The sequence below is a fragment of the Podarcis bocagei genome (genome assembly GCF_964188305.1).
Source record: "Podarcis bocagei genome assembly, chromosome: 12".
In the NCBI taxonomy this organism is placed as follows: Eukaryota; Metazoa; Chordata; class Lepidosauria; order Squamata; family Lacertidae; genus Podarcis; species Podarcis bocagei.
In genome coordinates, this window is record NC_138137.1 from 12,948,281 (window position 1) to 13,015,001 (window position 66,721).

Below are 66,721 nucleotides of genomic sequence, written 5' to 3' on the forward strand. Positions count from 1 at the left end.
TGTGTTCATTTTTCATATGGTCTAGTCCTTCCCCTGCCCACCCCCCTAATATTCTTAAGAGGGTCTCTTCTCCAGTCTTCAGAGTGTGGCTGGAAGTGGGGAGGCAGAAAAAAGCTCCCCCTTTCCTTCCACTCTGCAGTTTTTTAATCTGAAATCTTAGGCGCCCAGAGCTCAAAATCTGCTTGCACTAATGAATTTCCTTGTCACAAAATGCGCCTAGAACAATGGGAGTTTCGAACACTGCTGGCCCCTAAGCAGAAATGGCCCTGTCAGAAGGGAGGATACAGGTTAACAGTACGCTGTCATTCCTGTTTTTTCACCAATGATTCATAACCAATTACACTCACATAAAGCAGCACTAGAATGATGCCATTTTGAGCACAATTCCTGCCAATCTGGGGCCACCAGCAAACCAAAAAAGGGAGTTCAAAAAAACCCAAAACCCTTCTGTTAAGTACAGTAGTTACTTAAGATGCAGGTAAGCAGCGGTTAACTGTAAACACCATTTTATTTCAGTTTTGAAGAACTCAGACATGTAAAAAACGACCCTTTGCATCAACATGTCCCTCTCCATTAAACACAGAAAATGATTTTTTAATATTTTTTTAAAAAACAGCCTGGAATTAAAAAATTACAGCATTTTAAGACTGTGGAACAGGAACACTGTGGATTTCAGTGAGGTACAAAGGTGTCACAAATATTTACAATGACAGCATCTTGTAAGACAACACTTCAAATGGAGCATTAAAAAAAGAGGACTATACAGTGAATAAGTTATTGAGCGGCATATAGAAATAGTGGCATCAAAACAAATAACTTGGGGGATAATTATGCAACCCCAGTCTGTGCCTGCAATTCTCATGAAGGTTTTATTGCATAGTGTTCTGCATTCACAGAGGCTACAAGAAATACAACTCGGGGGGGGGGGTTATTTTAGAAACAGTCATACTGCCAGGAAACGAGGTTTTACGCAACTTTAGAAAGACAATGCCCAGTGTCATAACATACTTTCCCATTTATAAAATAGGCCCAACCTTCCAGGACAAATTCGTATGATATATGCATACAAAAATGATGTTTACGGAGACCCATCCATTTCACAACCGTGCAATGGGAGATGCCCAACAGTGAACACGAGGCCAAGATATTTCACACAGACCACAGAATGAATTGCAAAAAGACATCCTGACTACTGTATGTAATTTAAGTGACGAGAGCCAATACACAGACTAGAAGTACTATTAATGTGAAAATTAAATGCTAATGATGGAAACTGGAGTTACTGGTTTCAACTGATACACATTTAAACAACAGAGTGAAAAGAACTGGGTGGTACAAATTTATATGGCGGCACAAAATCTGCTGAATGCGTTATTCTGAAGGAATCCAGAAAAGTTCTTTATAAAACCACAAGGCGCTGCTCATTTTTGCCAGCTCAGAAGTCACTGCTGATATTTCACCTGAGTCTCAGGAGCAACTTGAACTTGTTAAGGCAGCTTCTTTGGGGAAGGATGCCCCAGAAAGCCCCGTTGCTCTCGCACAGCATCACCGAACAGCCTTCTGGATTTTAACTATTATCCGTTTTCTGTGTCTAGTTAAAACTCTGCGCATGATGCACGCGCACGCCCACAGACACATGCTGCCAGACGCAGCCCTTGCTCAACAACTGCTGAGGTAAATGGGAGTTCTGCAAGAGGCCTTGCGCAACAGTCAAACACTTATGTACAAAGATGAAATGCTAATGTCAAGTAGCTGCCACAAAGCCCAGTGGAAATGTTTCCCCACATTGTATTAACTGCTGAATATTTCTGAGTGAAGCCTGTGTATGGCAATCGTATTCAGTCAAGTGACATAGTGTTATGTCAATTAAAAAAAATGCAAACTTTGCCATTCCATCCTTTCCTAACTTGCATTCTGTTTAATCATCACTTTGCAAGAGTTAATTCACACTAAGCCAGCTGGAAGTCTAGCACAGTGTGCAACAATTATTTATGTTCCACAAAGCGGCTCACCTACCCACAAAATCAGGCACTTGAATACATAGGTTTGGGGCAATTTATGCTGCCAAAATCCAGAGTTGTACAGGCCTTGAAAATGGCATTGTTGTCTTCCTTGTTCTTATATATTTGAAGGCAAGGACTTAGCCATTGATTGCACATATGCATAAAAGTTGCATATTTTCACGCGTCTTCGGAGCATAACATTGTTCAAACATCCATCGAGGTCAAGCCCTTAAATAATTTTGAATTTTTTACACTGAAGTCTATCGTTTTTACACTATAAGGGTTGCGCAGATTAGAAACCTCATTCATACTGAACTAATCATTTCTTTGCACAGGAACCTTGGCAATATTATATCATTTGCATATTTGCTGGCGAAGTGGAAACTGCTATGTTATATGCATGAATAAAAATTAAATAATTGTTTTTATTTAAATAAAAATAAAAAAGAACCTGGACGACACACTGGTCTTAGTTTTAAAAACATCACTGGAGGACAATCACAATAAAATTATAGATGAAAAAAGAAAGAAAATGAAATGTCCTGAACTGTATATATACATACACCATACAACTGATTGAAAAGAGAAGTAGAATACTTTTTCACAAATAGCACAATAACTTTTGCTGTTCAGTTGTTGTAGGCATTGTCCGTTGAAGGACTGGTGTAATCCTCGTCACATCCTAGGAAGTGAATCCATGTAAATAATAAAAGTCATATTCCTGTGACAAGGCTACGGTGTGAAAAAACCATCTTCAGACTATGCCATTCTGCACACCCACATTTTTTATTCTGTAGTATGGCTGAAATCTTCACAAGAAACACAGGAAGATATTTTTGGCAACCTAGTTCTCCAGCTTCGTTTAAGCTCCAATCTCTTCTTGCCTTTTAAAAAACACAGGTCTGCTATTACGACGACTGAAAATACAGCCTCGCTGTCCTTTTCCATGTTCAAAGTTACTTGTATCCCTGCAAAACATGCTACGGAAATACACTGTCTGAGCATGCTCATTCGAAAACCGGAACAGAGCTGCAGCAACCAAAGTATTTTGTTTTCATTATTATTATTTTTGAAAAAGGTAAATCACGGAAAAATGGGTGCAAGATTTAGTTTCTTATCTGAACCGTCGAATAAACATTAGAGCTCTGAATTTTCCTGTTCATTTTCCTCAAGCAAGGACTTGCCGACATTTCCATTACCACTCGAAGTCACGTCACCATTGGCCTGGAGTTCTTCTGGTTTGCGTTGTGCAAAGGAATAGATCTCACTGTCAGTCAATATTGTGAAAGACGACTCCTCCATACTGGGCACTTTGGATATTTTCCTGATCGGAGGCGGCGAAGGGGCCGTACTCACTGGCCCAGTAAAAGGCTGGTACACACCTATTTCGGCATTTTCCGGTTTCATAGAGTCGTCTAGCAAGTGCCCATAAACCATGGTGTCATCAATAACTGCATAGATATGAGACTCGTTCTTTTTCCTCTTTTTGAATATGCCCTGCTTTCCGGGCAACTGGGTGTTGATGTTACCGTTATACACTCCTATGGCTGGAGTCTGGTTTCCCTGTTTTTTTCTGGTGGAAAAAAGAAACAAAGAAAGAAACGTTAAAAATAACGCCATTTTTGCATGTACAGCCGTATCTCCGTTCGACTTCCAAACATTCAGAGACCAAAGGGCGGCTTCTGATTGGCTGCAGAAAGCTCCTGTAGCCAATCAGAAGCCCCATCGGACGTTCGGCTTCCAAAAATAGTTCGCAAACCAGAATGATCACTTCTGGGTTTGCGGCGTTCGGGAGCCAAAACGTTTGGGAACTAAGCTGTTCGAAAACCAAGGTACAACTGTACTGCACATACACAAACTTTCTCTTTGATCATTTTGATCTGCAAAGCTTAGGAAGCATGTGCTAGTTTGACCAGTTATAAAAAAGGGTCATGTTTAATTATAAACTTGCATTCTCTGCCCAGCCACCCAAAAAGAGCTAGGTCTACATCTACAGACATTTGCCAGAGTGATCAACTGTTATCTTAGACAAACGCTAGACCCTAACCCCAAATCCTGCTTTTCCAACCTCTACTCCCAGGTAGGCATTTAGGTCTAAATACCCCCTGTAATGAAGGGACGCGGGTGGCGCTGTGGGTTAAACCACAGAGCCTAGGACTTGCCGATCAGAAGGTCGGCGGTTCGAATCCCCGCGACAGGGTGACCTCCTGTTGCTCAGTCCCTGCTCCTGCCAACCTAGCAGTTCAAAAGCACGTCAAAGTGCAAGTAGATAAATAGGTACCACTCCGGCGGGAAGATAAATGGCATTTCCGTGCGCTGCTCTGGTTCGCCAGAAGCGGCTTAGCCATGCTGGCCACATGACCCGGAAGCTGTACGCCGGCTCCCTCGGCCAATAAAGCGAGATGAGCGCCGCAACCCCAGAGTCAGTCACGACTGGACCTAACGGTCAGGGGTCCCTTTACCTTTACCTTTACTCCCTGTAATATCCACTTTCATTTGGCCAGTTAGCTGATCCAGTTTGTTTAGAACATCATTTATTCTGCCTTTCACATGTACATATTGCAGCCTGACAGTGGCTTGATAGTTTCACTGGTTGTTTTGCAGGTCCAGAAAGAAGTTTACTCTAGCCCTCGGGAGCCACTGGCAGTGCTTGAAATTAGCCAGGCGCCAGGGGCGTTTTGCAACCGGCCGGCCCCTCCAGCTTTCTTAAACAAGGTTAATCAGAAGAACTTATTTACTGCATTTATATCCCACCTTCTTCTCCAAGAAGTACATGGTTCAACCCCCTCGCCAGTTAATCTCTACAACAAACCTGTTGAGAGGCTGTGACTGGCCCAAGGTCACTCCGTGAACTTCATGACTGAGTGGGGACTTGAACCCTGATCTCCCAGGTCCCAGTCCAACACTCTAACCACTACACCACACTGGCTTCCTAGAGTACTTCTGCTATGTAAATTAGGTAGGTATATGGCGATATAAATATATGGTGATAGCAAAAAGGCACTTAGAGAAGGATCTGAAATATTTTCCTTGAAACTTGAGTTTGGTTTATTCTGGATTGTTTTATTTGATGGTTTAATGTGTTATAAACCTCCTTGAGTTTTTATTTTTAATAGAAAGTGATACAGAAATTAAATTATTATTATTATTAATAGCAACAGTGCCCAGACATTCTGTTGTGGTGACTGTAGTCAAGGTTTAAGTTGTCATTCGGCAATTAGCTTATATATCTGAGTTTCTAACACTGGCCACTGGGAAAGGCTGGCAGGCTGAGTCTGGTTTGATGAGTCTGAAGTTGCACAGGAAATTACAATCGTCAACTGAACTGAAATAACTTAACTGTATAAATCATCTTCCTTTTAACTTAAAAATTAGCAGTTTTTCTACAGTGGTACCTCAGATGTCAAACGGAATCCATTCTGGAAGTCCGTTCGACTTCCAAAACATTCGGGAACCAAGGCACAGCTTCCGATTGGCTGCAGGAAGCTCCTGCAGCCAATCGGAAGCCCCGCTGGACGTTCGGGTTCCAAAGAACATTCGCAAACCAGAACACTCACTTCCGGGTTTGCAGCATTCAGGAGCCAAAATTTCTGAGTACAAAGGCGTTCAGGATCCAAGGTATGACTATATTAACCAAGACAACAGCAAGTATAAAACACTCAATTTGGCCCAGAAGCTTCATGGAATAAAAATAGCTAAAGGGAGAGGAATTGAACTTGAAGATAACCAGGTGACAGCAAAAACTGCAAATTGTTTAGCAGGTGCAATTAGGATAAGATCTGTTATTTGATTATTGATGTAAACCTCTAGAATGCATTTTGCATAGCTAAGCCTTTACCCTTATCTTTAGTGCATTTTATTTTATTTTATTGCTATGGCTATGGCTAGTGACTGATGCAAATAAAGATTCTTCTGATCTGAAGCTTTGTGGAATAAAAACAACTATAAGGAAAGGAATCGAACTTAACAGGAAAGGAGTTTTACAGCTATGGGGACTATGCTAAAAAGGCCTTGGGCTGCATGGCCGCCAGCCTAACATATCTCAGCCTAACATGTATCACAGTATTTTAATATTCTTTTGGAAGCCGTCCAAAGTGGCTGGGGAAGCCCAGCTAGATTGGCGGGGTAATAATAATAATAATAATAATAATAATAATAATAATAATAATAATAATATCATCTCAAGATGGAGCGTTGAATTTCCCACTTTATTTTCACACAGGGAACCATGTGAAATAGCCACCCTGCAAAAACGCTGCTGTCAGATAACACCCTAATTTTAGCATTTCCTCTGGTGTAACTTCATTTTATATGTCTCCCTGTTCACATAGTATAGGAAGATATACACATATTAAAAATAAACGTGATTCAGAACTCTAAGAGTTCATACAGGCTAAAGTCTTTGTGACATTGGCCCAAGTGCCTCTGAATGGGGGCAAACCACAGACATGAATCACTGCTTCATCACGATGTGACTTCCACAAGCAGAAGAGAATTGGGAAACTTGGGTCTCTCCCTTCCTGACTGTATTCTGACCGAGACAGCCAAGGGGGTTGCTTTGGAGGGGTGGCATTTGTGGGTGCTGGTAAAGGGAAACTTGCATGAAGAGAGATCAAGAAGTCTGTGGTGGAAACCATCAAGTTCAACCAACCATCTATATTAAATTGGAGTCGCCTTAAACAGGGAATGAGGGAAAAAATTACTTTTAGAAGAAATGATTCATAACAAGCAGGCATTATTGGGAGAGAGAAGTTGGAACAGTTTTGGCAAGTTTTCAAGCACTAAGAAATAAATCTCAGGGGAAGAACTTGTCCTTCAGGAGGACCAATTAGAATTCAGCCTTAAAAATCATTGCTAGTCACCTCCTGCTACAAAACAGACTTCTGGGGGAGGCTGCCAGGGGTCTGAATTGATTGCTTACAGAGAGCACTTTATGTTAGGCCACAGGTGGCCCATTCCTGCCTTAAGGTGTGCAAATACAGCTCTTGCGCCAGTTAACATGCAGCCAGTGTGTGTGCCAGGACGACAAATTTCCTGCTGCGATTTCTGCCCCGATGCCATCGGCACAGCAAGTTCTAACAGCTCAGGTCACATCTTAAGTAGGAAGAGATCGAAGCACGTTCAAGGCTCCAGTTCACAAAGGAATAACGTTCAGGGTTCCCTGGTGTGGAGCCTGCAATACTTTGTTAAAACCTGGGTCTGCCTCTGGCAAAAAAATGGGACATTTTAATCTGCGCCGAAAACCTCTGAGAACAAGAGATACCTACTTCTTCCTCTTAGCGCAGAATATGGCAAGTCCAATAGTTGATAGCAGTGCGAGTCCGCCAACCACAACGCCAATTATGACTGCCAAACCTGCAAAAAGTTAAAGTGAGACATTCAGTGATAAACAGTCGGAGAGGTGGCTCATCTTGTCCTGATTCAGAGTCACCGCATTCGCTCGCTTCTGAAACATTCCAGATTTTCATGAGCGTGTGCACATAGACACACAATCCAAAGGAACAAAAGAAGAGAGATAGAAGGGGGTCTGGAAGGGAAGGGGTTAAGCTGCGGGGTTCTCTCCTGACTAAACTTTCATGCCATGCATTTAACACTTGGGAGAGATTTACGATCTAAAATCCATATATTGCAATTTAGCAGGGACGTGGGTGGCGCTGTGGGTTAAACCACAGAGCCTAGGACTTGCCGATCAGAAGGTTGGCGGTTCGAATCCCTGTGACGGGGTGAGCTCCCGTTGCTCGGTCCCTGCTCCTGCCCACCTAGCAGTTCGAAAGCACGTCAAAGTGCAAGTAGATAAATAGGTACCGCTCCGGCGGGAAGGTAAACGGTGTTTCTGTGCGCTGCTCTGGTTTGCTAGAAGCGGCACAGTCATGCTGGCCACATGACCCGGAAGCTGTACGCCGGCTCCCTCGGCCAATAAAGCGAGATGAGTGCCGCAACCCCAGAGTTGGCCACGACTGCACCTAATGATCAGGGGTCCCTTTACCTTTTTATTGCAATTTAGTACACACACTGGGGGAAGGCAGGGGGAGGAAATACACAGCAACTTGTAAATCAGGAGAATTTCAACAAATGCAAGACGGTCTGTCCAGTAGTTAACAGCTGGATGGTGGGAAGGGAAGAGAGAAATAGAACTGGTGGGAAAACACAAGAAGTTACGCAACTGCAAAAGAGTCATGCACAAGATGTTCTCTCTTTTAAAAAATGTTCCCACGTATGACATCCCAAATAGAAGAGAAAAAGAAATTTAGATAATATAATCTCTCAACTGCTATGACTATCTAGCCTCATTTAAAAGTTCAGCTGTGACAGGAAATATGTTCCAGATTTGCTCTTCAGCACCATGAATATTTTTACACTAAAAAAGCGAAGAGTTATTCCCTTCTATATGCAATGTTCACAGGTAGTTGCCATGTTTCAACGGGGAGTTTCACTAAAAGCACCCCTGAACATTTCTGCCATGGTTGCGCCATGAAAATATGAACTTTGTTTGGGTGGATATAAACACAAGGGAAACGCCATAAATAAGACAGAAATGAGATCGTTTCAACATAAGAAAAAAATCTCTATGTAAAACGGGGTTCTAAAATTTCCTGCTCTCGGGCGCCATCTGGTGTTGCATGCTTATAGCGCGTTCCATTCGCTGTTTCTTTACTAATACAGCAGAGTCCTCTGATAGCTCCATCCCATTTTACACAAAGTTAACAGTTTATGGTAACAAATGAAGCACAGGTAAACTTGCACCTTACACCCAACAGATTTTCCTCGCTTGTGTGCGAGGTTGTGCGAGGGCCCTGGGAGCTGACAGAGTCCCACATACACCTCCTTCCCAAATCCTTGTAGGCACCCCCCCCCACCTTGCGGGCTGGCAGGGGAAGTGGTCCAGTGGTCTGGGGGATACAAGCTTGCTGAAAGCAGCTGAAAAGATGCTCAACATAGGTAGAAGTAGTGCTTAAGAGAAGGAAGTCCATGTTGACAGCTAGGAACTACAGTGGTGCCTTGGTTCTCAAATGCCTTGGTTCCCAAACACCAAAAACCCGGAAGTAAGTGTTCCGGTTTCCGAATGTTTTTCGGAAGCCGAGTGTTCAATGTGGTTGCCGGCTATTGTTTCCAGGGTGCCTGCACCAATCAGAAGCTGCGTCTTGGTTTTTGAACATTTTGGAAGTCAAACGGAGTTCCGGAACGGATTAAGTTTTGTGCTTTCATTTTTGCCATTTATTTCACATTTTTGTTTTTGAGGCTTTTTCAGTTCATTTGTTTTTGCGATTGATTGATTTTGCTACTGATTGATTGATTGATTGATTGTGTGACTGTGGAAATGGATAAAAGCCCCCCATCCAAACAATGACTATCGTCAGTGCAAGTAAGAAAAAAAAGGAATTTTAATTTTTATCATCTACAACACTGTCTTATTTATTTTATGGCACAGTACATTGATTATTGCTTTCATTTTATAGATCAATGGTCTGGTTAGATAGTAAAATTCATGTTAAATTGCTGTTTTAGGGGTTGTTTTTAAAAGTCTGGAACGGATTCATCCATTTTGCATTACTTTCTATGGGAAAGCGCACCTTGGTTTTGGAACGCTTTGGTTTTGGAACGGACTTCCGGAACGGATTAAGTTTGAGAACCAAGGTACCACTGTACTGTCTATAGCCCAGGAAATTAACCCCTGTGTGACTGAAACCAGGTAGAAAGTTCTTCCCCAACTCTGTAGGTTCATGGGAAAAGAACACGGAATTGAAAGATGAACAATTGTCAGGACGGAAACTCCCTTTGGTTATTGTGAAACAACGCACAACATGTGGTACCTCACCTGCTTTTTTCTGAACAAACTTCACCCTGAACTGCATGCTCAGTTGTTGATTGGTCGCCGGCTTACAGTTAGTGATGTTTACCCAGAAATGATGCTTCAGATCGAGAGTTTTAGGTAGTTTCTGATCTTCGCGGCGCACGGTTTCTTCCGCATTTGGTCTCTGTTCCTGAATATAGATGTTCGCCCGGCTCTGTACACAAGTAACACCCATACGGTCCTTTGGGAACGACAGCTGCGCAACTTGTTTTGCTGGGACGGTGATGTTCCAATACACAGACGTGAAAGGAGGCAGACCTTCCAGCCAGTTAGGGGTCTGCAGGTAAACTTCGGTTTTCGGATCTGGAGTAACGCTGAATACACACTCTTCTGCGGGGGCACAAAAAACAACAACAAATGTGCAAAGTCATTGCTGCCCTTTACTTCTCCGTGCAAGACAAAATAAACCCTTTGTGAAAGAAAGCTTAGCCATCTCTAAGACATGCAGATCCTGCAATTTAAGCTGTGCTAAAAAAAATTGTGTACACACAAAGGAATCTGCCTGGTTTCACATCCCACTGAATCACTTCTCATAGAGTCATAGAATTGTAGAGTTGGTCACCTATGTCATACGTGTGGAGGAAAAGCTTAAACACGTAGCAGAATTACCCAAACAGTAGACCAGAGGCAATTGTACAGAGCTTTACTGCTACTGAAGGCAAATGAGCATAATGGTCAGAAATCCAAAACATTCAGGATTGGCATAGTCCATAAGAAAATCCAGTTGCAGCAGACTTAACTAACTTACAATTACTTAATTTATGATAAGACAAAGGTGGATTTGATTTAAATCGAATAGATTTAAATCACTTGTCAGTAAGACTTGATTTAAATCGTTTTTTTACAGAAAGACTCATTCTTGCTGGTATAATCTTAATATTTACAACCAGATGAAGGTTTCGTTTTTGGAATAATAAATTTTCAGAGTAGTTTTTACATTTATATCAAAAATTTCTGATTTGGTGATACTAGTAGAAATACAAAGACAGTAATTATGAAATTATATGGACAACTTTTCTGCTGTACTTTATTGGAAGGAGAAAAATAATCATTCCCTTAATAACAATTTAAACAATTTATTTCACTAAAACAATAACATTATAGCATACGTATCCATGTTTGTTAACTGATGTGGTTAAACAATTTTTAAACAAAACCATAGACTGAGTTTTAGCACACATGAAAAACTTAAAACAAATCCTTATTTCCTGTTGAATAGCCTTTGGACTATAATGTAACTTAAATAGAAAACTATCTTTAGAAAGGTTTTTCCCCAAAAGCATTTTATTTTTAAAATCCGATTTAAATTAAAAAAAAATCCAATTTACATTTTTAAAAATCCATTTTTTTATTTTTATTTTTTTTAAAAAATCATTGATTTTTATCCACCCTTGATAAGACTAAACCTTAGCACTAAGCATACTATGTACAGAACATCAATCCCTTGAAATCAGGAATCTCAGCTAAAGCATCCATGACAAACAGCCATCCAACCTCTTCTTAAAAACTTCCAAGGTAGGAGAATCCACTACCTTCTGAGGGAGACCATTCTACTGCTGAACAGCTCTTAATGTCAGAAAGTTACCCCCAATCTTTAGTCGGAATCTCCTTTCCTGTAACTCGAAGCAACCGGTTCGAGTCCTACCCTCCAGAGCAGGAGAAAATTAACTTGTTCTCCCTTCCATGTTCCATTCTCCCTGCTTCTCTATTTCAGCCATCCTAGAGCTGCGGCGAAACATGCTGTGGAAGATCTAAACTCGCCCTGCCACAAAACCTGTCTGCAAGCAGACATGCTAAGCTCTCCTTTGATAAATAAACCCATGCCCCTTTCGCAGACCATTCGTTTTTCTCCGCGCACCCCCCATTAATTTTTATTAGTTTTCAATTACAAAAATCCAAAATATGCCTCATTATATCCATATCAAATCACAATACCAAATCAAATATAAATTAATCCAATATCCAATTGTATAATTTTGGTAGCCCCCTCATGCTACAATTACAGGTTTAATAAAAAAAATATATTTCTGCTTCCAAAGTCTTATTTAATCCAATTGTATTCCAATCATAATAATAGTCCCTTATTCAACAGCTGCAATATTTATGACTTCTATTCGTATTAATACATTCAATAATTTATTAGTCCACAAGTGAAGATCTTTATCCTTGCTGCTGCGTGTAGTAATTATTTGTCCGTATTTTTTCTTCTGTCTTTACCAAATCACACCTCTTTGTTTTATGGCAATCTGATTTTTATTATTATTATTATTTTCCAAAATGTCCAGGGACAATCATTGCAGATAATGCTTCAAAATCCATGCTGGCAACATCTGCCGAAATCTCAAACTGAAGTGAATTTTGGTGGGGTTTTAAACATTTTCACAGGGATGACTTTGACCCCACGAAAGTTCCCTCTTTTGCTCGTGGATCCTTAACCATATAACCCTTTTAGAATGACAACACCTAGGCTTCCTTGCCATAATCCAAATTTTACTAGATCTCAGATATTACACCCCCCCAAAAAAAGAATAACCACATTTCAACCTCGGGATATTTGACATCAGTTTGGGAAAGGGCCTTTCACTGGGCTGATACAAGATTTTAACTTTCTTTACTTTTTGAATGCCGAGAAGGAGCAAAACAGAATAAACTCACCTTGAATAACGGGCATAAAAAACAATGTGAGGTTCGGTTTCAGAGTCTCACTGATCCACCTTATGCCATACGTCTTAAGCATTACAGTGATGTTGTCTTTCATCTGAATTTTCTCAATGGCTCCACCAGGGCAGAAGACACCGAGTCGCAACGCCTTTTCTGGGGCGCTGCCATTAATGGAGTAACTATAACCCCCAGAGCATACTTGATTCTGGTTTGGGATATGTTGCTTAAGTTTCGAGGCTGGAGACCTGATTTCTATGAGGGTGTCTGCCGGGGCCTGGAGTTTCCACGTAAACGTGTCAAGCAGGATTGGCAGCCCAGTAAGAAACGGCGGTACAAGCAGATGGAAGGGTCTCATCTGGCAGGCTTTGGAATTCCAACAGACTGCAATGAGAAAGACACACGGTTATAGCCATAGGCTCTGGGCCAGAGAAACAGGCAGGTGGCTACCCATAGAAGACATATGGGGTATCAAAGAGCTATGCAGAAATTTGATGAGTCTGGGACAGAGGAGTCAAGGAAAAAGGCCTACTGGGGAGCCACGAATTTTGCTAAGAGTCTGGTCAACCAAGGGGCTGTTGTAGGCTAGGGCTAGAGAATGGCAGGGGGTGTACAAAAGACGGGTGGCCAGGTCTCCCTTCCCTAGGAAAAAAGGTACCTAGGAATGTGGTCATCACCACCTACACAGGAGATAGGCCCATGGAGGTGATTGGGGCTACCTTTGAAGGTGACCCGGAAACTGCAATTAATCCAGAATGCGGCAACTAAACTGGTGACTGGGAGTGGCCGCCGGGACCACATAACACCGGTTCTGAGAGATCTGCATTGGCTCTCAGTACGTTTCCGAGCACAATTCAAAGTGTTGGTGCTGACCTTAAAGCCCTAAACAGCCTCGGTCCAGTATACCTGAAGGAGCGTCTCCACCCCCATTGTTTAGCCCAGACACTGAAATCCAGTGCCGAGGGCCTTCTGGCGGTTCCCTCGCTGTGAGAAGCTAAGTTACAGGGAACCAGACAGCGGGCCTTCTCGGTGGTGGCGCCCACCCTGTGGAACACCCTCCCTTCAGATGTGAAGGAAATAAGCAGCTATCCTATCTTTAAAAGACATCTGAAGGCGGCCCTGTTCAGGGAAGTTTTTAATATTTAACGCTGAACTGTTTTTAACACTTGATTGGGAGCCACCCAGAGTGGCTGGGGAAACTCAGCCAGATGGGCGGGGTATAAATAATAAATTATTATTATAAATTATTATTATTATTGTGGTCTCTAAACATGGGTAAGAATAAGAAAAATATGGAGAAAGTCCATTTCACATGAACAATCTGAGGCCGAACACACATTCACTACAACATTTGTGATCGGAGTCATTTCAGTTTATTTGTTTTTTTAACAGTCAACTCCACTAATTTAAAGGGGGGAATTAAAACAGTGAAATAGTTAAAGCGTTATAATATTTTTTAAAAATATGGAACCTAGCAAAAAGGGTTAAGTCATTTTTTAACCAGGCAGAGGGCCTTCTTGGTAGTGGCGCCCGCTCTGTGGAACGCCCTCCCATCAGATGTCAAGGAAAGAAACAACTACCTGACTTTTAGAAGACATCTGAAGGCAGCCCTGTTTAGGGAAGTTTTTAATGTTTGATGTTTTGTTGTGTTTTTAGTATTCTCTTGGGAGCCGCCCAGAGTGGCTGAGGAAACCCAGCCAGATGGGTGGTGTATAACAATAAAGTATTATTATTATTATTATTATTATTATTATTAAGTATTAAAATGTCATGGATCTGTGATCAGCAAGGGGGAGTGAGATACAAATTAAATACATATAATAAATATATACCGGTATTTGTTCCCCCAGGCTTTGAGGTTATGAGTTTCCTTTACTGAACAGGTTGCTATTATGTTGTCACACTACTATGTTATCTTTTTGAAAAACAACAACTGCTGAATATATTTATTGTGTTTTATTATGGTGCCCCCTGCCTGCATTCATCGAGAGCAAGAGCAGTATCTAACTAAAATGACAGTGGTTATAGTTAATAACAGGACTGTAATACTGTTTCGTTTAAGGAGCATTTCACTCTATTTAAAAAATTAAAGAAAAACATTTTAGCTCTCATTAAGAGATAGATAAAACAAAAGAAACAGTGTGATAAAATAAGGCCCACTGCAAGATTATATAGGCACCCGACTTATAACAGCACTTCCCTTGTCAAAACCCCACGCTTTTAAAAATAATGAAGACAGAAGACTAAGTTTAAAAGCAATGGCATCTGTGTAGACTGAGCTACACTTTTGTTCTCCTGAAAAGAAAATGAGACTTTCTGCAATCTGAATTCGAGGAACATACGATGGTGGTCCCATCAACTGACAATTTACCTCAGCTCCATCTGCCCATCTAAAAACTCAAATGTTATTTCTAATTAGTCAAGGCTAATGAGCAACAAAAGGACAGATGACGAAAACAAACAGCATTTGCAAGGGCAAGTAAAAATAGGAATACATTCTTGTCAGATGTCTCCCCACCAAATACACACTTTAAGGGAACTAAATTCCAGACATTTTGTTCATACCTTTAGACTGCACAGCCGTTACCCTCACATTCTCTGTATTTTTACACAGTAAGGCGATAGTGTAACTGGAACCGGATACTAAAGTCACGTTGGTCTCACATTTTTTACTACGATTAATACAGATCAAGCATAAACTTCCAGGCTGTGTTGGCTTCGAAAATATTGTAAGATTTAAGTCCCTCTCTCTCATGAGGTCAACTCTGTAGGTTACGTCTGAAAACAAGAAAACAGAGATAATTTAGAAGAAGTGTAGCACCTAGTCCCTTTCTTAAAAAGAAGAAAATGGTGCAGCTATTGTTCCATGATTTGCAAGATCTAAAGAAGAATCTAAATTACTTAGGGGCATCTTTTGAAACCGTTAAGCTGTTCACCAATTTCTGATTTACATGGACAGGTAAAGAAAGTTACCCCCTCTCTTGAATAGAACTATGAACTACCTGAATTCTCCATATAAGCAACTGTCATGGCATATTAATGGAATACTTTATCAATCAGTGTGTCATTCATTGTGGGTCCTCCTTTTAAGTATGTGCTTTTGTAAAGTTAAGTGACTTCAATCCACCAACAGCCACAAAAATGTCCACTCACTCGCTCCCCCTTCTTCCAACAGCAGTTTCCTGACATTGGCAACCATCTCCTTTGCAACAATCCCATTGTAACCCCTGAAGAGGAGACGGCCCTAAGGTTTGCTTTAATGTGCTATTCTTCATAATGGTATTACCTGACAAACGTAGTAAACTTCAGTAGTAGATAGGTAGCCGTGTTGGTCTGCCATAGTCAAAATAAAAAAAATTCCTTCCAGTAGCACCTTAAAGACCAACTAAGTTAGTTCTTGGTATGAGCTTTCGTGTGCATGCACACTTCTATCTGAAGAAGTGTGCATGCACACGAAAGCTCATACCAAGAACTAACTTAGTTGGTCTTTAAGGTGCTACTGGAAGGAATTTTTTTTGCAGTAAACTTCAGTTAGCCCAAAATACTGAATGGATGTCCAACGCCCCTGTCTAAACTTAATCTCTGACAGGGAAGTCATGTCAACAATGGCCTTCTAAATTCAGGAACTGAATTTACTATTAAATCCAATTTCTAATCGTAACCAATATAAGGTACAGCTCCGACTCCATTCCTACATACGGGCGTGAAAATTACCAGAAAACAATGCTTTGCTTTTATTTATTTATTTATTTATTGAGGCCATCTTTTCCAGTGCAGTTGTACCTTGGAAGTCAAACGGAATCCGTTCCGGAAGTCCATTCGACTTCCAAAATGTTCGGAAGCCAAAGCGTGGCTCCTGATCGGCTGCAGGAAACTCCTACAGCCAATCAGAAGCCGGACCAGACATTTGGCTTCCGAAAATCATTTGAAAACCTGAACACTCACTTCCGGGTTTTGATCGTTTGGGAGCCGATTTGTTCGGGAGCCAAGGCGTTCAAGATCCAAGGTATATATAGTGTGGTGTTTTTCCAAAAGAAAAAAGGGTACCTGTATTATTAACCCATAGTGCATATTTTGCCCCATTAAGTTTTGCTGTGCACAGAGGTATGTGGCCTCACTCTCTCTTTTACACACACACACACACACCCATGAACCAAAGAAAAGAGAAAAGGAAAAGAGGGAATTGGTTACTTACTCTCTTCATTTTCAGGGCGCTGAACAAAAACTTTAAAATGCAAATTGTGGGCCCCAGCGTTCTGCTGATATTGCTTACAGCCTTGCATGGAAAGGTTGAAATTACCAGCAAGAACGACAGACTGCCCCTCTTTGGGTGTCAGTTCTTGAGGGTGCTGCCCGGGTAATTGGTACTCGACTGTCTGAAAGTTCCGTTCACATTTTGCGGTGGTGTAGTTGAGGACAGAGATACGTGCTCTTAAGTTGAATGGAATGACAAATTGCCAGGCCACGAGTTCGTTTTCTGGTAACCCCACCGGGTAGTTGGCAGATATCAAGGTTGCTTCTCCTTCTGTTTGAAATGTGGATTCAACAATGCACAATCCTATTTTAAACACAAAGGGAGACAAGCATTTGTGAACATATACAATCACCAGCGAACCTCAAATTTACAAACTTGTTTGAACTAGAGAGTGGTTTCATTGCAGTCGTCTTTACCAACCCAGCAGTTACCAGAAACCTCAGGATAGTGAACCTTGCCTTGTTAGAACTACTCTCAAGGCCAAGCTGGTGCCAGAATTAGGCCCCCAAGAAAAAGAGTTTCAATTACCTTTGACTGAGAAAGTATACCCAGACAGACAGACAGACAGACAGACATGACCACTATGAGCATAAAAGAGAGCTTATGTGTTTAGTTCAGGCACAGGCAAACTCGGCCATCCAGATGTTTTGGTACTGCAGCTCCCATGATCCCTAGCTAACAGGACCAGTGGTCAGGGATGATGGGAATTGTAGTCCCAAAACATGTGGAGGGCTGAGTTTGCCTATGCCTGGTTTAGTTTCTAAGGCGATATGTGTGTTGTATTCTCTCTTAGCTTGCAAGTTCTGGCTCAAGTGAAGACAGTGACACTGTGGTTTTTTGGGGGTCCCTCAGTGTCGGATTTACATATAAGCTAAACAAGCTATAGGCCCCACTCTCTTGGGGGCCCCCGAAAAAATTAAAGGGGAAAAAACTGGATGTACATTTTACAAAATATAAGATAAAAAACATACAGATAAAAAACCGACATACAGCAACAGTGTCTTGTGTTGTGCAGGTTCATAAATTACCATACTGTATAGCATATATTCAACACACAAAAAACAGCGACAATTTGTTGCTGACAAAGGACAGCTGGACATATAAAGGGCTCCATTACCGTCAGTAGCTCAGGGCCTGATAAAACCTAAACCCGGCCCTGGGATCCCTCTATGTGTATGTGGACTGGTATAAGCTAACTTACTCTTTATTCTGACTAAGCAGCTTTGGCTTACAAGAAAAACCCATTCTGTACAGTCTGGTGGGCAGATTGAACCATGGAAGTTTGGCAGAAGTACAGTGGTGCCTCGCAAGACGAAAAGAATCCGTTCTGTGATTCTCTTCGTCTAGCGGTTTTTTTGTCTTGCGAAGCAAGCCCATTGACGGATTAGCGCTATTAGCGGCTTTTAGCGGCTTATCTGCTGATCGGATCAGCTGATAAGCGGCTTAGCGGCTTAGAAAAAGGGGGGGGACCAGCAGGAACTCGCAAGACATTGTCGTCTTGCGAAGCAAGCCCATAGGAAATTTGTTTTGCGAAGCACCTCTAAAACGGAAAACTCTTTCGTCTAGCGAGTTTTCCGTCTTGCGAGGCATTCGTCTTGCGGGGCACCACTGTATTATAGGTCAATACACAGTCAACAAACAATACAGATGACAACGAATATATATATATATATATATATATATATATATATATATATGGGGGAATTTGTCCACTATCAATTTGGCTAAAACGATTTTCAGTTGGTTCAAGGGAGGTTGTTTGAAAGCACACTCACATTACACAGGTAAAGTTGCTGTTTTTTATGAAGAGCAATTTTGTCACAAGGGCCCTTTCAAACAACCCTCGCCCTTAGGTTATACTGACGTACCTCGGGTTAAGTACTTAATTCGTTCCGGAGATCCGTTCTTAACCTGAAACTGTTCTTAACCTGAAGCACAACTTTAGCTAATGGGGCCTCCTGCTGCTGTCCCACGCTGCTGTCAGAGCATGATTTCTGTTCTCATCCTGAAGCAAAGTTCTTAACCTGAAGCACTATTTCTGGGTTAGTGGAGTCTGTAACCTGAAGCGTATGTAACCTGAAGCGTATGTAACCCGAGGTACCACTGTATAGTTGTGAAAGAGAACTGCAACGTGCAACATGAAAGAAACAGGTAATTTCTGTTTTGAAAAAAAGAATAAGTATATACGAGGGCCACTCCTCACGTTACTTTTTGAGCACATAGGTCACACACACACCTCTTTAAAAGTGTGAGAAGTAACATGTGCCTTCATCCCTTCCCACATCCATTCTTCTGGACAGGCCTTTAGGATTTTAGCTAGTCTACATCTTCCCTAGATACATGTAATACCATTCTTGTGTTATGTTGGCACATTATTTAATATACAAATGCACACTTGTGTTTAAGAAACAGCCCAGAGCATTAATTTAGCCCCTTCCACATTGTTCGCAAGTAGGCTTGGGATGCTAAATGAAGGTCAGGATTCTCCCTCCTTTCCTTAAAAAGCTAGCTTCTTCCAACCCTGTCCTTCAGCGCCTTCTCTGATCTCCCTCACCCACTGCAAAACCAGAAATGTCTTTGAGAGAAACCTACTCCAGAAAGTTTCCCCTCCAACCCACTTAGAAGGAAGCAAGCCTACAGAACCACACTTAAAGATAGTGTGTTAAAATACCATTAATTTTTTTGCTGACAACAGAAGCAAATCATACTCACTTTGGATGGAAGACCTGCCTTCAAGCTTAAAGCCAGAGACACGGACATTAGAGTTCCATGGAAGCTTCAGGGTCATAATAACTCCCCCTTGCACCTTGATACGTGACACAGTACCATTTCCACAGAAGTTTCCGATGTTGACTCTGTTTGTATTAAGAAGGGTGCCGATGTTGTAAAGAACTTGGTCGGGGCAAGTCTCTCCAGGCAGAATTTGTCTTAAGAACGGAGAGAACTTCAGTTCAAGCCCATCTAACCTTCTGGCTTTAACGTCCCATATGAAGGTCTTGTTAAAGGGCAGGAACCCAGAAGGCAGAAGCAGAACATCTCCAAAGGGACATGGTCCTCTCATACAATCTAGAAACACAGAGACACACAGAATGTAAGAATGATCGTCACACAAGACCATCCAGTTAAATCATAATCCGTTTACTCTTTCATTTATGTTAAGAGCTTTTAGTAATTCTCTATGCACATTCTAAGCCAGGGTTTCCCAAACTTGGGTCTCCAGCTGTTTTTGGACTACAATTCCTATCATCCTGGACCACTGGTCCTGCTAGCTAAGGATGATGGGAGTTGTACTCCAAAAACAGCTGGAGACCCAAGTTTGCGAAACCCTGTTCTAAGCAAACAAGGCACTCACGTTTTTTATGTTTTCTTTTTCTTTAACAACCACCCAGCCTAGTTTATTATTTGAAGACTGAAATCCATGGTTGTGTCTTTACCAAAATCACTACTGTGCTGTTCAGAACTTCTGGGAAATGTGTGACAGTTGAAGGCTTTGAATGTGAAGTGATGAGAAATGGTATTTTATTAGCACGGCATTAATGCTGCAATAATGGGAGGGTTCATTGATGGGAACTCACTCTCATTCTCACTTGAGAAGTAGGTGCTATTATATTTTATTGTGAGCTCACATCATATAGGAAAATAAATGTCACAGACTCAGATCAGTTGGACTTTGACAGAGGGTAGGCTTAAATAATGAATAGTAGCTATCTATAGTGGCACTGCGTAGGGATGCGGGTGGCGCTGTGGGTTAAATCACAGAGCCTAGGGCTTGCCGATCAGAAGGTCACATGATCACATGACCCGGAAGCCGGCTCCCTCAGCCAATAAAGTGAGATGAGCATCGCAACCCCAGAGTCAGTCACGACTGGACCTAATGGTTAGGGGTCCCTTTACCTTTATACAGGGGTACCTCAGAAGTCGAACGGAATCCGTTCCAGAAGTCCGTTCGACTTCCAAAACATTTGGAAACCAAGGCAAGGCTTCTGATTGGCTGCAGGGAGCTCCTGAGGCCAATCGGAAGCCACGGAAGTTGCGTCAGACGTTCAGGCTCCAAAGAATGTTCGAAAACCGGAACAATCACTTCTGGTTTTCCATTGTCCGGGAGCCAAAATGTACGTGTACCAAGGGGCTTTTTGAGCTACTGTGGGAAATGTAAAAGAATTTGTAAATTAAAAAATAAACGCTGCTTCCTTTTTTGTTTTTGTTTGGCCCTGTTTGCCAAGTCAGAATCCCACCCTTTCCTTTTTCTGCTGGTTTTCTGCTGCACTTTTATAGGGTTCAGTAGCAATCACCCCCACCACTGCTCCTCTCCAAGATTTGTCAGTTGGGGAAGAGGAAGAGGAAAAATGGGTTTGCTTGGTGCTATGCATCTCAGCTCCTCTCTCTTGAAGCCGAAGGAGAAGGCTTGGTCTTGCTTTGGTGCTGGGATGCAAGATGCACTATGTTTGATGTATCACAGTATTTTAATGTTATTTTGGAAGCCGCCCAGAGTGGCTGGGGAGGCCCAGCCAGATGGGCGGGGTATAAATAATAAATTATTATTATTATTATATTATTATTATTGCTTTGGTGCTGGGATGCAAGATGCTCTAAGTGCCATCACAGCTTGCCCCGGCCTCCATCTGGCAGCCTCAGGTTGGCTATTTTCGCCTGCATTTGAGCTCAACATCTGAGTGTGATGCAGCCACAGGGATGACCTCCTCTTTCCCCCCCAACTCCAAGCTGGAAAAGGCTAAAGCTTCTCTACCCACCCTTGCCGGAGGGTGATGGATCATGGCCAGGGGTGGCAAGCGGAATTACAGACCGTTGCTTTTCACAGGAGAAAACCAAAACAAGAATGGCTCATATAAACCATCGTGTCCACTTAAGAACTCTTGGCCCATGGTTTAATCAACTATGTTTTTAGTTGATTGATCAATTAAATTGATTAGAACCTCCAGCTGTAAGTGCAGCTTGTTTGAAATGGACTTCATATCAATCAATCAAATCTCTATATTATATTATATTATATTATATTATATTATATTATATTATATTATATTATATTATATGGCAAGAGCTGTTTGACTCTGGAATGGACTACCTTGGAAGTTGGTGGGCTCTCCTTCGCTAGAGGTTTTTAAACAGAATTGGACACCCACCTGCCAGGGTAATTTAACTGTGATTCTTGCATTTGAGGGGTTGGACTAGATAGCCACGGGGTCCCTTCCAGCCCTACAATTCTGATTCTCTGACAATGTATGGATTTTACTGGCCAGGCCTTTTTGCGTGTCGCAGATAAAAGCCCACAGTTGCTTAGATCTTAATGGGACATTTTTTAAAGAACATTGGGCTCCTCAGGAGGAACACATGGTCAGAAGCACACTCTCAGCATTAAAAGCAGAGGAGTGAGCAGAACCAGCGGTGAACAGTCACATTCTAGTGTGGTAATTCGGGTTTCTCCCAAGGCCAACCCTCTGATCAGCAAGTCCTAGGCTCTGTGGTTTAACCCATACCGCCACCCGCGTCCCTACCCCTGTATAAAAACAGCTAAATAATCAGTTAAAAGGAAGATGATTTATACAGTTAAGTTATTTCAGTTCAGTTGACAGCCCCAAGCCCTTATTTAGCAACAAAGAGGATGGTACTGTAACAAGTAGAAGATAAATAATATTTACCCTTGTCATTTAGGCTTTCAGCATGCAGCTCAGGTTGACAAATATCCAAATTACTTTTGGAAGCTCATAAAAACTGGATAGCATAGTGCAACTTACCAATGTCTCTCTCAATCACCAATTCCCAATAATTCTCCGGCCTTTCACAATCAAATTCAAAACGAAGCCACTGCCCAGAGGTTATTTTCCTTTCGGAATAAGACTTGTTTCCTCCTACAACCATTGCACACTTTCCCTGCGCTGCAGGTTTAATCCTAACTGATGTGTTGTCAAGACGTTCAAGGGAGATTTCATAGGCACCTGAAACGATTGTTAAAAATGCAGGTTATGTTTTTGGTTCCAGAGTGGTAGCCATATTAGGCTGCTGCAGCAAAACAAACGAAGATGCCTGTCGTCGTCCGTCCGCCCCCCCCCCCCCACACTTCAAGACAAGCAGATTTATACTGGAATAAACTTTTCCTAGATTAATGTTCACTTTATCCAAAGAACCAGACAGTTGGTTATGAAAACTTATGCCATAATACATTAGGGAGAACTGGATTCTTTTCCTATTATGCCTTTGATAAAAGGATAGTCAGCTATACATGTACATATTCCACCCTCCCCCAAGCCAAGGAAATACAATTTTCCTGCTTAATGTTTTAACTATTTAATACTTTAGTCTTAAGCCTTCAAAAAATAAAAGTATGGCCTTTTTTGGACTATTTAAATACCGTATTTTTCCATGTATAACATGCCTCCATGTAGAAGACGTCCCCTATTTTTGGGGACTCCAAATTAAGAAAATGGGGGGAGATGGCCCAGAGTTGTTGGGCTTTTCGGGGGGTGGCCAAGACCAATGCTGACACTCGCACATGTCACTAAAGCCTCCTATCATCTGTCCCCTCACCGGCAGAAGCCGCCAATCACCCACCCAATTGCCAATCAACACCAGCCCTTGCCACACCAACCAGTAACACACCCAATAGCCCCTTACAATCTCCGGCTCGCGGAAACAACCAATCCAACGCACGCCCCCCCCCTTTATCCGTGTATAAGACGACCCCCAATTTTAAACATAATTTTTAAATAAGAAAACCTCGTCTTATACACGGAAAAGTACAGTAAGTATTATAGTCAAATGAAATGGCGGGCAGAATTTGAGATTGGAAGAGCGAAAAACAACTGATAAAATACCGGTAATTGTACCAGAGGGTGTTTGTTGTTGTTGCTGCTGTAATTGATAAGAGTCTGATATATAATGTAGTAGAAAAGGTTTTGAGCATAAACACTGCAGATGTACGGGTGGGAAGAAGTCAATGTGATTATTTGATGTGAATTTCAATTGGTGAAACGTTGGAAAGGTCTAATAATAATAATAATAAATGGCTTGGAGATAAGAATTTAGTCACACACACACACATTCATACACAGCTGAAAATCACCACCCCAAATTACTTCTCATTCTACTATAGAGCATCTTTCCCAGAGATTGTAAGGGCAGAGGCTAGAGGAAAAGAGATGTCCTGTCTTTTCCTTGCCTGAGTAAAAGGTGTTTTCGCTCTGCCACAGAAACCTTTGGATCCAAACCAAAAGTTGATTTAACTGGGAAAAGGGGGTACATTTGAACCCCACAGTCTTTTTCTTCCAGCACCCCATTTCCAGATCAACAAAGAAATGCTGAGCCACACATATATGCACTTTTGTTACTGGAGAGAGTTTTGCAATGGTTATCAAACACATACAGTCGTACCTTGGTTGCCAAACGGAATCTGTCCCGGAAGTCCGTTCAACTTCCGAAAACATTTGACAACTAAGGCGCAGCTTCTGATTGGCTGCAGGAGCTTCCTGCACTCAATTGGAAGCCGCGCCGGATGTTTGGCTTCCGAAAATCGTTCGAAAACTGCAGCACCCACTTCCGATTTTCGATCGTTCGGGAGCCGAAACGTTTTGAGTCGCAAGGCGTTCTGCTTCCGAGGTACGACTGTACAAGGTTTTGGCTTTCTAATATTAAACATAGCCTTTTTGTCGAAGAAAGTGAGAAACCACTTTTGGTAATGTGTAGATTTATTTCCAGTGTCATCAATTAATGAAACTGCCATGAGGCAGCCATTCTTCTGAATATCAATTGCTGGAAACCACAGGACGAGAGTCCTGCTTATGGTCCAGCAGGCTCTTATGTTCTTTAGATGAAATAATAATAATTATATATTATATATGCTGCCCATCTGACTGGGTTGTGCCCCAGCCACTCTAGGAGGCTCCCAAGAAAATCTTAAAAACACAGTAAAACATCAACCATTAAAAACGATGGGAGGGCGTTCCACAGAGCGGGCGCCACTACCGAGAAGGCCCTCTGCCTGGTTCCCTGTAACCTCACTTCTTGCATCAGATGTCAAGCAGATAAACAAATAAACATCTATCTGACTTTTAGAAGACATCTGAAGGCAAAGTTCAGCAAAGTTTTTAATGTTTGATGTTTTATTGTGTTTTTAATATTCTGTTGGGAGCCGCCCAGAGTGGCTGGGGAAACACAGCCAGATGGGCAGAGTATAAATAAATTATTATAGTTGTTATTATTGTTGTTGTTGTTGTTACTACTACTACTACTACATATTTGTAGCCACTTTAACTATTGCTCATTTGTTGCTTAAAGAGTCAAAAAGGAACCACATGTGTACTGGCACACCAGACTACAGTGGTGCCTCGCAAGATGAAAAGAATCCGTTCTGTGATTCTCTTCGTCTAGCATTTTTTTTCGTCTTGCGAAGCAAGCCCATTGAAGGATTAGCGGATTAGCGCTATTAGCGGCTTATCGGTTTATCGGATCAGCTGATAAGCGGCTTAGCGGCTTAGAAAAAGGGGGGGAGGAAAAAAAACCCGCAGGAACTCGCAAGACATTTTCGTCTTGCGAAGCAAGCCCATAGGAAATTCGTTTTGCGAAGCACCTCCAAAACGGAACTCTTTCGTCTAGCGAGTTTTCCGTCTTGCGAGGCATTCGTCTTGTGGGGCACCACTGTATATGAGAAGCCTAATGTTGGACAGAGGAGTCACACTGAACTGCTTCGTGGAGTCTAAGGCAGGGGCAAGATATCAAAATAAATTTGGGCCAGCCATTCTGTCAGGAAATAGCACAGTAAACAATTGTTTGTTGTATAGGCAAAAGGAAGAAAAAGTTCCACTGTCGCATGAGCAAAACCTATTTAAAAGCCAAAAATCTACCCAAAGTAAGGCAAACACAGTCTAAAAGTGTAAGCAAAGATCTCCGCTCACTAAACATTATGGCCCATTGCATAAGCAAAGATAATTACTTACTCAACGTTCAGGAGGGTCAAATGGCTTAGGAAGGATATGGTGAAAGAAATATATATATAACATTTCATTTATCAGTGCCGTTCGCAAGCACGGTGATAGGAATGATTCATGTCTTGCTTTTTTCCTTTCTTAAGCCTATGTGTCTCTCTGCATGTATCCTTGTTAGGATTACAAGAAATGCAAAACTTGCTCATAAGGAGGGGAATTCTTTGCGTGTAAAAACCTCGTCTTAGCCTGATGACACATCGGACGATGAAGTGAAGCAGGGAAGCTAAAATCTCCCAACTCCCACTGCGCTTTCTTGCTCCGTCGAGGTACACACACATGATGCAGCCTGAGTGCACACTGAAAGCACATCACCTCCCCCAAAGAATGCTGGGAATAATAATAATAATAATAATAATAATAATAATAATAATAATAATAATAATAATAATTGATTATATATACCCCACCCATCTGGCTGGGTTTGCCCAGCCACTATAGGTGGCTCCCAAAAGAATATTATTATTATTATTATTATTATTATTAATAATAATAATAATAACAACAACAACAATGCAATAAAACATCAAACATAAAAAACTTCCCTAAAAAGGGCTGCCTTCAGATGTCTTCTAAAAGTCAGATATTTGTTTATTTCCTTGACCTCTGATGAGAGGGAATTCTGCAGGGTGGGTGCCACTACCAAGAAGGCCCTCTGCCTGGTTCCCTGTAACCTCACTTCTCGCAGTGAGGGAACTGTCAGAAGGCCCTCAGAGCTGGACCTCAGTGTCCAGGCTAAACAATGGCGATGGAGATGCTCCATCAGGTATACCTGGCTGAGGCTGTTTAGGGCTTTAAAGCTCAGCACCAACACTCTGATTTGTGCTCGTAAATGTACTGGGAGCCGATGTAGGTCTTTCAGGACCAGAGTTATGTGGTCTCGGCGGCCGCTCTGAGTCACCAGTCTAGATGGCGCATTCTGGATAAATTGCAGTTTCCGAGTCACCTTCAAAAGTAGCCCCACGTAGAGCACATTGCAGTAGTCCAAGTGGGAGATAACCAGAGCATGCACCACTCTGGTGAGACAGTCTGTGGGCAGGTAGGGTCTCAGCCTGCGTACCAGATGGAGCTGGTAGACAGATACTCTGGAAACAGAATTGACCTGCGCCTCCATGGACAGCTGTGAGTCCAAAATGACTCCCAGGCTGCGCACCTGGTCCTTCAGGGGCACAGTTACCCCGTTCAGGACCAGGGAGTCCCCCACATCTGCCTGCTCCCTGTTCCTCCACAACAGTACAGTGGTACCTCAGGTTACATACGCTTCAGGTTACATACGCTTCAGGTTACAGACTCCGCTAACCCAGAAATAGTACCTTGGGTTAAGAACTTTGCTTCAGGATGAGAACAGAAATCGTGCTCCGGCTGCGCAGCAGCAGCAGGAAGCCCCATTAGCTAAAGTGGTGCTTCAGGTTAAGAACAGACCTCCGGAACGAATTAAGTACTTAACCCGAGGTACCACTGTACTTGTCAGGATTCAACCTCTGTAGTTTACCCTTCCCAGAGCTACAGTTCCCAGCACCCTTAACAAACCATAGTTCCAAGAATTCCTTGAGGGATGTTTATGTGCTTCAAATGTGGAACAGGGAAGGGCTCATACCCACTTATTCACATCTCCTCAGGGATGGTTAAGGAGCATTCTGGTTCTAGGCAGAGATGCTCATTTTATTCTTCATCATTCCCCATACAAGATTCCCAACTCATTTCAACTTGCTGTAACAGCGAGTTCATTACTTCTTGTTCAGGCCTGCATTAGCAATAACTGGTGTTGACAGACGCGGCTGCTTTTGATTTAAGACCCCCCCCCCTTGCCCAGATTCAGGCAGTTCTTGCCTTAATAGGCTTTGCTCAGCCAGTCTCCTTTCTTTCTTATCATATTCCATGTTCTCACTATGAATTACTTCCAGGCTGTTGCTAACATCACATGCAAGGAAATTTAAAGATTGCCTCCAAACTGGAGTTATTTGCAGAGGCTATTAAGGACCGTGAGAATTATCTTATTTAATATTCCTTGTAGTGTATGGGCCAAACAAATTTAGACATTACACAGGAGAATCATGCAACTGATACGGTTTTTAAGAAGATGCTGGAGGCTGTGAATTTAATTAGAGGAATGGCAGAGGAAAGAGAGTCATCACTGAATTTTCAGGTAACATATTTTGTAAGTTCACAATGTGCTGTGTAAAGAATTGTTTTGTCTGCCCTGGTGCTACTGCCAAACAACTTGGAGGAATTAAAGAGAACATTTTCTCTCTTCCAGCACCATATGTAAATTTTGTTTTATAAAGCAGAATTTCACGTCATTTCTCCTGCTTCAATTCATATTTGTACCTTGTTTTTCCTTCTGAAAAGAAGCCCAAAGCGGCTGACAATAAATAAAACACGAATCAACAGACAAGCTGTGTAAACACACACACAAAATAAATAGTTCAATACCATACCAAATCCATAATGGCAAACCAATGAATAAAACAGTTCCAACAGCAATATTCAACTAGCAAAGTATCACAAAAGCAGTAACATACAACAACTATAATGCCAACCCAGAGCAGCAATAGTACATTAAAAACAAAGGAGTTTCTCCCAGGCTTATACCTTTGGGCAAAACTTGAAAGAAAGAACTCCAGAAATATGCTCTTTGATAGAGCCTCTGAATAAATAATACTGGATAAGAAAACCAGCTATGGGAAAGAGCTTTAATACGTGACAGAAACGTAGATAGCTTAACGGAATAGAGAATTATATTAATATACAAGAGGGGAACTTAAATGATGCAAAAGCTAAATCATAACATTTTGAACAGCTGATGGTAGAATTAATAGGCTGACTGAAAGTGTTAAAAATAGGCAGTAGAAATAGCAGGCATGGTAATGACTTGTGATGAAATGATAGGGAGAAAGCAAACAAACAATACAGCAAAAACAACACAACAGTTCAGTTATGAAGGAAGACATGGCTTACTAGGCAGGCACAAGTTGATCACAAGCCTCTAACACACCACAAGGTATATATAAGGTTCCTTTGAAGTTGTTCATAAATTCATTGGAATCAAAGAAGGGAGCTGGAAGGGACCCAAGGGTCATCTAGTCCAACCCCCTGATATGTTCTAGCCACAGTATTAATAAAATACAGTGGTGCCTCGCAAGACGAAAAGAATCCGTTCTGTGATTCTCTTCGTCTAGCGGTTTTTTTGTCTTGCGAAGCAAGCCCATTGAAGGATTAGCGGATTAGTGCTATTAGCGGCTTTTAGCGGCTTATCTGCTGATCGGATCAGCTGATAAGCGGCTTAGTGGCTTAGAAAAAGGGGGGGAAAGGAAAAAAAACCAGCAGGAACTCGCAATACATTGTCGTCTTGCGAAGCAAGCCCATAGGAAATTTGTTTTGCAAAGCACCTCCAAAACGGAAAACTCTTTCGTCTAGCGAGTTTTCCGTCTTGCGAGGCATTCGTCTTGCGGGGCACCACTGTAATACAGAACATATACCCATAATATCCATATACCACATCCATGATGTGAGAGAAATAAGGTACCAGAGGCAAGCAGAAAGCTTAAATCTAGCTCAGATTAAACCTCCAAATCAGCAAAACAACTTATAGCGATTTTATCTTAACTCCTTTTTAATGATTTTTTTTCCAGCCGGAGAAGAGAGCCACTCTCTGTGTTATGAAGCTATGATTGTCACTCAAAAGAAACTGAACCATTTCTGCGGGGTCAGTGGCTTAGCGTGGGGGGTGCAGGGGGGGCCGGCCGCACCGGGTGCAACATCTGGGGGTTAGGGTTAGGGGGTGCAAATCCACGGGTTAGGGGGCACAAATTACTTGCCTTGCCCCGGTTGCTGACAACCCACGCTACGCCACTGTGCGGGGTGTGCCTGCATGCTTCCGAGAACAAAGATTTCAGAAAGCGATCTCTTGGGTCTCTAATACTGGAGTCAGCAAACTTTTTCAACAGGGGGCCGGTTCACTGTCCCTCAGACCTTGTGGAGGGCCAGACTATATGGAGGGGTGTGTGTGAACGAATTCCTATGCCCCATAAATAACCCAGAGATGCATTTTAAATAAAAGGACACATTCTGCTAATGTAAAAGCACGCTGATTCCTGACCGTCCACAGGCTGGATTTAGAAGGTGATTGGGCCGGATCCGGCCCCCAGGCCTTAGTTTGCCTACCCATGCCTAGTATATATAAGGTAGGCCCACACAGGCGACAAATTTTGAGAAAAATCATATAAGAAGTCCAGTGTTAAACACATGCACACACTTGAACAGGGACTACATTTAAACTGGCCACAATAACTTCTGGCTTGGCAAGATTCTCCCTTACTAATTGGCCTGACCAACCAATTAGTAGGATTTATGTTGCGTTGCATCAACTCTTTGCCCAAGGTATTAGATTATTAGAATGGGATGTGTGCACTGATGTGAGTATTGCTTATAAGAGCTGCAGTGCATTGTAGAAACGTAATCAACATATGTGTGAATAAAGCATCAAAAGAGGCATTTTGTGTCTGTCTTCTCTTGGGTCCATAAAAAGGGAATACTGATGGTAACTGGCTGCTGCACAAAATCCCTTTTTAGTACAGTGGCACCTTGGTTCTCAAACGCCGAAGATCCAGAGGTGTTCGTTTTCAAACGTTTTTTGGAAGCCGAACATCCAATGTGGCTGTCGGCTATTGTTTCCAGGGCGCCTGCACCAATCAGAAGCTTTGCCTTGGTTTTAGAACATTTCGGAAGTCAAATGGACTTCCAGAACGGATTAAGTTTGGCTCTTTTGTTTTTGCTATTTATTTCACGTTTTTGTTTTTGAGGCTTTTTGGTTAATTTGCTTTTGTGACTGTGTGAAACCCAGTTCAGCTACTGATTGATTGATTGATTGATTGATTGATTGAATGATTGATTGTGTGACTGCGGAAATGGATAAAAGCCCCCATCCAAACAATAACTATCATCAGTGCAGGTAAGAAAAGAAAAGAAATAATTTTTAGCATCTATAGTACTGTCTTATTTATTTTATAGTACAATACATTGATTATTGCTTTCATTTTATGGATCAATGGTCTCACTAGATAGTAAAATTCATGTGAAATTGCTGTTTTAGGGGTTGTTTTTTAAAGTCTGGGATGGATTCATCCATTTTGCATTCCTTTCTACGGGAAAGTGCGCCTTGGTTTTGGAACGCTTTGGTTTTGGAACCGACTTCCGGAACAGATTAAGTTTGAGAACCAAGGGACCACTGTACAATCAGGCACTCCAACAATGAAATTACGAAAATTGGGAAAATCAATATAGTCAATATTCACTGAAGTTCTGCACATGATGTGCCTTTGCCTGATTTTTAGAGATATTTCTCTCCATATTTCCTCCATATTTCACACAAGAGCTCATCCAATTCAGGAGAAAGCAATCTAACCTTCAGGAGAGGCTTTTGGATGGCTGGACTTTTTGGATCCACAGGATTTAGCAGTGAAGAGGTCACCTTCCACCTAACCCCTTCCTCCAGTGTCCATCCATTTTATATAGATTTTTAAATTTGCTTTTACATTGAGAGATCAAGGCGATACAACACGACTTTTGTAAAACAAGCTCTACCACTACTGCCAAGTATGAAAGGAATGGAAGAGAGTAACGTGAATAGCCTTTGGTGCACAAGAATTTTAAAACGTGCACCCCAGTTTTTGGGTATCAGTACAACATTAAGCCCAGCAAAAACAGTGGATGTGTGAAGACTGCTAAACATGAGAGGGAGGCAGGCAAATGAATGACCTGTTCTTGGAAATAAGTCTAGCTCTTCTTTCAAATGCAAAGGAAGTGGTTGCCACATTCCAAAATCACTTTCACAGTTTATTCCACAATACCAAATGTGGGAAGAATATTGTGAAATCTTGTGTATGTGCACACTCGCTAATGAGAATTGGTCTTCATGAACTAGTATTAAAAAAACCCTTGTTTTCATTCCGCATTCAACACAACAGAGGAACTCTTATTTGGGGATATGTAGCAGATTTTCAGAACTACTGCAAATACTCTCGAATTATCATTTGGGTATGAGCCTGGTACAGACAGGACTAGTTGGGAGGTGTGTGTCTGAGAAGGAATACACAAATTGCCAATAAGAGCTACAAACTGTAGCCGGTCCCCAATGATGGCAGCAGTAGGTACTAAGAAGTAACAGGCAGCCTGTTGACCAAATCTGAACCCCATTGGCTGCTGTCTACATTGCAGAATTTATAGCGCTCAGTAGTGCTCATGACAGTCAGAAAGGGCTAAAAAGCACCTAGCCAGCTGGGAATTAATGAACATGGAGGAGGAGTTAAGAAATAGGAGGAATTATGTAGACGTAAACGTAGCAACTAACAACACTCTTTCCTCTACATTCCCTAGCTCCTTGTCTGGAGAACTTCATGAGGACACATGTGTCCTAATTCCCATCTCCAGGCCAGCAAGAATAGAGATACTTAGATGGGGGGTTTGTGACAAGGAAACCACCGCAAACAGAAAGTTTGCACAAATCAGCATTAAAAGGGACAAACTACGTCTTTGCAGCTAAGTGCAGGTTTTTCAAAATGTATTGCCTGTGCAATTAGGATATGTGTGTGTGATATTTGATGGAAACAGAGCAGGCACGGGAAGGGGATTTAATTATTATTAATACTACCTTTTTAAAAAATTGCTTCTCATGCAAGAACTGATTCAAAGTGTCTTAAAGGTAAACGTAAAGGGACCCCTGACCATTAGGTCCAGCCGTAGCCGACTCTGGGGTTGAGGCGCTCATCTCGCTTTATTGGCCAAGGGAGCCGGCGTACAGCTTCTGGGTCATGTGGCCAGCATGACTAAGCCGCTTCTGGCGAACCAGAGCAGCGCACGGAAACGCAGTTTCCCTTCCCGCCATAGTGGTACCTATTTATCTACTTGCACTTTGACGTGCTTTCGAACTGCTAGGTAGGCAGGAGCAGGGACCGAGCAACGGGTCGTGGGGATTCAAACAACCGAGATCAGCAAGTCCTAGGCTCTGTGGTTTAACCCACAGTGCCCCCGCCCCCCAAAGTGACTTGCAAATCTGTAAAATACACAAACTTTACAAATACTCTGTTTCAAAACAATTGCCCTTCCCTGCTGTGCTCCTGGGGGAAATCCTTCTTCTGAACCTGGTATTTGCCTTTGATGTGGGGGGGAGGGAAGAATTTGCCACAAAGAGACATTTCCCCTTAAGGCAAATAACACCTTCCCAAGGCGGATTTTCCTCCAGACCACAGCAGGGGAGAGTAAGGATTAAATTCCCTCTCTCTGCTCTCACCCTTCCAACCACACCTGCTGGTGCAATTTGCATTTTGAAAAATCAGCAGGTTAGATGCAAAGATACAATTAAGACCGTGTCTAACTTGTCCCAAGGAGATATACGCACACCTCGGGCTGAAATGAGAAGTGAAACAAGGGCAAGAGAGTGAGGCAAGATAACAGACAGGAAAAACACACACACACACACCATTCCAATATTTTCCGCAAGGCACTGCTTGGTGCTGCGCAACACCCAGCACGTAACACTCAAAAGCGAGGGCACGACAAAAGAACAAGGAAGTTGTCAGCTGGACGCAGAAGCAGTCAGTCCAAAGACGCATGTTTACACTGGTAAATGAAGCTTCTGCAAACACTGAGCTACAAAGCTAAGCCTGCCTTTCAAAGGGACTAACTAAGCACGCATTTCTCCTAGATTGTGTACCTTGGACCAGATCGCTTAGGTGCCCTTTAGGCCTTACAAGAGTGCTGAGGGAGGCACTTTCCTGTGAATTCTTCCCATGGTCTTCCTGTAAGGTCCATGGTACTGTTGGGGTCCGCTAATCGGGCCCAAGCCGCCTCGGTCACTGAAAAGCCAATAAATGCCAAAGGCAGAGGAGATTCCCAGAATCGCTCCTTTATTCAGCTGAGTAAAACAGAGCGGGCAAGCCACACTCACCAGTGTGATGGTGAAGCCGCCCCAAATAACCTTTATTCATACTTTTTGTAGGTATCCCCCCTCCCTTTCCCTCTTTCGAGGTTCCTTGCGCTGATCTAAACAGGACACCCTGCCTGGAGACCTTGAAGGGGAGAATTGCCTGGCAGAGGGAGGTTTTCCTGAAAATCGCCTAGCAACATTATCTGGTCTTCACAATATTTGTGGCTCACCCTCCTAAATACTAAAGCAGGCAGTTTTCTACAGAAGCAAAATGGCATCAGTTAGGCTAACCCAAAAAAACCAGGACAAGAACAGGCCTCTGTGGCTCTTCCTGAGACCCCACAGTACCAGTGAACAGGCCTGATTTTAGTGGCCAGCATGCCTGGATATCTGCAAGGCAAGGCCACACGGGTAAATGGTGCCTCTGAAATCACTCTGATCTTAAACCTCAGCAGCCTTGCAGGCTATCTTTGGGAGAAGAAAGGGCTAAAGATTAAACACGTGCAGAGTGGAGTCCCTAAGATGGTTGGATGGTGCCTTGTACACTTCCTTCTGGCAACTTCTTCAGCCAAGCTGGTGCCAAATGTGACGTCAGGCCGAGAGGGGAATCTTGTCTTCTAGGCAGCCCAGGACTTCCATATACGCTCCTCAGGCTTGTGCCCCATGGAGGTCACTTTGGTGCTGATAACTGCAATGGCACAACGGCACTTTTCCCCTGATGGCGTTGGGCCGGCCCTCACTTAAATATAGGGCACGGAACACCACTTCCACAAATTCCCACAAACTACCCCAGACTATCTAGTGGGGGACTTATGTAAGGGAAAACTTAATGATCTGGAGTCTCAGGCAGGGTTTGATCAAATAAACAAGAATGATTTTATTAAACAAAGGAAGTTTATGACACAAAGTGGGTAAAACATAGGATACTTCAGATTATAATGTTATTTCACTTCAGTTCTTTCTCAGTTGTTGCACAACTGTTGCCGCTTAATACTTTGGTTCTTAAACAAGGTGGTACTTTCTGTCAGTTGCACACCCCTTTGGCAACCCGACTCCTGAGGTACTCCAAGTAACAGACCCAAGGGAACTCCATACCCCTCTTAACTGGGTTGGGAGTCTTCACTTTTTGTAGAAGAATCTCTCCCCTCCTGACTGGAATGAGGCCTAAGTTGACTGTCTCTTTACAGCTTCTACTTCTCCTGGTTGAGCCTCGGCCTCCCAGCCACCGTATTTTTCGCTCTATAGGACGCACTTCTCCCCTCCTAAAAACTAAGGGGAAATGTGTGTGCGTCTTATGGAGCGAATGCAGGCGGGAGGCTCTGCTCAGCGCTCCCTTTAAAGAGCCGTGTGGAGTGTGTGCGTGGCTCTTCGGGGCTTTTCCCCGAGGAGGGAGAAAGGCAGCCCTCGGGGAAAAGCGCCCAAAAGCCATACACACGCTCCGCACGCTCTTTAAAGGGAGCGCGGCTCTTGGGGAAGCCTTAGCCGCTCACAGCCTCTCCAGGGCAGGGGATGAAGGCTCCCCTCCTTGCCTGGGAGAGGCTGCACGGCTAAACAAGAAGCCAGGACAGCGAGTGGGATCAATCCCAGCCGGGGAGCCTTCATCCCGCTGCCCTGCGGAGGCTTCGCGCGGCTATCCCTGGCTTTTGCGGGAGGTGGGGGGAAAGCCAGTAGGCTTCACCCGCCTCCCAGAAAAGCCCCCAAGAGCCGTGCTCCCTTTAAAGAGGAGGTGGGGGGAAAGCCAGTAGGCTTGCTTTTGCGGAGGGCAAGAGGGATTGGTGTGCACCGATCCCGCTTGCTCTCCTGGTTTCAGGGATAGCTCTGCAAAGCCTCCCGAGTGAAGATGGAGGAGCGCTCCCTCTTAGCTCAGGATGCTTTGTGTTGCTTGCTTATTTCTTGTTTTCCTATCCTAAAAACTAGGTGCGTCTTATGGTCCTGTGCGTCTAATAGAGCGAAAAATACGGTAATTCCTGGCCTATTACTCTCACAGGACACCATACACTGTCCTTCATGCTAAGCTCAGAGACTCCTTTCTCTAGCTTGTGATATATTCCTCAGAGTGGCTGTTTCTACCCAGAACCAACTCTCTCTCCTCTCACTCCCTATCTTCTCAACTGTCTCTCCAAATCCTCTCCTTTTCAACTCCCCCTCCTGGAACCCCAGCCAATCAGAGGCTGCCATTCATTAACTGTTTGCTGGCAGGGAAAAAGGAAAAATAAAACACTTGTTGACCCAACCTGCCCAGCAAAACAAACTTTTCCCTCACACTAACACAGTGGCTGGACTTCACCCCCGGAGTGGCACTCCATTGTTTCTCCAGACAGGGGGGTGGGGGTGATGGTGAGGAGCAGGAGAAACATGGAGCATTGCACACGAAGAAACAAGACGTCATACTTTTGATACTTCATTTATGGTGTTGTCCTACACAAATCCACCCAAAAGAAAGTCCCGCTGAGTTCAGTATGGCTTCCTCGCAAGTAAATGGGTACAGGGCTACAGGCTACAGCTGTCCCTTCCTGAATACTTTGAATATGCTTCTATGTCACTCTATCCTGGCTAGTGATCAATAGTAGAGCCTTTCAAACAAAACACTGGGAATATTTATCAGCAGATGACTAATGCTACATAATAAAACATTATAATGCCATTACCACCAAGTTGTAGCCATTGATGTGGCTTGTCCAGGAAATTGTTATCAGTCAGTTTATTAGTAATACTGGTGCTCCAGACAATTTTGAATCAGATGTACAGTCACACCTCAGGTTACAGATGCTTCAGGTTGCGTTTTTTCTGGTAACGGACCGCTGAAACCCGGAAGTACCAGAACGGGTTACTTCCGGATTTTGGCGGCCGCGCATGCGCAGAAGCGCCGAATCACAACCCGCAGAAGCGCAGCTGCGGGTTGCGAACGCTGCAGGTTGCAAGCGTGCATCCCACACAGATCACATTTGCAACGCAAGCGTCCACTGTATTTCCAGAAAATGTTCTGATGTTCTAAATATTTCAGGACCCGATTTCACATGTTTGACTTTGCATTCAGTAAACAACACCCAAAGGAGTGCGCCGTGTTAATTTTGGGTGCTATGATATAAGTATCTCATGTATTCCCAGTAGCCAAGGTTCTGTTTCATCAGGTTTACTTGGAAAATATTTATTGGGGTAGTTGCAAATACGGGAAAGGCCCTGGCATCTCCAAGCAGGGCTAAGACTCTTTCTGAAACCCTGGAGAGCAGCTGCAAGTCAAAGCAAGGCTACTTGGTCTCATTACAAGGCAGATTCTTATGTTCCCATTGCAAAACCCAACAATTCAACAGCAATTACTGCCTCTACATTGCTAAAACTCTTGAGGAAAAAAGAATGACGGGGCTGAATATTTCTAATATACTGTTACCCAAAGAGCTCTGCGGAGCTTCCTAAAGGTGGTCACCTGAAACGCTTAATCACATCTTAGGGCATCTGAAGTATCTGTGTATCTGAAGTATCTGTGTATCTGAAGAAGTGTGCATGCACACGAAAGGTCATACCAAGAACTAACTTAGTTGGTCTTTAAGGTGTTACTGGAAGGAATTTTTTTATTTTGACATCTTAGGGCAGTTTCAGTTTTTCTGCTGTCGCCTCCATTGTGCTAGTTATTAAACAGTTCACGTTCAAAGGCAGCATGCTTCTGAAGAAGATTCGCTGCCAACGCAGAGCAGGTGGAAAGTGACAAAGCCACAAGAGACACACCTGTGGAATCTCCATCTCCAGCTTTAGCTAATGGTTGGACCAGATGACACTTGGGTCTCTTCCAACTCCACAATTCTGTGATTCTATGAAATATGCTACATAGGAAGGAAGTACTCTGGGCATTTCAGATATCACCAGGTCAGTCCACATCTATGATTCCACCAAACATAAACTGCTCAGAGCCAGCTTTGTGATGTCAATGATTTTGGATTTGGAGCAGCTGGCTGGTAAGTCCAGGAAAGTTCTCTGAATTGCACAGAGCTGCTGTCCAGTTCTGCAAGGGTTTAAGGAATGCTTTTATTCATTTGATTTGAAATTCAGCCCATCTCAAATGTTTGCAGTGGATAACGAAAACAAACTAGTTGAAACAAAATACACTAAACCTTATTGATTGTGCATGGTACACCTTACCATTCACACCAGTCATCAAAATCTAGTTGAAGATGACAGTTCTTGAAGAAGACGCTTGCCATCAGACTTTATGAAGTCTCCTAGATGTAATATTCTGCAATTAAAGAGGCATTATCAAGAACACCTCTCCACACCGACCTTCTCATCCCTAACTTGGCATATAGCTAAGTACACTTAAGAGAGAGAACTCTTCTCCTGTCTTAGGAATGGCAACAAGCTATATAAACAAGCACATAGAAAAACAGGGAGCAAGAATAATAGATACCATAGGGATCTACTACCAATGACATATCTAACATCTGGAGTAAGGCCACGGCGATCTGAACTTCCTGTTGTTGCTTAAGCATTATAAAGGTCAGTCCCCTGTAGAGAGCTTTACAGCAGTCTAGCTTTGAGTTTACAAATACATGAATGGTGGCTGCTATGCAGAAGGATGGATTTTATTTAAATCAAATCGATTTAAATCACTAGTCACTAAGACCTGATTTAAATCATTTTTTTCTCTACAGAAAGACTCATTCTTGCTGGTATAATCCTAATATTTACAACTAGATGAAGGTTTCATCTTTGGAATAATAAATTTTCAGAGTAGTTTTCACAGTTCTATCAAAAATTACTCGTTTGGTTATACTATTAGAAATGCATATACAGATAATTATGAAATTATTGTGAGGTTTAATAAGTTAACTGTTTATATTTGAACAACTTTTCTGCTGTACTTTATCAGAAGGAGAAAAATAATCATTTCCTTGATAACAATTTAAACAATTTATTTAACTAAAACAATAACATTATAGCATATGTATCCATGTTTGTTAACTGATGTGGTTAAACAATTCTTTTTTAAAAAACAAAAATAGACTGAGTTTTAGCACACATGAAAAACTTAAAACAAATCCTTATTTCCTGATGAATAGCCTTTGGACTATAATGTAACTTAAATAGAAAGCTATCTTTTCTTCCAAAAGCCTTTTATTTTAAAAATCCAATTTAAATAAAATAATCCGATTTTTTTTTAATCATTGATTTTTATCCACCCTGGTTGGTCAATAGGATTTTGAAATACCTCTTTTTTTTCCCTCTGTGCAAATCTGGATCCATATATATGCATAGTGCTGTTTTCTAAAATCTTGCTGCTGTCTCCAAGAGATTCATAATGTATTTCTCTAGACCTGAGTTTGTAAATAAATAGCAAAGCCACAATAGGTTTTCCAATTTTCAAAAAAGATATTGTAGGGCTGGGAAAAGGTGCAGAAGAAAGCGATCAAAAGGGTGAGGCACCTTCATTCACGGTATTTCAAGTGTGGCGATGATACTATATTGTTCAGGGTGGTAAACAAAACAAGGTATTAAAAGGAGCTCCGAAACGACCTCTCCAAACTGGCTGAACTGGCATTAAAATAGTAAGTGCAGTTCAACACAAGCACATAGGGACAAAAGTACAGCAACAACCCCAACTTCACATATACACCACTGGAGTCTGAACTGGTAATGACTGGGCTGTGATGGATCCCTGTGTGAGAATGGCAACTCTGCGTGTGGCAGCTGTGGAGAAAAATGAATTCTGTGTGGGAAAAGAAGAAAGGGGCCCAAAAATAATAAAAGTGCTAATATCATCATCCCATTATAGAAACCAAATCCATGTGGTTGTTTTGGTCACCCCATTTCAAAAAGGATATGGAAAAGGTGGGAGAAAGGGCAACTAAAATTATCCCTAGGAGGAAATTTGGGGATAATTAGCTGAGAAAAATGGTGACAGGGTAGAGGTGTATAAAATGTTGCATGTCTTGGAGAAAGCATGTGGAGAGGTTTTTCTCCCAGTCATAAAATACTAGAGCTTGGGGGTTGTCCACTGAAATTGGTTAGCAGTAAAGTCAAGGCGGGACGCGGGTGGCGCTGCGGGTTAAACCACAGAGCTTAGGGCTTGCCGATCAGAAGGTCGGCGGTTCGAATCCCCGCAACGGGGTGAGCTCCCGTTGCTCGGTCCTTGCTCCTGCCAACCTAGCAGTTCGAAAGCACGTCAAAGTGCAAGTAGATAAATAGGTACCGCTTCGGCGGGAAGGTAAACGGCGTTTCCGTGCACTGCTCTGGTTCGCCAGAAGCGGCTTAGTCATGCTGGCCACATGATCCGGAAGCTGTACGCTGGCTCCCTCGGCCAATAAAGCGAGATGAGTGCCGCAACCCCAGAGTCGGCCACGACTGGAACTAATGGGCAGGGGTCCCTTTACCTTTACTTTAAAGTCAAGGCACAACAATGGTCACCAAAGGGGGACTAGACAAAAACCATGGAAGGTTTGTTTGTTGGGGCTATAGAACCACGAGGGCTACGTGGAAACTTCAGGTCTGGAAACAGAACATCACTGAATGCCAATTGTTGGGAGAGAAACATTGAGAGCCAGTGTGTTGTAGTGGTTAAGAGCGGTAGATTTGTAATCTGGGGAACCGGGTTCGAGTCTCCGCTCCTCCACATGCAGCTGCTGGGTGACCTTGGGCCAGTCACACTTCTCTGAAGTCTCTCAGCCCCACTCACCTCACAGAGTGTTTGTTGTGGGGGAAGAAGGGAAAGGAGAATGTTAGCCACTTTGAGACTCCTTCAGGTAGTGATAAAGCGGGATATCAAATCCAAACTCCTCCTCTTCCTCTTCTTCTTCTTCTTCTTCTTCCTCCTCTTCTTCTTCTTCTTCTTCAGCCTTCATTTCTTCCTTGTGCGATTCCCAGAGGCAGCTATGGGAAGCAGGATGTGGAACCTTTGGTGTAAGCCAGTCAAGATTTCATGTTCTTATTTAATCACCATTAGGGAGAAGATCCAAAATCTTCCAGCAAGGTAAGTCACATCCTTCAGGGATTTTTTTTTCCTTTTATGCACAATAATTCAAGAGTTATCTTCCAATGCTGTCTGGGTGATATTTAGTCAACATTCAGCTATGCTGTTGCCTGACTACAAGCCACAAATCTTCCTACAGTACAGCCCATCCCTAGATCAAAATAATAGCATTAATTCACACCTTTTTGTTTTCTAGAACACAGCCTGCCCACACCATCTTCCCTGCTTCTAATTCTACAGCTATAGTACACGGACAGGATGCATTGGAACTTCAGAGATAAGACTTCTACGGAATTTCTGTTGGTCAGCTTAGTAGCTTTGTTTAGATTTGTTGACATCCAAATCCAGTAAACCAACTGGGCCTATTCCATTCTTATCAGTAAAAAGGCTTTGGGGATTTATTGAAGCTCCGCTTCTCTTAAAGGACCAAGAATCTGGATTTCCTCAATAAGCTAATAAAATTGACTTGAAATGCTTAGGATAACAATCATGTTTTGTGCATAGCATCCGAACCGTCAGCGATGCAAATATAGCATTAAGAAGGAACCACCTAATAACTGCTATTTCCTGCCTCTCTTGTCTCAGGGAGGCCTAGTGGAATGAATAACATCAGCTGAATGTTGTAAGAAGATCACTCTTTTTTATAACAAAAAAGAGTAAGACATAGAAGGAGCTTGGAAGGAAAAACCACTTGTATTCTGGAGCAGGGAATTAAATTATGTTTAAGTGTGCCAGGACAAAAACTGGACGTACTACTTTTCCGTTGGTGTCTGGAACACCTTCACAAATCATTAACTCGCTCAAATGAGGCAACATTTGCATAAGTTGTGTATAATTAAAGCTTTGGGGGGAAAGCTCTGACAACACAAATATCGAGTGTGAGTGCATCAAAGCTACTACACAGACAACACCAGAATTGTTGGGATCAGATCGGACAACTTTCTAGGTCAGTGTTGCAACACGTCTTAAAAAGCTGCTTTCTGATAAACTGTTGGAAGAGTATGGCTAACCAACAGTGTTCCCAGTCACAACCTGACTGTGCCAGCAGAATAACATCAGAATGATATCCTGACACCAGAACCACAGAGCCTAGGACTTGCTGATTAGAAGGTTGGCGGTTTGAATCCCCGTGATGGGGTGAGCTCCCGTTGTTCGGTCCCTGCTCCTGAAAACCTAGCAGTTCGAAAGCACATCAAAAGTGCAAGTAGATAAATAGGTACTGCTTTGGCAGGAAGGTAAACGGCGTTTCCGTGCGCTGCTCTGGTTCGCCAGAAGCGGCATAGTCATGCTGGCCATATGACCGTACGCCGGCTCCCTTGGCCAATAAAGCGAGATGAGCGCCGCAACCCCAGAGTCAGCCACAACTGGACCTAATGGTCAGGGGTCCCTTTACCTTTAACCATCATGCAGATACATCGAAGCATGGAGTCACTCCACACAAACTAAGAAGAACTCTGTGCTCCACCCTCTCATAAAAGGGATTACTCTCCTTAAACTAAGTCAAGCTGCCATTTTGGGGTAAGGGCCCCTGACAATTAAGTCCAGTCGCGAACAACTCTGGGGTTGCTGCGCTCATCTCGCTTTGCTGGCCGAGGGAGCCGACGTTTGTCCGCAGGCAATTTTTCCAGGTCATGTGGCCAGCAGGACTAAACCGCTTCTGGCAAAACCAGAGCAGCGCACGAAAGCGCCGTTTACCTTCCCACCGGAGTGGTACCTATTTATCTACTTGTACTTTTTGGCGTGCTTTCGAACTGCTAGGTTGGCAGGAGCGGGGACCGAGCAACGGGAGCTCACCCTGTCGCCGGGAATTCGAACTGCTGACCTTCTGATTGGCAAGCCCTAGGCTCAGTGGTTTAGACCACAGCACCACCCGCGTAGGACAGCTCAAAAGCCTTATTTTTCAAATGATGGACTGACTGTGATTCATTATCAGTTAAACATCTGGCTAGTTCCGATGACAACCTTGAGCTACATTAAGAGCTTTGAGAACATAAAGAATAAAAGTCACTTGATCCAGGGACAGCCCACATATATACTGGCCTATTCCAACCTCTTTTTCTGCACATAAAAAAGCTTTTTGGTTCCTGAAATTCATTCCAATTGTGCAGATAAAATATAACTGATAGAATTCTACAAGATGCGGTACTAGTGTGTGAAGGCAGTAATAATCCCCAGTCATGCACCTCCAGATAATGGTACTGTCTGGCACCTTAAACCTAAGTTATGGGTGCAACAATGTCTAGGTGCACTTTTTTTGTAACAAGAATACAAAGCTGAAAATGAATGAACTGCAGCTAAAATTCATTTTTCACATGGTCTAGTCCTTCCCCTGCCCACCCCCCTAATTATTCTTAAGGAGGTCTCTTCTCCAGTCTTCAGAGAGTAGCTGGAAGTGGGGAGGCAGAAAAAAGTCCTTCTTTCCTTCCACTCTGCAGTTTTAATCTGAAATCTTAGGCACCCAGAGCTCAGAAACTGCCTGCACTAATGAAAGTCCCTGTCGCAAAATGTGCCTAGGACAATGGAAGTTTCAAACACTGCATTGGAGAGTTACGGCACCTGCGGTGGCTACAGCGACTGGTATGGGAGAGACATGTTTCGCTGCAGGCGGGGCAGATAAAGGCGTCGAGTTTTGCTGCTACATGTGGGGATAGTACTGGAAGTATATACCGGTACATAGAATAATAGAATTGAAGAGTTGGAAGAGACCCTGAGGATCATGTAGTCCAACCCCCTGCAACGCAGAAACAGACAGCTGTCCCATACAGGGATCAAACCTTGGCATTATCAGCACCATGCTCTACCCAATTGAGCCATGAACTGTGGTATAATCACGTCTTCAGCACTAATAAGTCGTCCCAAAGCAGCACAGATATACCAAAAGCAACGATAGTGGAAGTGAAAAATATTGCAGTGTTTCATTAAAACAAGCAAACAAACGCACTAGCAGCCACCAATCACTTCAGCTTCAGGACATGCGGTTTAAGAACAGCCCTCCAGGATCAGGCCAAGGGCCCATCTAGTCCTGAATCCTGTACTCACAGTGACCAACCAGCTTATATGGGAAACCGGCAAGCAGGCCCTGAACACAAGAGCATTCTCCTCTGCAACTGAAGCATAACTGTCTCCTACCATGGAGGCAAAAGCACATTCATCAAGGCTAACAGCCACGTATACAGCCTGTCCTCCACGGATCTGCCTTCTCCTCTTTTAAAACCACCCAAGCTGGTGGCCCTCACTATCTCTTGTGGCAGCGAGTTCCGCAGTTCCACTGCGCCAGCTACCAAAAGGAGACATGAAAGTTTTCCTTGGCAGAGCGAATAAGTAGAGATGCCCGTTCACTTCCTCCGCACCCCTTTCAAGTTTCAATGCCATCTCCAAACCAGCCCGATCCCCTTTCCTCAGACGGAAAGAAAGAAAACTCCGAAACGAAAGAGCTCCCCACCAAGTCGCTTTCAAACTTTCCAGGCTCCCGCGCTCACGGGTGGCGAAGGCCAGGAAGTTGCCAAGGCGCGCTGGCTGGCGCGACGTCGATTCTTCGTGGAATCGGAGACTCGCAGAGTTGAAAGGGACCTCGATTGGCATCTAGCCCAACCCCGCGAGACGCAGGACTCTTTCGCCCAACTCTGGGTTCGAACCCACGACCCCCAGTCCCATGCGCAACCCACGGGGCTCCCCGGTTACCTCTCCAACCCGCCCTCCGCGATTCGGACAAGCCTTAACACCCGGGGGGGGGAGGAACTCCCCGTTTCCGATCCGCCGGGCGCACTTTCCGCGGACCCCACCCAAAACACGCGTGGGGCACAGGCGCCCGGTCGCCGCTTACCTGCGCGCTGCAGGGTCACGGCCGCCAGCAGCAGGAGTTGGGCCAGAGGCAGGAAAGCGATCCAGAGACCCGCAGCCATCTCCGCGCATCTGCGCCCCCTGCGATCCTGCAAGGAGCGGGGTGGGTAGTTTCTCTCCTCCCTGGTCGCCGGACCTCCGGGGTGGCTGATCTGGTGGCGACGCCCTCCTCTTCCTGCTCTGCCTCGGGTCAGGAGGAGGGAGGCGACGGCTCCTCCCTTTCCCTGCCGCCCATCCCCAGGTGCAAAAAGGGACTCCTCCTCTTCCCCCGTGCGCGCGCTTGTGGGAAAAGGCCTGGGCTGCCCCGGGGAGGAAGTCGAAGGTCCCGATTCAACGGCGTCTCCCACCCACGAGCTGCCGCGTCGGGTGCCCCTCGAGGGTGCCCACTTTGCGCTCCCTAGTCGGAGAGGATCCGTGGGATTCTCAGCTCATGCGCCTACTCTTGCTGATGTGCCTGGGCGCGCCCTGTCTAGGGAAGCCAGGAGATCTAACTAACTGCCCAAAATCCTACGAACTGTAATGCAGGGATCATGGAATGGTCGATTTGGAAGGGGAATCCCGAGGGTCCTCGAGTTCCAACCCCCTGCGATGCAGAAATCTCTTGACTCGAACTTGGGACCCTGAGATTAACAGACTCCCGACGTACCTGCTGAGCTAATCTCAGGCTCTTCTTAAAGGGACCCCTGACCATTAGGTCCAGTCGTGGCTGACTCTGGGGTTGTGGCGCTCATCTCGCTTCATTGGCCCGAGGGAGCCAGCGTACAGCTTCCGGGTCATGTGGCCAGCATGACTGTGCCGCTTCTGGCAAACCAGAGCAGCGCACGGAAACGCCGTTTACCTTCCCGCCGGAGCGGTACCTATTTATCTACTTGCACTTTGACATGCTTTCGAACTGCTAGGTTGGCAGGAGCAGGGACCGAGCAACGGGAGCTCACCCCATTGGGGGTTTCGAACCGCCGACCTTCTGATTGGCAAGTCCTAGGCTCTCTGGTTTAACCCACAGCGCCACCCACGTCCCCAGGCTCTTCTTAGCTCTTAACAAATTGCCTGCTTTTTTATCAATGGGGGGGCGTGAAGATGGGGGCTGCTGGTGAGCTTTTCATGAATAAATCTGGGTGTTAAAGGTCCAGCCCTCCAAATATTTGCTTCCTAAGTAGGAGTGGGCTCAACTGGCCAAAGAAAAGTGTGGGACGATTGCATGGCTGCACTGATACTTGTAGAATGCGGTTTGTTTGTGTAGAAATTGCTACACAATTATTGGAATTATGCCCCCCTGAAGAAAGTGGGACTCACTTCCCAAAAAAAGCAGCAGTATGGGGTGTGTGAAAAAGCCAAGAGGATCTCAGAAGTGTGGCATCCACCTGCACATGCCTGGTGAACTATAGTTTCCAAGTTCTTACTCCCTGTGGCTTGAGAGATTTGAGTATCTGATGGGATCAGCTTCCCATTAATTCACATAGAGCACAATGCAACAGGAACCCCGTTCAATTCAATGGGATTGTGCAAGTGGAAGTGCCATGTGGGTCAGGCCTATTCTCTTCTCTGCTATCATCACTGGTGCCCCAAATTCATTGCCCGTTGTGTATGCATATGTGTGGTTGTTTGTGTATGTGCTGGGGAGATAGGATTTTCCAGATCTCCCCACTGGATGTAGGGGAGAGAGGGGCAAAGGTGTGGTTCTGCTGTGTAATATGCAAAGCTGTCCTCAGAAGTGAGAAGACACTCTTTGTGTGCTCAGAGGCACTCTTTTTTTACATCCTTGCTTCCAGGCTCTGACCTTGGAAAATAAGCTTTCAGGGCGGAGTCCCCGTGAATCCTGGTTCTGCTTGCACTTTAACTGCAACCCACTATCTTACAAACATGTAAGAAAAGTTCTGGGCTAATTTCTTCCAATCATGGCCTTAGGATCAAGGTGTGCATCTTAAACTGAAATAATTTTCAGAGCAATTGACTTTAAGCAGAAGTTTATCTGCCTTAGTGGGTTGGGGATTCACACCTTTGCACTCCAACCTGTACAAATTAATAGGACTGCACCAGAAGCATTGTTGTTTGGGCTATAGTGGTAGAGAATTTTTCGCAGAGATCAGTGGTGAGGAAGATGCCCTGTGGGTTTGCCAGCTTTTTAATGTTCGCCAGCTTTCTAAAACTGCCTTTGTGCTTGTGCCTTTAACATACTCAGGTTAAGCTGCCACACCATGAAAAAATTCATCTGCCATTACCGTTAAAGTCAACCCCCTTTGTTGCAGTGTGCATTCTGAGCCTCTTGGGAGTGCCGGTCAGAAGGTTGCCGGTTCGAATCCCCGCGACGGAATGAGCTCTCGTTGCTTTCTCCCAGCTCCCAGTTTCGAAAGCACGCCAGTGCAAGTAGATAAATAGATACCAATGCAGTGGGAAGGTAAACGGCATTTCCGTGCACTCTGGTTTCCGTCCTGGTGTTCTGTTGTGCCAGAAGCAGTTTAGTCATGCTGGCCACGTGACCCAGAAAGCTGTCTGTGGACAAACGCCGGCTCCCTTGGCCTGAAAGTGAGATGAGCGCTGCAACCCCATAGTCACCTTTGACTAGACTTAATCCAGGGGTCCTTTACCTTTTTTTATTATTATTCCCTAATCCCTTTCCAAGCCCCTGGATACTGTGTGAAAGTATAGTTGCTCAGTTTTCACTTGCCCCTCTTCCTCCTTTCCTTGCCCTCTCCTTGCTCCTCTCTCTCTCTCTCTCTCTCTCTCTCTCTCTCTCTCATTTCTCACTCTTTTCTCTTTCTCTCTCTGTCGCTCCTGCATTTTCCTAGCTGTTTTTAGCTCTCCCTTCACCCCTTCCGCTTGCCACAAAAAGAAAAGTCATGAGGCAATTTTGACCTAATGAAAAAACATGCACAGTCATCATCAGTAACCGACTGGGTGACACAGTGGATGATTAATGGAAGTGTTGTAAGGGGGATTTTGGAGGTATGGAAGAGACATCAGCGGTCATCTGGTTCAAAAGCCCTTCTTGGTGGCAACATCTGTCATGTCCAGAGCCTTTCCTATCCAGGAAGAATATGGTCCGCTGTGATGGGAGCAAAGAATGCTCATTTATCAGGCAGAGAGTCTATAAGCTTCTAAAATAAGGGGCGTGTTGTTTACATTTTAATAAACACAAACTGCTGAAATAAATGTACAGTGGTACCTCGGGTTAAGTACTTAATTTGTTTCGGAGGTCTGTTCTTAACCTGAAACTGTTCTTAACCTGAAGCACCACTTGAGCTAATGGGGCCTCCTGCTGCCGCCGCGCCGCTGGAGCCCAATTTCTGTTCTCATCCTGAAGCAAAGTTCTTAACCCGAGGTACTATTTCTGGGTTAGCAGAGTCTGTAACCTGAAGCGTATGTAACCCGAGGTAACACTGTACCATGATTTACAGTAGGAAAGGGGGTGTGTGGGATATTATGTGAGTCATTATCCAACCTGACTTGATGTACTAGCAAATAGTATGTGGTTTTTTTGAGTTTTGACTGAGCATGAGAAAGAGAGGGCGACTTTAGATGTGACAGAGATGCCAGAAGGCAGAAAGTGCAAGTTCCTTATACTCCCTGCCTCCTCTGTGCTTCTCTACAGGTCTAAAACAGAAATTTACCATCTCTTCCTACCACTCTTGCCCCCAGGTAGAGGTAAAGGGACCCCTGATCGTTAGGTCCAGTCGTGACCGACTCTGGGGTTGCGGCGCTCATCTCGCTTTACTGGCCGAGGGAGCCGGCGTACAGCTTCCGGGTCATGTGGCCAGCAAACTAAGCCGCTTCTGGCGAACTAGAGCAGCACACAGAAACGCCGTTTACCTTCCTGCCGGAGCGGTACCTATTTATCTACTTGCACTTTGATGTGCTTTCGAACTGCTAGGTTGGCAGGAGCTGGGACCGAGCAATGGGAGCTCACCCCGTCGTGGGGATTCGAACTGCCAAACTTCTGATCGGCAAGCCCTAGGCTCTGTGGTTTAACCCACAGCGCCACCCGCATGCCCCCAAGTAGACATGTGCAAATTGGCATGTTCTATTTCTAGAAGTTCTGCTTCTGTTGCGACCTCAGGGGAAAGTGTAACTCACTGGCAGAGCATCTGTTTTGCATGAGTAAGGTCTTTGGTTCGTTCCCTGACATTTCCTAGTAGGATAGGAAATGTCCCCAACCTTGATGAAGAAGCAAAAGCAGTTATTAAACATTTGGGTAGAGATTTTGGGTACAATATTCAACTTTCATCTTGGGAAAAGTTATGGAAAGAGGAAATAAAATTTACTGCATGCTGCTCATTGAAAGAAAATGAAAATGATGTGTTGCTGGTACTTAACACCGAGTGAAATTGCAAAAATGTACAAAACGAGCTCAAATTTATGTTGGAAGGAAGGTGGACGTGTACACTGGTAAAGGCTTTCTCAGAGATGAAATATAACGAATTAAAGAAAATGTTTAAAAACACATTTGTTAAAAAAACCAGAAGCCTTTTCGTTAGGTATAATAGAAGAAGAGGTATCAAGAGAAGATAAAAGACCTTCTTATATATGCAACAATGGCAACAAGAATGCTCGTAGCCTAGAGATGGAAGGAAGGAAGGAGGGAGAAGTACCAACAAAAGAAGAATGGCAGACGAAACTGATGGAGTATGCAGAGATGGTGAAACTGATGGGGAAGATCCGAAACCAGGAAGATCAAGTATTTTAAAAAGACTGGAGTAAATTCTTAATTTGCTTAAAAGACCACTGTAAACAGTTAAAATCATTGTCAGGGATGTAATGACACTTGCAATGTGGAATTGATTATGATAATTATGGATATATAACAGATGGACAATGGTAAAAGATGCAGTAAATCTAATCTTAAATATGGAACCCATGGAGGGAGGGGAGGAGGTCCGAAGGTTCAAAAGAACCTTTTAATATTTGAAATGGTGAAGTTAAAATGTATAAAATTGTGAAAAAACCAATAAAAATATTTAGAAAGAAGAAAAAAGAATGTCCCCAACCTTGAACTTTGGAGAGCTATTGCCAGTCAGAATCCTCAATACTGAGCTAGGTGAACTAATGTCTAAGGAACTAATGTATTAGACTCTATCTAAGGCATCTCCCTAAGTGACAGAGAAATGGAAGTCAAAAAGCCCAAGATATTGTGGGAGATAGTAGTCAAACTCCAACAATGCATATTCTTGCTAGTTAGTAAGTTTAGGCACCAACAACCATAGAGCTGTATTGCTACTAGACAAAGACTCAGCTCATAGAAATGTAATTGGTAGAGAGGACTCTCTGTGATGTCATTTCCCCTCCTCTACTGGGAGGGAAGGAGCATATCTAATTTCCTGTTCCACTCCTCCCCGCCCCCTTTGTCTTCGACCAGCCATGGAAGAAGACATGTCTTCCGCTTGCTCTGCTTTTACTGTAAATGTAAGTATTTTACCTGCATGTGAAGCCATTGAGTAACTTTTGCATGTAAATCACAGGGTAAGCCATCATTTGGTGACTCCTAGCTGAATTTGTGAGATGTTTCCGTGGAAAAGCATTGAGTATGAGGTGGTGTGTCAGGTGAAAGATAAAGCACTGCAGGAGACAGTGGCTCTTGGGTTTCTGCACGGAGCATTATTAAATTAGCTGCTCAGTCAGTGGAGGCTAGTGGTGTCACGAAATTAAAATCTAGGCTGGCAGGTGTATATTTAGAAGAAGAGTTTGGATTTGATATCCCGCTTTATCACTACCCTAAGGGTGGTGCTGTGGTCTAAACCACTGAGCCTCTTGGGCTTGCCGATCGGAAGGTTGGCGGCTTGAATCCCCGCAACGGGGTGAGCTCCTGTTGCTCGGTCCCAGCTCCTGCAAACCTATCAGTTCAAAAGCACATCAAGTGCAAGTAGATAAATAGGTACCACTCTGGCGGGAAGGTAAACGGCATTTCCGTGCTTTGCTCTGGTTTTGCCAGAAGCGTATTAGTCATGCTGGCCACATGACCCAGAAAAACTGTTTGCGGACAAACTTCGGATCCCTCAGCCAGTAAAGCGAGATGAGCGCCGCAACCCCAGAGTCGTTCGCGACTGGACTTAACTGTCAGGGGTCCTTTACCTTTACCTTTAAGGAGTCTCAAAGCGGCTAACATTCTCCTTTCCCTTCCTCCCCCACAACAAACACTCTGTGGAGTGAGTGAGGCTGAGAGACTTCAAACAAGTATGACTAGCCCAAGGTCACCCAGCAGCTGCATGTGGAGGAGCGGAGACACGAACCCGGTTCACCAGATTACGAGACTACTGCTCTTAACCACTACACCACACTAGCTCCCAGTTTTTAGATGATAAAATAATGCAAATTTTCAAATAATGGAGGGATAAGAGCAGGGGTTTGCAACCTAAGGCCCATGGGCCACAAGCAGCCTACGGGGGTCGTTTAACCAGCCCCCAAGCAGCCCCCGAAATGAGAGTCCCCGTGCACTGCACTAAACCGGCGCAGCACAGCGTGGGGACATACTTCCGCGGTGCCAGAAATTGTGCCTTCACATGCTCAGACGCTGAAATTTGCATCTGCGCAGGCACAGACGCCAGAAATTGCAGTGGTGTGTGCGATCCAGCCCATGGAGGGATCTCCGCTGGAGTGAACCGGCCCAGGCGAGGTAAACCTTGCCGATCCCTGAATAAGAGGAAACCTCAAATCTTCTTGATCTCTGGACATAATTCCAGCTCTTCTTTAAGCATTAAAGGGAGGTACAGAATATCACTTCCTTTAGCTTACCGTTTCTGAAAATTGTCGATGAATAAAATCTCTCACCTTTTAATGAACACTGGAAAATGACAATTAAACTTGACTTAAAGCAGCAGAATGCGGGAAATCGTTCTAAATCGTTCAACCCAGGAGGTTGAAATATATTGTAATTACAGGCAGCAGGACAACAGTGAGCAAAGGGTAACTTTTTACATGCAGGAACAATTACAGATTGTAGGAAGTATTGGGCTGGGTAATGATTTCTCATGGGAGCAAGCGAAACGCGGCAGCTTGATTAAAATCGGGCTCGGAAGCATATCAGTGCAATTTGGAATATAAAGATTTATATCAGGGCTAAGAAACCTTTGACCATCTAGATGATGATATATCCTAACACCCATAAGCTCTAGCCAACCTAGCCAATGAGAGCTGGAATCTACCAACATCTGGAGGGACATTGGTCCCCCCACTCCTGCTTTTTATAAAGGATATTGTCCAAACAGTTTAATTCACAATCGTTTCCTCCAGCTGTGAAGTGCTCTCCACTGGTGTGTGTGTGGCATGGGAGCTACATCATTTTCTATGACCCCATGTTGCTGAGACCATTTATGTGAATTAAATCACATGGCTGAAACCACTTGGAGAAGTCACACTAGGCTGGCATGCTTTCTGCTGGAAAGATGTTGACCAGGTGGGAAAGAGCTGCGTGACTGGTCCCACAAAACAAGCAGTGGTTTCATCCATACACACTATCCAGTGGCATGGAATCACACTGTATGGAAGCAGATCCCATGAAGTTTATGTGTATGTGAAGATGGCCTTAGAAGGTTTCTGAGAAGGGATGTTTGCCTTTTCCCATGGTTCCATTCCATACCATTTTGGTTAATTGCTTTGTACATGAGATTACTTAAGCCAGTTTAATGACTTTAAATGGGAGAAGGGATGCCCTGCATTTGTTATACCTTTCTATCTATCGATCTATTGATCTATAATTTTATCTATAATTTTCATTTATATACATTACAACAATTATTCAACCATAATCTTAACATCTTCGACTCCCTTCCCCCTCTTTCTGCGGTTCTTTACATTTATTTTGGTCCTTTGCTGCATCCTCTAAATGATCTTAACTTATTCTTTTATTCCTCTATTCTCAAATATATCTCATTTTCCACACTATTTACTGGGTTATTATCATTGAATGTTGCGTTTGCAGTATCTTAATGTCCTGTTTCACTTTTTGAGGGAAATTTATTAATTATTTTTCTTTTCTTTTTATTTCTTGTAAAAAAATTTGTTTTTCTCCTGCTCTCTTTCTCTGGTTCACGCTTAGCTGTATTAAAAAAAAGCCCTACCGCTTTACTCGCATCCCAAACCACCTTTAAATCTGTCTCATGGTTTAAATTGATTTCAAAATAATCCTTTTATTTTTTTGCCCCCTTTTCTAATATTTATTGATCATTTAATACATTTTCATTTCATCTCCATCTCATCGGGAAACTTTTCCCTGTTCTTCATTCCGCTATTATAGAGTTGTGGTCTGATAATGTTTGTGGTATAATTTCTACCTTCTTTACCTTCTATACAAGTCTCTAGAAGTCCATACAGAGTCTATTCGGCTTGCAGAATTGTTCACACTCAAATAAAATGTCAATTTTCTATCCTGTGGGTGGTTTTTCCTCTCCAAATGTCCTGCATTTGGGCTGGAAAAGACTCCTCTCTAAAGTCCTTAATGACGTTGTAGACAGTGTCATTGTTGACAGTCTGGAGTTGGATAGACCAATGGTCTGACCTTTGTTCCACCTCCCTAAGTGTGGCCGGTAGCACCATGATGTAGAAATAACCACCTTATTGAATTGTCCTGCATAATTTCCTGTACGAAAATACTAGAGCCTGATGAAGTGGTAGCCACGGCAATGAATGACTGAGTTCCTGTTGCAGTATTAAGCTTGTTTCCTAAGAAAGAAAGCCCAATGGAAATTAATGGCATCTGCTTCCAGTACAGTAAATAGATTTTTAATTGGATTGATGTTTTAATAGAATTGTGTTCAAGGCTGCAATCTTACAGTAATACACCTGGCTTTAAGGCTTAGTGAACAAAGTGGAATTTGCTTCTGAGTAGACACATAAAGGATTGCCCTGTAAGGGTTACTTCATCGGTGTCTTTCGTCTCCTACATTTGGCTAAAAACTGTGAAGGGAAGAGCACAAACAAGGTTTATAGCATGGGTATGCAAACTAAGGCCTGGGGGCCAGATCTGGCCCAATCACCTTCTAAATCCAGCCCATGGATGGTCCAGGAATCAGCGTGTTTTTATGAGTAGAATGTGTCCTTTTATTTAAAATTCATCTCTGGGTTATTTGTGGGGCCTGCCTGGTGTTTTGACTTGAGTAGAATGTGTGCTTTTATTTAAAATACATCTCTGGGTTATTTGTAGGGCATAGGAATTCATTCATCCCCCCCCAATATAGTCCGCCCCCCCATAAGGTCTGAGGGACAGTGGACCGGCCCCCTGCTAAAAAAGTTTTCTGACCCCTGGTTTATAGAGTGGTGCAATCCCTCTCCCCAGGAAACTCTGAGAATTGTAGTTCTGTGATGGCAGGCTTCCTCAGCCTCACCCTCCAGATGTTTTTGGCCTACAACTCCCATGATCCCTAGCTAGCAGGACCAGTGGTCAGGGATGATGGGAATTGTAGTCTCAAAACATCTGGAGGGCCAAGGTTGAGGAAGCCTGTGTGAGGGGAGTAGGGGTCTCCTTACTACTCTCAGCATCTTTAACAAACTACAGTTCTCAGGATTCTTTGAAGGAACGGGGAGTCTTTAAAGTGATATGCTTTATCCGAGACCAGGGAGAAGAAATGGTGGAGGAAGATTGGAAGAAATTTAAAGACTATCTGCAGAAATACTGTAAAATTAATGAATGTTAAAATGATGTTGGACTGAAAAGAAGTGGTTTTGTTAATAAGGTTAATAAGAATAGGTAAATATAGATAGTTATACAGATGAAAATATATAGTTATAATAGGCTAAGTTATAGAGTAAAGATAAATGAAAGAGGGTAAGGATTTGCTGAAAAGACTTGGAAAACGGGAATACAAAAGGGGAGGTGTGAGGAGGTCAAGGAAATAAGCAAATGAGCTCAAAGATGCTGAAAAATGGATTTACTCTTTTTAAAAATATTTTTTTCTTCTTCTTTTTCCTATTTCTTAGTTATTGGTTTTTTGTATTTTGTATCATTTTCTCTCTCTTTTTTTCCTTCTTTCTAGGTTGCCTTTTTGTCAACTTTCTTGCTAGCTTGGGTTTGTCAGTTTTTGTTTGTTTTTTCTCTGTGTGTAATTTTTTGTATAATCTCAATAAATATTCTATTAAAAAAAATAAAGTGATATGCTTTAAAGGTATGGTATAATAAAGGAAGGTTGGACATTAGGAGAAAAGTTTCAATAGTAAAAGTGAAGCCAATCTCTAGTGGGGTGAGGTCTTTGTTGAGGTCTTCCAACAGAAGCTGAGCAACAGTCTATTAGGGATGCAGTACTCTAGTTCTGAATTTTTATTGTTTATTTTGGAACAGATGCCCTGCCGTTCCCCCTCTCTGATTCTGTGAAAGCAGCTTGAGTGCAAATGTGTTTGCAAAAATGGTTTCTGCTTGCACAAGAGCAGGGGTAGGCAACCTAAGGCCCAGGGGCAGGATGCGGCCCAATCGCCTTCTCAATCCGGCCCGCGGACGGTCCGGGAGTCAGTGTGTTTTTACATGAGTAGAATGTCTCCTTTTATTTAAAATGCATCTCTGGGTTATTTGTGGGGCTTAGGAATTTGTTCATTTCCCCCGCAAAATACAGTCCGGTCCACCACAGGTCTGAGGAACGGTGGACTGGCCCATGGCTGAAAAAAGTTGCTGCCCCCTGCAACATATTCCTGGTGACTTGAACTACACATTTACCGTATTTTTCGCACCATAGGACGCACCGGACAATAGGACGCACTTTGTTTTAGAGGGGGGAGAACAAGGGGAAAAAAATCTCCCCCTCTCTGCCCAGCGCCCCTTCAGTGAAGCGGCAGGAGGCGCTGCACAGAGAGGGGGAGAACTTTCCCCCTCTTGTTTTCCCGCTCTAAAACAAGGTGCCGTTTAAGGTGCATTCAGGCGGCTACCTTGGAAGCCTGGAGAGCGAGAGGGGTAGGTGTGCACTGACCCCTCTCGCTCTCCAGGCTTCAGGTTCCTTTCGACCTGCTCTTTGGGGCGGGGGAAGCCCACCACCAGCCCCAAAGAGCAGGTCAGGGAGCAGCGGAAAGGCGCAGCGGAGAGGCTCCTGCCATAGCCGCGCGTCACCTCTCCAGCCGGGAGAGGGTCGCGGGGGGCTTCTTTAGCCCCCCGCGCGCTCTCCCGGCTGGAGAGGTGACACGGGGCTGTAGAGTTTCCTGCCATAGCCACGCGTCACCTCTCCAGCCTGGAGAGGGTCGCGGGGCTATTGCGTCTTCGCTCCATAGGACGCACACACATTTCCCCTTCATTTTTGAAGGGGAAAAAGTGCGTCCTATAGAGCGAAAAATATGGTATATGGTCAAATTGTGGTTAAACCTGGCTATTCACCCGTGCCATAGAGTGCTCTTGCTGCTATAGATGGCAACTGTTGAACTGATCTGAGTCCTCAGAGCAAGCCCAAGACATTTTGCTGCCTGAGGCGAACGGACAAATGATTCCCCGCCCCTTAAGACGCATAGTGCCTGCCAAGTTATTTTGGTACCCGAGGCAGAAAATCCCACAAGTGCTTCTTCCTATCCCTGGCTATAAAAATACAATGCTAATAAATTAAATGACAAGTCATTTGCTGCTGTTTCCTGACACCGAAATTCAGCCGCCTGAGGCAGCTGCCTGATAAGTCCGGCTTGATGTCTGAGGGCGTCATGCCAGACTTCCAGAGTCCAAATGGCTTCAGAGCACTTTTGCAGCACCATCTTTCAGGCCAGCACTGCTTTCATTTCAAGAATGCAGGCAGCACTTAGCCCAAAGACTAACATCTTTATTGTTGTTGTTTTTCCAAAAAAAATTATTGATTTTTCACAAAATTAAGAAACACACTAAAAAATAAACAGACAAACATAAATCATAGCCTTATTGAAACTAAACTTCTTAACATTGTTAAGTGACTTCCTCGTATCCCCCTAGTTGAATTTCAATGCAAATCATTTTAAGGGTTTTCCAAATCAAGGTTCTTATAATTTTAACTTAATCACTTAACATCACTCTTTCTTCCCAGTTCAGCATTAAACAATAATTCATCACATTACTTACCTAAATCCTAAGCCTAACTAGTAATTGCAAGCTTTTTCCAATTAATTTAAATTAACATGTTTAACCAAATAGTCATTAAATTTCGTCCATTCTTCCTGATACTCCTCCTCATTCTGGTCGCGGACTCTTCCGGTCAGGTCGGGTAGCTTCAAAAAGTCCATCATCTTTATCTGCCAAACATCTTTATTGTTTAAATAAAAAAATTCCTTCCTGTAGCACCTTAAAGACCAACTAAGTTAATTCTTGGTATAAGCTTTCGTGTGCATGCACACTTCTTCAGATACACTGAAACTTCTGTGTATCTGTGTAACTTCTGTTTCAGTGTATCTGAAGAAGTGTGCATGCACACGAAAGCTTATACCAAGAACTAACTTAGTTGGTCTTTAAGGTGCTACAGGAAGGAATTTTTTTATTTTGACTATGGCAGACCAACACGGCTACCTATCTGTATCTTTATTGTTTATTATTGTATTGCACCATTCTGCGTTTGTATCATTAAATAGTCCCCCTTGAAGCAGTGATGTCTGTATGTTCTGCTTTCGCCACAACGCTGCTGTTGATCAGACACATTTTGCTCTCTGGGCTGGAGCTCAAATGGTCCCCAACCAGGGTCAACACTTTAGACCGGGGGTAGGCAATCGCCTTCTCAATCTGGCCTGCAAACAGTCCAGGAATCAGTGTGTTTTTACATGAGTAGAAGGTGTTCTTTTATTTAAAATGCACCTCTGGATTATTTGTGGGGCATAGGAATTCGTTCATTTCCCCCAAAAAAATATAGTCCTGCCCCTCACATGGTCCGAGGGACAGTGGACCGGCCCCCTACTGAAAAATGTTGCTGACCCCTGCTTTAGACTAGCACAGCAAGACATCAGTTTCTTACTTCATGTCCCTATTCTCCCTGCTGCGCTTTGTTGTATGGTAGAGCTGGCACTGCACAACAATAATAATGTTTTTTTTAAAACTCCCTGCTGTTAAAACGTTTGTCAGCATTTCAAAATTCCTGCACAACAAGCTGTTGTTAAAGGGGTTTGATGGGGCTTTTCCCTCAAGTAAGTGTGTATTGGATTTAGGCCTTATTCTGTGCTTTTACTTAAAAATATAACTCCAATAGTAGCAAAAGTCTTAAATTAATAATAGATTGGGTTTTAAAGTAGACGGATGATGATCCTTTATTAGGGATTAGTTGGGGTTTGGAACTTTCTGAGGAGATTTATTTTCCCCTCGTTTTCTTTTCCAACTGCATGTCTGAGACAAGGAAGGAAGCATCATTAAAGAGGATTACATAAAAGGAATGGCACCTTCAAATCTGCAAGACTTGAGTGCTGCTGAGCTGCACAAATTGCTACAAACAACACTTGTTCCCATTGTTCCCTGAAGCAGCTGAAAATCCCATGCTTCTTCGCTGTGGCTATTACAGGAATCGTTCGCATTTACTGAAATTGTTTATTCCTTTTTCTGTTAGAAGCTTTTCTTTTTTGGAGGCAACCATTACCTGCTGTTAAAATTCCAAGAATCTGTATTTCCTACATGTTGTTTTTAGGACGATGGCTCAAGCCTTATATACAGAGGTTGAGTAGAACTGGTTTGTGCGCAACTTGTCTACACATGCACTGCTAGCTTATGTAATCGTTGATTCTTCCCCAGAGACAGGAGTCTTGTCACACTAAGCCAGCAGAACAGGGTGGAAGGACTGTAGCTCAGGTGTGGAGCGCATGCTTAGCATGCAAAGGGTGCCAGTATTAATCACTGGCGTCTCCAGGTAAGCGGCTGTCAGATAGACAATACTGAAGAGATTAACTAATAGGTCTCACCTTATATAAAGCAGATTCCTGCACTCAGTGCATAAAAGGAGAGTTCAGGTGTAAAGGAGAAAGGAGATATGCACTTCAAACCGCTGTACAGAAAATGACTGTGGCTACCGTCAGACTTTGGTTCTCGAACAGCTTAGCTGTCGAACAAATCAGCTCCTGAACGCTGAAAACCCGGAAGTAAGTGTTCCAGTTTTCGAAAGTTCTTTGGAAGCCGGATGTCCAACGCGGCTTCCACTTGAGTGCAGGAAGCTCCTGCAGCCAAACTGGAAGCCACACCTTGGTTTTCGAACGGTTTTTGGGAGCATAGCTGTCAACGTTTCCCTTTTTTTAAGGGAAATTCCCTTATTCTGAATAGGATTCCTCGCAAGAAAAGGGAAAAGTTGACAGCTATGTTTGGGAGTCAAACGGACTTCTGGAACAGATCATTCATTCATTTTTCATTTGTATGCTGCCTTTCCACAGTTAAAAAACAACGCTCAAGGCGGCTTACAGCATAACAAGATTTAAAAAGGTAAAGGAACCCCTGACCATTAAACAATAACAATAAATAAACCACAACAAAAAAATACACAACCAAATGGGAAACAATTTCCACATAAATCAAAATCTAAAAGTAAGAATACAGCATTAATCTCACAGTTTAAAATGACATAGGTAAAAAATAACAGCAATTTAAAACCAAAACCAAAACAAATCAGAGCCCTCTCTGCCCATCAGCGGCAGCAGCCCTTTATAGAGCCTATCAGGCCCTGCCCTGGGCCAGGTGGTGAGTGGCAGGACTGGGGCCCTCAGGTGCTGAGCAGGGGATTAAGTTCAAGAACCAAGGTATGACTGTAATTTCCTCCATCAATGAGAGAGACTGTGTTTACTCCAAAGGTAAATCATATTATGAATATTCTAAGCTACAATAATAATAATAATAATAATAATAATAATAATAATAATAATAATAATAATTTATTATTTCTACCCCGCCCATCTGGCTGGGTTTCCCCAGACACTCTGGGTGGTTTTCAAATGAGCATTAAAAACAGAAAAAAAACTTCAAACTTTAAAAACTTTCCTAAACAGGGCTGCCTCCAGATGTCTTCTCAAAGTCAGATAGATGTTTATTTCCTTGACATCTGATAGGAAGGTGTTCCACAGGGCAGGTACCACTACCGAGAAGGCCCTGCTTTAGATAACTTACAAATTTTTCCCATTCTTTTGTAAAGTTTTTGTCCTCTTGGTTCCTGAGTTTTCCAGTCAGCTTTGCCATCTTGACATAGTCCATCAGCTTGGTTTGCCATTCTTCTCTGGTAGGGAACTTTGTCTTCTTTCCATCTCTGGGCTAGTAACATCCGGGCGGCTGTTGTTCTGTACATAAAAAGTCTTTTCTGGTCCTTTGGAGTGTCGGTACCTGTAATTCCTAATAAAAAAGCTTCTGGGTTTTTAACAAAAGTTATTTTAAACATTTTTTTTCATTTCGTTATATATCATCTCCCAGAAAGCTTTTATCACCACGTATGATAAAAGGTACCTTTTTTTCCTTTACATTTCCAGCAGATATGTGTACTTGTCCTATACATCAAGTTGTCTGTCCTTAAGCAGCTGTGCTGGCTTCTAGCCCATCTCTGACCCTGCTGAAACCACTATTTCAAACCAGGGGTGTACATTCTGAGACACACCCTTCTCTGCTACTCTAAATTTGCAGTAACAGCACTGATTTTTCTACTCCGCCCCAATTCTTGTGAGACATCCTTTTGTACAGGAAGCTGAGAATATAATAATTGTGAATTCAGAAGCATGGGATCTTAATTTATATTGGATTAATTGCATGGCATGCAACAATGTAGTCTTGTAGTCGTGTGTAACGTAAGAAGCTCGTTAGATGATGAGGCAAGCCTTAAAGAGAGGATGTGATGAAAGAGGCCTGAACGGATGCACAAAGCATGTTGCTTATTTTGCAAGCCGCCAGATGTAAAATGCAGAAGTTGTAGTCCGACGGAACGCTGCGGGGGTTTTCGACCTCAAAATATTCCTCCTCAAAGTTGCTGGCATTCAGCTGGAGAGCTGCTTTTGTTGGAGAATTGGAGAGATTTTGCTTTAAATGCCGATTGAACTGAAATTCTTCCCCATCCCCAATACGGATGTATATGTTCCTCATGCTCTTTTGCAGTCTTTCACATATATACATTCCTCCGTCTCTCAGTCTGTTGTGTACACAGACACTTTATTGAGCAACCACCAGTCCGACAATAATGAAGCAAATGCCCGCCACCAGCTGCATGAGACTGGTAGGTAACAAAGAACCATGTGAATGGGTGAATGCCCGCTTTCCCTTCCTCTACCACCACCCCCTCAGGAACCACAATATTCTTACGAACACACAAACCACGCGAACAGGTTTGGAATCAGGACTGTTGCTTCCTAACCAGCCAAGTGCTTCTTAACTTTTAAAACACTTTTAAAATGTTTATTCCCATTTCAACAGTGCAGACACATTTTTAAAGCTACGGAAACACCCAGCTACAGTCCACCAAGGATTATCCTAATGCAAGTCTAATCCTCCCTCCATTATTTGTTGCAGAGCTCTGGAGGTGGTAATTTGCTCTGGATTTGCTAGTAATGTCATCTAATATCTAACCAGAGAGCCACTTCATGTTGCCGCAGGAAGAGCGTTTTATGTCTGCTACCTTCTCCAGAAATGTTCAACCCAGAAGGCATTTAAAAGGAAGAGCAGAAACTCATATCTGTTGCAATAGCTGATAATAATAATAATAATATGCAATAATAATTTATTATTTATACCCTGCCCATCTGGCTCGGTTTTCCCAGCCACCCTGGGCGGCTCCAAAAGAATATTAAAATCACAATAAAACATCAAACATTAAAAACTTCCCTAAACAGGGCTGTCTTCTAAAAGTCAGATAGTTGTTTATTTCTTTGACATCCGATGGGAGAGCATTCCACAGGGCGGGCGCCACTACCAAGAAGGCCCTCTGGCTGGTTCACTGTAACCTCACTTCTCACAGTGAGGGAACCACCAGAAGGCCCTCGGCGCTGGATCTCAGTGTCCAGGCTGAATGATAGGGGTGTACGTTCCTTCAGGTAGACTGGGCCAAGGCCATTTAGGACCAGTGTTATATGGTTTTGGCCACTCCCAGTCACTAGTCTAGCTGCCGCATTCTGGATTAGTTGTAGTTTCTGGGCCACCTTCAAAGGTAGCCCCGCGTAGAGTGCATTGCAGTAGTCCAAGCGGGAGATAACCAGAGCATGCACCACTCTGGCAAGACAGTCCATGGGCAGGTAGGGTCTCAGCCTGCGTACCAGATGGAGCTGGTAGACATCTGCCCTGGAGACAGAATTGACCTGTGTCTCCATGGACAGCTGTGAGTCCAGAATGACTCCCAGGCTGCGCATATGGTGCTTCAGGAGCACAGTTACCCCATTCAGGACCAGGGAGTCCTCCACACCTGCCCGCCTCCTGTCCCCCGAAAACAGGACTTCTGTCTTGTCAGGATTCAGCCTCAATCTGTTAGCTGCCATCCATCCTCCAGACACTCACACAGGACCTTCACCGCCTTCACTGGTTCTGATTTGAAAGAGAGGTAGAGGTGGGTATCATCCGCATACTGATGAACACCCAGCCCAAACCCCCTGATGATCTCTCCCAGCGGCTTCATCATATAGATATTAAAGAGCATGGGGGAGAGGACGGAACCCTGAGGCACCCCACAAGCGAAAAGCCAGGTGGAAATAGACTACCATAGCTGTTCTGTGGTGCAACCTGCCATCCTTTCCTAAATAAACAAGCTTTTATCATTCCAAAGGACCATCTCTTTCCCCAACCAAATATTGTATATCCATCCTGCATAAAGAACTGTAGTTCTTAAAAAAGAAGCATAAAACACGTCATGTGGCTTCTTGAAAAACTGTCCCCCACGGGCACGAGGGATGTCAAGTCCTCCCCTTTACGTTGTCTCTGCAGTCAGTCTAGATTCCCCCCGCCCCAAATATCGGAATATCAGCTCTGCTCAAGGCATGACAATTTTCAGCAAAAATCCAGGGGGAAGAGACTAACAAGGACAAGAAGAAATATCAAAAAGAGAATAAATGTCCACACAGGAAGAATAATGATACAGTGGTGCCTCGCAAGACGAAATTAATCCGTTCCGTGAGTCTCTTCGTCTTGCTGTTTTTTCGTCTTGCGAAGCACGGCTATTAGCGGCTTAGCGTCTATTAGCGGCTTAGCAGCTATTAACGGCTTAGTGGCTTAGCGGCTATTAACGGCTTAGCGGCTTTAAGAAAAAGGAAACAAACTTGCAAGAACTCGCAAGACGAAACGTCTTGCGAAGCAAGCCCATAGGGAAATTCGTCTTGCGGAACGACTCAAAAAACGGAAAACTCTTTCGTCTTGCGCGTTTTTCGTCTTGCGAGGCATTAGTCTTGCGAGGTACCTCTGTACAGTATGAGATCTTCACTTGCAGTGTTTATAAATTACTTCATGTGTTAACTCAAATAGAAGTCAAAAATATTGCAGCTGGTGTATAAGGGATTAATATTGTTGTGGGTGAACATATCAGACGACACAGCGATTCTTCAAACAGCTCTTGTTTATTCACAGCCCAGAACAGAACTGAACTGAAGGGTTCAGCCAGCCTGCTTATATAGAGCTCCACTAGAACGCAACAGTAACCATTTTCTGTAACTATCCAATCACTGAACGTCACTTTTGATCCCTTATTTGCATATGTGGACCTGAACTATCTACAGTATCCCCCTGCTGGCCCAGGGTGAGAACTTCAGTACATAACAAATATTATGACGGGAAGGTCATTGAAATTAATAAGATTATGGAACGCAGAAATAAAGTAAATCATCAAACCAGCTCCTAAATTATATAATTTGGTATTGGAATGATTTGTATTTGGAATTGTAATTTAATTGGCATTGTTGTAATGAGGCTTTTATTGGATGGTGTAACTGAAAACTAATAAAAATTATTATCAAAAATATATTTTTTCCCCTCCTGACAGACATTTGAATAGTTGATTGGCTTGCTCTAAAATGATTGTGAAATATTCCCTTCACCCCCGTTCCAGGATTACCTAAGTGGGAACAAGGATTGCTGATTGATTATGTTGGAATTCCAAAATGTTCTCTCTCTTTTAAACAAATACCTTGAAGGCATGTTTATCCCTGAATAGATCTTTGTTTTACAAGGAGTGCCAAAACTCCTGCCAACCCACTAAAGGCTGGCATATAACCAAGATTAGTCATGAGGAAAGCTTGGAAGACGTACATACAGCCATATCAGCTATCGTTAAATTCCTTTAATCCAATAACATCTACATCAGTGACATACAAGAAGAAGAACATGAAAAACCAAAATGAGAATTAAATTTGAATTAATGAATCAATTTATTTTGATCACTGACCAGAATAGAGAATTTAAATGTAACATACACCCCCACACAAACTACAGATTTGGGTTGTCTCCTTCACAATCCCTGAAAATGAGAATATTATTATTGGTGTTAGGGGGTAGTCATAGTTTTTTAGATATTTGTTTTACTTATAAATCTCAGGAAACAACAAATATAGAATCAATTCCTTATTGGAAACATCTTCATTTGGCTCATCTCGTGTCCCCAGTAACACTAATTAAAGGATTGGTATCAATTCTTGTTTTGTTATTAAATGAATTCCTAGGAACACCATCTCCCCAAAAGTTGCCACTGGGAGTGGAAATATGTACAGTATCTTTCTTTTTTGTACGGAGCCAGCATTTGGGGGACAAATTGGGGTTAATACATGATAAAAACATTGGTATAGTGCCACCTATAGATAATTGTGAGAGTAGATTCTTGATTCAGTTCAATTTTCTTTATTTCTTTATTCTTGTATGTCACCGAAGTATATTTCTTGCTTAAATTATTTTTAAAAAACACATTTTTTTAAAGCTAACATAAAATTCCCTCATCTGTCTTTAATCACTTGGTTTTACTTTGTGCAAATTTGTTCTGGATCATATACAGTATTTCATTGCAAAGTAGACACACAAAGTCAGTGTGTGGTGTAGCAGGCAGAGTGTTGAGCTAGGATATTTTTTATTACTATCCAAGCAGATGGGTTGATTTGGATAGAAAAATTGGCAAGGATTTCCTCCAGTTAAATGCAAAGATAAATATAAATGCAAGCAACTGTGATATATTAATTAATTCCTATTGTTTTGTTTTGTTTTATGTTTTGTTGATTGAATTTATATACCGCCCCATTACCCGCTGGTCCTAGGGCAGTTAACAAAATATGGAATAAAGGAAATTTATTCAGGGTCAAATTTCCTCTCAGGAATTGGAGCTCACTTTGAGCTCCATTAGAGGAAAGGTAAGTTTTTTAAAAAGGTGCTCAATAAATAAAGTCTCCTGTCTGTCTGTGTTTGTTCAGATTCAGGCATTCATAAATAGGGAGATGGAAAAAAAAAATCAGGGCTAAAGTTGCAATACTATACACACCCCTACCTGGGAGTAAGTCCATTGAACCCAATAGGACTTATATCTGAGTAAATAAGTGTAGGATTGCGCTGTAAATATCAACAACCTTGGAGTGCATTCAGATGTGGAGAATATTGCATTAGTTTTCCTGACTAGTGCTGTCTTGTTTTCTATTGCTGCTTTCACATGGCAGTACCTGTTGTGTTATGGAATTGTGGCTTTTTGACCGATATACTGGCAGGTCGCATTAAATTTCATTCACACCGGCTGGCATAGTGTGACACGACAATGAATGTTACTGGATGACACCACAGATCAGCGCATGCCCCAAATTTCATCAGTTTACTTCCACGATTTTCTGGGTTAATGATAAATAATAATAATAATAATAATAATAATAATAATAATAATAATAATAATAATAATAAATAATTTTATTTATACCCTGCCCTCCCCAGCCAAGACCGGGCTCAGGGTGGCTAACAATCAATAATAAAAACAAGTTGATTAAAATACAACTTAAAAAACAAGATTAAAATACAACATTAAAACATTAAAATGCAGCCTCTTCACAGGAGGAGAATGGAAAAAAGAAAGAGGGGGAGGGAATCAAATTGATTCTAATGGGGCTTCAAGTGGATTTTTTTTTTTAAATCAAATGAAACAGAAATGAGTGTTAAACATGCACTATATTCGACTGGAAATAGCTTTTACATCACGTGAAAGCTGAAATATAATGCAGAAATAAACATTCATGGAAACAGAATAAATTACTTTGTGAATGCAGCCTGTTATAATAATTTTAAGGTCTTATATATATAAAATAGATGTTCATAAATGTACCAAGCAAACACATACAAATATGTAAACCACATGTCTGGAACCCACAGAAAAGTCCTGAAACCATTTTCTCTCTCCCAAAATGACCTCAAATATTTCTCTTCAAGGCTGAAGGAAATGGGAAATCTCCCCATTGTCTCTTTCACAAATCCTGTCTTAAGGGCACATTTAGGATATGAATAGGGTGTGAGCCTGTGGCCTGTGACCTGGATTCAGGAACTGAACCACAAAAGAGTGGCCAGGATGCCCAGGTAATCCAATCAGGTAACCTGGCAGACAGGAAGAAACAACACACCCAGATTTTCACCCCTTCTGTGATGTATGTATGATGTTTCTCAGGGTGGTCTTGAGCTATGGGGTGGGCAATTTCAGAGTCTATATAAGGGCTTGCACACCTTTGTCCTGGGTCCTCCTCTCTCCTGTGTGTGGGGGGAGCACCCTGTTGCAACAACTTTAATAAAGATCAGGCTTATAGTCGCTTTGCTTTTGTATATCCTGGTTTAGTCTCTGGGGTCCAGTCTTCCTTAAGAAGCTGAACCCCTTGAAGGGACCCCATTTTTATTCTTATTTCAAGCCAGTGTGGTGGTGTGGTTAAGAGCTGTAGGCTCGTAATCTGGGGAACCGGGTTCGCGTCTCCGCTCCTCCACATGCAGCTGCTGGGTGACCTTGGGCCAGTCACACTTCTCTGAAGTCTCTCAGCCCCACTCACCTCACAGAGTGTTTGTTGTGGGGGAGGAAGGGAAAGGAGAATGTTAGCCACTTTGAGACTCCTTCGGGTAGTGAGAAAGCGGGATATCAAATCCAAACTCCTCCTCCTCCTCCTCCTCCTCCTCTTCTTCTTCTTCTTCTTCTTCACCACCACCACTCACGAGCGCTAATCTCCCTCCACTAGCAGTGACACGCTTGCGAACACAGTGGAACCTCAGGTTGCGGACGTAATCCGTGATGGAGGCATGTCCACAACCCGAAGCATTCGCATCCTGAAGCGCCGCGTCTGCGCTGGTGCGATTTGGCGCTTCTGTGCATGCACGAAGCACAACTTAGTGCTTCTGCGCATGCGTGAGCGGCGAAACCCGTTCCAGTACTTCCAGGTTTCCCTCAATCCGCAACCCGAAAACACGTAACCTGAAG

At 43.2% G+C, this 66,721-nt stretch overlaps 1 protein-coding gene across 2 annotated transcripts; it reads right to left on the reverse strand.

Moving 5' to 3' along the window:
* Positions 1 to 489: 489 nt before the first annotated feature.
* Positions 490 to 44,657, reverse strand: CDCP1 (CUB domain containing protein 1). 2 transcript variants are annotated; one of them, XM_081164520.1, is made up of 9 exons: positions 44,467 to 44,657; positions 22,522 to 22,722; positions 19,481 to 19,834; positions 16,709 to 17,071; positions 15,079 to 15,291; positions 12,511 to 12,897; positions 9,820 to 10,185; positions 7,271 to 7,358; positions 490 to 3,576 (listed from the first exon to the last, which is right to left on the reverse strand). In XM_081164520.1, the coding sequence occupies exons 1-9, from the start codon at positions 44,543 to 44,545 to the stop codon at positions 3,141 to 3,143; spliced, it is 2,487 nt and encodes an 828-aa protein (XP_081020646.1). In that variant the 5' UTR covers positions 44,546 to 44,657; the 3' UTR covers positions 490 to 3,140. The 2 variants fall into 2 exon arrangements, with proteins under 2 accessions (XP_081020646.1, XP_081020647.1); XM_081164521.1 differs by lacking the exon at positions 44,467 to 44,657 and adding an exon at positions 23,136 to 23,163.
* Positions 44,658 to 66,721: the final 22,064 nt, after the last annotated feature.

Excerpts from the sequence above, each read along its gene's own strand:
- CDCP1 (XM_081164520.1), bottom strand. The coding sequence starts at position 44,545 with ATGGCTGCGGGTCTCTGGATCGCTTTCCTGCCTCTGGCCCAACTCCTG. Across the intron at positions 19,835-22,521 it reads GGTGATTGAGAGAGACATTG|ATTGTATGAGAGGACCATGT; the intron begins GTAAGTTGCACT and ends CTGTGTTTCTAG. Across the intron at positions 10,186-12,510 it reads TTTTATGCCCGTTATTCAAG|AAGAGTGTGTATTCAGCGTT; the intron begins GTGAGTTTATTC and ends GTGCCCCCGCAG.